General features: G+C 31.6%; 1 protein-coding gene across 3 annotated transcripts; it reads right to left on the reverse strand.

Annotated features, from left to right (window-relative positions):
* Positions 1 to 789: 789 nt before the first annotated feature.
* Positions 790 to 47,270, reverse strand: LOC133334371 (uncharacterized). Of its 3 annotated transcripts, none has more exons than XM_061542667.1 (8): positions 47,159 to 47,270; positions 39,758 to 39,925; positions 35,259 to 35,471; positions 27,966 to 28,035; positions 24,059 to 24,168; positions 9,288 to 9,518; positions 4,445 to 4,711; positions 790 to 850 (listed from the first exon to the last, which is right to left on the reverse strand). In XM_061542667.1, exons 2-8 carry the CDS (start codon positions 39,846 to 39,848, stop codon positions 822 to 824), a joined length of 1,011 nt encoding a protein of 336 aa, XP_061398651.1. In that variant the 5' UTR covers positions 39,849 to 39,925; positions 47,159 to 47,270; the 3' UTR covers positions 790 to 821. The 3 variants fall into 3 exon arrangements, with proteins under 3 accessions (XP_061398651.1, XP_061398650.1, XP_061398652.1); XM_061542666.1 differs by having other exon boundaries at positions 9,168 to 9,518; XM_061542668.1 differs by lacking the exons at positions 790 to 850; positions 4,445 to 4,711 and adding an exon at positions 5,374 to 5,432.
* Between the last annotated feature and the right edge of the window lie 24,819 nt (positions 47,271 to 72,089).

Genomic DNA, 72,089 nt, shown 5'->3' on the forward strand with positions numbered 1-72,089 from the left:
AATTTAAAAATTTTCTTTACACATCAATGGTCCTTAAAATCTAGGTTAATGTTTTATATAAATATATATGTATATTGTGGTTAGTTTACATTTAGTTGGTATTAGTTAAAGTTTGTATATGTAATGGTAGTGGTATCGGAAACCACTCTTGACATAATGTCCCACGTCATGTCATACCAATCTGTTGGTTATTAACAAACTAACTACAAACAGCCCAACTACTTTTAGGTAGATTTAGTGATTCAAGGAGCTGTGAGGATAACGAACAAAGTACTACCAAAAAATTTAATTATTTATTTTTAAGTGTGTGTATGTGTGTATAAGTGTGAAGAGGATTAACACAAAGTTTAAATTTTCTAAAACCAAATTTTCAATATCAACATTTTGAACACTATTTTCAAAGGATGCAAATTTTGAAACAAGAATTCCTCATGTGTGTGTATAAATGCATGTGTGTTGTGTTGTATATATATCGAGTGATTGTGTGTGTGAAATTTCTTTTCTTTTTTTGGGGTAGGGGATGCTCTAGCAAACATTTCCAGTGCTTCTACACAGGCTTATGTTGGGAACCATGCTTTCTACAAACTACTAAACATGGGGTGTCTTTTTAAAAGAAAATCTTACCAATTGTTCGTTTGTTTGATTTTTTTATTTGACTTTAATGCATTGCCTATAATTAGGGGTTAGTTTCGTATTTTGTTTGATTTGGCTCGATATTCTGATGATGATAATAATTGATTTATATAAAAAATATATGGACAGCATAGTGCTTCGATTTTTTTTTTTGTGATATTTTTTATTATTATTATGTATTTTTTTATTTATTCAAACAATTCTTCCTCTTCGGCAGCTAGTTGTGCAAAATGATAAAATAGTGAAATAAAAAAATATATTTTTTGTTAGATTTTTTTTTAAATATTATTTGCTGATATATATCTACATATGTACATAAGGAAAATATACACAGAAAAAATTTAATTTTTCAAATTTTCTGTATTAATAAAGAAAAAGAAAATTTGGAAATTAGGGTCCAATAAAATTTTTGGCGACCAATATTTTGTTGGGCCGAATATCTTTTGGGTTTTAATGTGTTCTACATATAATTGAAATATGTATGAAAGCTGTGTTGGTACTCCACTACCAGTGATATGGTGATAAATTTAAGTTCTCGAAGAAAAAATTAGATTAAAACCAGTAAGGAAAGTAGTAAAGTCGGACTGGGCCGACTATATGATACCCTTCACCATTTTGGGTATATTCAACATATATATCCTAACAGACGTCGCGTGTTTGTTATGTATCTATATCTGAAACGATTTCAGGGAAACTTGTCAGATACTAATTTATATTACTTCAGTACGTTGTGTCAATCGGCCTAGATATATATCTTTTCACGAAGTTTAGCAACGTCATAAATCTGAACCGATTTTCACGATTTCGTGCAAATCGAAAAATATATAGAGACTTTAGTGCACCATTTACATAAAATCGGACGAAAATATATATGGGAGCTATATCTAAATCTAAACCGATTTTGACGAAACTTATTACATATCATTCTGGACCTAATTCAGTTCGATATGCGAAATTTCGTGCAAATAGGGACTTTGATGCCTACAACGGATGAAAATATATATGGGAGCTATATCTAAATCTGGACCGATTTCCAGGAAATCTAACACACATCATTCTACTATTAATTCATTACGCTCTTCCAAATTTCATGCAAATCGAAAGATATTTAGAGACTTAGGTGACCCATTTACCTTAAATCGGACGAAAATATATATAGGGACTATATCTAAATCAGAATCGATTTTCACGAAACTTTGCACACATCATTCTAGACTCAATTCAATATGCTGTGCCAAATTTCGTGCAAATCGAAAGATATTTAGGGACTTTGGTGCCCCATTTACCTTAAATCGGACGAAAATATATATAGGGACTATATCTAAATCAGAATCGATTTTCACGAAACTTTGCACACATCATTCTAGACTCAATTCAGTATGCTGTGCCAAATTTCGTGCAAATCGAGAGATATATGGGGACTTTGGTGTATCATTAACCTTAAATCGGACGAAAATATATATGAGAGCTATATCTAAATCTGAACCGATTTTCACGAAACTTAGCACACATCATTCTAGCCTGAATTCAGTATGCTGTGCGAAATTTCTGGCAAATCGAAAGATATTTAGGGACTTTGGTGCCCCATTTACCTTAAATCGGACGAAAATATATATAGGGACTATATCTAAATCAGAATCGATTTTCACGAAACTTTGCACACATCATTCTAGACTCAATTCAGTATGCTGTGCCAAATTTCGTGCAAATCGAGAGATATATGGGGACTTTGGTGTATCATTAACCTTAAATCGGACGAAAATATATATGAGAGCTATATCTAAATCTGAACCGATTTTCACGAAACTTAGCACACATTATTCTGGGCCTAATTCAATACCCTATGCCAAATTTCGTGCAAATCGAAAGATATTTAGTGACTTTGGTGCACCATTTACCTTAAATCGGACGAAAATATATATCAGAGCTATATCTAAATCGAAACCGATTTTCCTGAAACTCACCACTCATCATTATAGACTCAATTCAGTATGCTGTGCCAAATTTCGTACAAATCGAAAGATAAATAGAGACTTTGGTGCACCTTTTGTCTTAAATCGGACGAAAATATATATGGGAGCTATATCTAAATCAGAACCGATTTTCACGAAACTTAGCACACATCATTCTAGCCTGAATTCAGTATGCTGTGCAAAATTTCTGGCAAATCGAAAGATATTTAGGGACTTTGGTGCCCCATTTACCTTAAATCGGACGAAAATATATATAGGGACTATATCTAAATCAGAATCGATTTTCACGAAACTTTGCACACATCATTCTAGCCTGAATTCAGTACGCTCTTCCAAATTTCATGCAAATCGAAAGATATTTAGAGACTTAGGTAACCCATTTACCTTAAATCGGACGAAAATATATATAGGGACTATATCTAAATCAGAATCGATTTTCACGAAACTTTGCACACATCATTCTAGACTCAATTCAGTATGATGTGCCAAATTTCGTGCAAATCGAGAGATATATGGGGACTTTGGTGTATCATTTACCTTAAATCGGACGAAAATATATATGAGAGCTATATCTAAATCTGAACCGATTTTCACGAAACTTAGCACACATTATTCTGGGCCTAATTCAATACCCTATGCCAAATTTCGTGCAAATCGAAAGATATTTAGTGACTTTGGTGCACCATTTACCTTAAATGGGACGAAAATATATATCAGAACTATATCTAAATCGAAACCGATTTTCCTGAAACTTGGCACACATCATTTTACGCTTAATTTAGTATGCTGTGCCAAATTTCGTGTAAATCGAAAGATATTTAGTGACTTTGGTGCATCATTTACCTTAAATCGGACGAAAATATATATGGGGGTTATATCTAAATCTGAACCGATTTTCACGAAACTTAGCACACATCATTCTAGACTTAACTCAGTACCCTGTGCCAAATTTCGTACAAATCGAAAGATATTTAGTGAATTTGGTGCACGATTTTCCTTAAATCGCACGAAAAAATATATGGGAGCTATATCTAAATCTGAACCGATTTTTCCCAATTTCAATAGGGTTCGTCCTTGGGCCAAATAAGTGACCCATGCCAAATTTCATCCCATTCGAATAATAAATGCGACCTGTACTTTGCTTACAATTTAACATGGACAGACAGACAGACGGACGGACGGAAGCACGGACATGCATAAATCGACTTAGAAAACGACTCCCTGTACCACAGTGTGGTGAAGGGTATGAAAACGACTTTAATCGATTTTTAAAAGATTTTGGGTACATATAATGTTTTCGATTTTTTATATTCGAAAATATTAAAAAAAAATTTAGTACATAAAAAAATTTAAAAACTTTAAATTTTTTATTAAAAATATTTTTTGAATTTACGTAAAATTATTTTTTGGATGTTTCCAAAAATTTTGAATTAAAAAAAAAAAGATTTTTTTTTTAATTTAATTTTTTTAGATTTTAAAACAATTTTGAAAAATTTTAAAACTTGTTTTTAGGATTTTTAGATTTTGAACATGTAGATCAATTACTTTACTATTCACAATATCACCAATAGAGGTTAGTGGAGTATCATCGGTTTGGAATAGCCCAGCTGAATTTGATTTATTTTCCTGAGAATTTTGAAACAATGTTTATTTTATGTTTTGATTTCAATGTAACGATACAAATTTATTTACATGGGGACTAAATATTTACAAAAGGGACTCTGTGCCAGGGAATCTAAAAAAAATCTACGTAGGGATTTTCAAAACGTTTTTTTTTCCAAGCTACAAACTATTTTTTTTTTAATTTAATAATAAAAAATATAATTTTCAATACTTACGAGTCAATGGTCTGGCTGGGTGCTTAGACCACAAATAACGATTCTTAACGGGCGACAAGAACGAATCTCTGGTTATGGGGCTGGAGGCACGTGGCACCGACAAGGCGCGCAATGGTGAGCCAGCACGGAAGGGGGAGCCGGCACGGAGGGGAGCTAAGTCATCCATATCCCACCAGAAGGGATCACGAGTGAAGGCCGAGATGGGGGCATTTGGGTTGGGGTCCAACAAATCCCTGAAGCGGTTTCTGGGGTGGAAGACAGGGAGTCCTGCAGAGGTGGGCAACAGCGACGACGGCGACGATTTTGAAGGAAAACGGTTGAGACATTAGCGCATTTATCCAGTTGAGATGGTGTGTGTGTGTAGGTGTGTGCGAATTATTTTTTTCAATGACAAGTGCGGGTGTGCGCATTTGTTGTTGCCATGAGAGAGCGAGAGCGTGACGCAGCGTTATTATTTTGGTTTTATTATTGTTGTAACATCAGACAGAGAGCGGGGATTAAGAAATAAATAAAAAGATGTATGTGTGTAGTTTCTAATTCGAATTTTGAGTTTGGTTTTTACACTGTAGACATTAAAATGCAAGTTAGAAAAAAAAAGAATAGAGAAAGAAAAAAAGTAAAGAACGAAAAACAGAATCACAATCAAATTTCTTTTGGTCAACAATAATTTTGATTATTTTTCACCATGCGTGCCACCTGTTTCCAAGATTATGATGAAGGGGTTGGAAGGGGTTGTTTGGAAGGTAGGGTGGGTAGAAATAAATCATAAGGACTAAAAGCCAAATATAAATATGGAAATAAAAATGATGCTGAATGATGGACAACCCAGATTTTTAAGGGTGTTAAGAATTTTTTTTTTCTGTAAAGCGAATTAAAAATCAAATTCTCCCTTTGTCTTGAAATAGGAAATTTGATCTGAATTTTTGTTGTTTTTAATCATAAAGCCCTACAAATGTAAATGAAAATCTGTTTTTGTGAAAGAGATTAACTAAAAATACAAAACGAGAAAGGAATTAAAATGTAAGGCATTTGGTAAGCAGTTTTGCTTTTTGGGCAAATGATGGTAATTGCTTAACTACATAAATAGAGAGAAATAATAATAAAACTAATTCTAAAAATAGGATAGGGTATATACATAATTTGAAGAATTTTAAGTAGAAAAAAATTTAAAAAAAAATCGTAACATTTATAAGAAAACAAAAATTAAGCCATGAATTGCTTTTAAGAATAGCGAAGGGCTAAAATAAACCAGTAAGGAAAGTAGTAAAGTCAGACTGGGCCGACTATATGATACCCTTCACCACTTTGGATATATTCTACACAAGTATCCTAACAGACGTCGCGTTTTTGTTATATATGTATATCTGAACCGATTCCAGGGAAACTTGCCAGAATCTAATTTATAATACTTTAGTACGTTAGGTCAATCGGTCTAGCTATGGATCTTTTCACGAAGCTTAGCAACATCATTCTAGACTTAATTCAGTGCCCTATACCGAAATTCGTGCAAATCAAAAGATAAATAAGGAATTTGGTGCACCAATTACATAAAATCGGACGAAAATATACATGGGAGCTATATATAAATTTGAACTGATTTTCACGAAACTTAGCACACGTCATTCTAGACTTAATTCAGAACGCTATGACAAATTTCGGGCAAAATCGGATGAAAATATATATGGGAGCTATATCTAAATCTGAACCGATTTTCATGAAACTTAGCACGCATCACTCTAGACCTAATTCATTACCCTGTGCCAAAATTCGCGCAAATCGAAAGATATATAGGGACTTTGGTACACCATTTACCTTAAATCGGATGAAAATATATATGGGAGCTATATCTAAATCTGAACTGATTTTAACGAAAATTAGGACACGTCATTCTAGACCTTATTCATTACGTTGTGCCAAATTTCGTGCAAATCGAAAGATATTTAGTGACTTTGGTGCACCATTTACCTTAAATCGGACGAAAATATATATGGGAGCTATATCTAAATCTGAACTGATTTTAACGAAAATTAGGACACACCTTCTAGACCTAAATCATTAGGCTGTAACAAATTTCGTGCAAATCGAAAGATATATAGGGACCGTTTACATTAAATCGGGCAAATGTATATATGCGAGCTATTTTTAAATCTGAACCGATTTTTCCCAATTTCAAGAGGGTTCGTCCTTGGGCCAAATAAGTGACCTGTGCCAAATTTCATCCAAATCGGATTATAAATGCGACCTGTACATTTTTCACAAAAATACATGGACGGACGGACAGACAGACGGAGACAGAATCGACTCAAAAAGTGATTCTATGCATATTCTCAAAAGGAACCATGTGTCTATCTCGATTATTTTCGAAAGGCGTGGATTTTTTAAATCCTGTTTTTAGGACCTTCCAAAGGCGTGGATTTTTTAAAGCATGTTTAAGGGCCTTCCAAAGCGTGGATTTTTTTAAATCATGTTTTTAAGGACCTTCCAAAGGCGTGGATTTTTAAATTATGTTTTTAAGGACCTTCCAAAGGCGTGGATTTTTTAAAAAAAAAGAAGGCGCGGATTTTTTAAAAAATATTTTTAAGGACCTTCCAAAGGCGTGGATTTTTTAAAAAATATAAGGCGCGGATTTTTTAAAAAATATTTTTAAGGACCTTCCAAAGGCGTGGATTTTTTAAAAAATATAAGGCGCGGATTTTTTAAAAAATATTTTTAAGGACCTTCCAAAGGCGTGGATTTTTTAAAAAATATTTTTAGTGACCACTAAGAAGGCGTGGATTTATTAAAGAATATATTTCCAAGGACCCACAAGGATTTAATAAAAACTATTTTCTAATGACCTACAAGGCGCGGGATTATTGCAAAATATTTTCCAAGGACCTACCAGGCGCGGGTTTATTGCAAAATATTTTCCAAGGTCTTTCAAGGACATTGAAGAAGGAATTTTTTACAGAATATTTTTTTATGGACCTGCAAGGCGTGGATTTCTTAAAGAATATTTTCCCAAGGACCTCCAGAGGCGTTGATTTATTAGAGAATAGTTTTCCAAGGACCCACAGAGCGTGGATTTATTAAATAATATTTTTCCAAGGACCCACAAGGAGTGGATTTATTAAAAAATATTTTCCGAGGACCTCCAGAGACTTGAATTTATTAGAGAATATTTTTTCAAGCACCTCCAGAGGCGCGAATTTATTGAAGAATATTTTTCCATGGTGCCACAAGGCGTGGATTTATTAAAGAATATTTTTCCATGGTCCCACAAGGCGTGGATTTATTAAAGAATATTTTTTCAAGGACCAACAAGGCGTGGATTTATTAAAGAATATTTTTCCAAGGACCAACAAGGCGTGGATTTATTAAAGAATGTTTTTCCAAGGACCAACAAGGCGTGGATTTGTTAAAGAATATTTTTTCAAGGACCAACAAGGCGTGGATTTGTTAAAGAATATTTTTCCAAGGACCAACAAGGCGTGGATTTATTAAAGAATATTTTTCCATGGTCCCACAAGGCGTGGATTTATTAAAGAATATTTTTCCATGGTCCCACAAGGCGTGGATTTATTAAAGAATATTTTTCCATGGTCCCACAAGGCGTGGATTTATTAAAGAATATTTTTCCATGGTCCCACAAGGCGTGGATTTATTAAAGAATATTTTTCCATGGTCCCACAAGGCGTGGATTTATTAAAGAATATTTTTCCATGGTCCCACAAGGCGTGGATTTACTAAAGAATATTTTTCCATGGTCCCACAAGGCGTGGATTTATTAAAGAATATTTTTCCATGGTCCCACAAGGCGTGGATTTACTAAAGAATATTTTTCCATGGTCCCACAAGGCGTGAATTTATTAAAGAATATTTTTCCAAGGACCCACAAGGCGTGGATTTATTAAAGAATATGTTTCTAAGGACCTTCAAGGCGTGGATTTATCAGAAAATATTTTTCCAAGGACCTACAAGGCGTGGATTTATCAGAAAATATTTTTCCAACGACCTACAAGGCGTGGATACATCAGAAATATTTTTCCAACGACCTACAAGGCGTGGATACATCAGAAATATTTTTCTAAGGACCACCAGAGGTGTGGATTTTCAAAGGACATACAAGGCGTTTAAAATTTTATAAAAAAACTATTGTTGTTCAAGTTTATCAAGATAAATCCTAAGAGCTTTCAGAGCTTTTGCATTAAGGCATGGCTTTAGGCAGGCAATTCATGGCATACTTTTAGGCGGCATTTTTTTCTTTTCAAAATTCTTCAAATTATTTAAAGGCACTACTTAAAAAAAAACTTAAAAGAAAATAAAAAAATAAAATCGATAATAACGTAGAAGAGTTTGCATTGATGCTGCTGGCAGCTGGTACGGCTAAATAAAAACGTAAACCAAATTCACAACAAAGATTCAAAGAACACGCTGCAAGCCCATTCAACATTAAACAGATATCCAATTGAATTTTCTTGGTATTTTTGAAATTATTCCTTCAGAATGCTGGCGTTTTTTTTTTTGTATGGGGAATAATTTCTACACACCAAAAATTTGGAAAACAAAAACGACATTTAGGCATTTAGGCCATTCAATTCAAAAGACGCCAAACGAACGTAACAATTAAATTAATCTTTTTTTAGCATTCCAAACATGTTCACGAAGGCCTGCCAATTTGACAGAAATTTCGCTCAAACAACATGAAACGTATAATTTGGAAAAATTTGCGATTCGTCTTTACCATCAGCATCGAAGGAAACTTCATTGGGGCGGGGACCCCAACGACCGGGCTTAACAGGAGTGGGACTTGGAGAGCCAGCACGCTCAACTACTACTCTAGGCTTTTCTTCATCGGACTTACTGGCAAAGAGTTCATCCAAGGGTTCCAACGAGCTGGCACGGAACAATGGCCGGGTGAAGGGGGCCAAGCTGGCGGCACGATCGAACACGGAGGGGGCACGATCGAATAGAGATGGGGCGCGAGAGGCACGAGATGCACTTGGGGGAGGGCCAGCCAAGTAGGATGGTGGTGGCACATAGGGTTCACTGCCAGCGCGCCTTACACGACCAGCGGGAGAGGGAGAACGGCGAGCTGGAAAACAACACAAACAAAAACATAAATTAATAAATTTGTTTTGTTAAAAATTCTTTTTAATTTAATGAAGTGTTAAACAATTTTTAAACAACATAAAGTTTATACAACACGCACACACACTCATACACAGAGAGACAGAGAGAGAGAGACACCTGTGACACATGAGCACAACACATATGTGTGTGAAAATATGCAAAATGGAAACATTAATACAAATTGCAAAACAGTTTTGTTGTTGTTTTTTTTTCATTTTTTCAACATGCCACCATGATAAATTGAGTGGGACCAAACTCGAACCTGGGTCCCGAACTTATGTAAATAGTTTTCATATCAACATTTTGCAAATTCCTGGGAATTTTCGTGTCAGTTTGTGTGTCTGTAATTTTATGCATAACCATTCCGTTTCGAAATAATTGTGTCGCAACATACACACATATATACACACATAAATGTCACACAGATGTGTCTATGGTCAATGAATAACACTGTGATACAAAACAAAACTAAAATTTTTTTCAGGAGTTCTAATGTACCAATACTGTTTAGTTGGAGTCCCTGGACCACGAATATACCTTTGGTTTTTCTGGGTCACTTCGAAAATTTGTTTTATAACGGTAAATGTAGGAAAAAACGTGGTTCCATAGATTTTCACTTTGAAACGCGTATAACTTCTTTTCTTTCTAACGGATTTATATTATTCTTTTTTTCATTCGAAGAGTAGAATTTTATCTTTCAAACAAGATATATATTTGGTAAATCGGTTGAGGATTGGCTGAGTTACAGCGGTTGAAATGTGAAAAAATACGCATAAAATTACAAAATTTATTTTTCTTCGGACTGTACGATGAAATTATGATATCAAACCATATAAGTTTTATTATATTACGGGGAAGAAAATTAAATTAGCTTTCGAAAATGATAAAAATCAAAAAAATCGGTTAAAAAATGGATGACTTATGCACATTTTTGTATTGATTCTATGCATATTCTCTAAAGGAAATATGGGTCTGTATCGTTTCCTGTTACAAACCGTTATGTTTGTAGCAGGCAAAAGGAAACGAGATAGACCCATATTTCCTTTAGAGAATATGCATAGAATCAATACAAAAATGTGCATAAGTCATCCATTTTTTAACCGATTTTTTTGATTTTTATCATTTTCGAAAGCTAATTTAATTTTCTTCCCCGTAATATAATAAAACTTATATGGTATGATATCATAATTTCATTGTACAGTCCGAAGAAAAATAAATTTTGTAATTTTATGCGTATTTTTTCACATTTCAACCGCTGTAACTCAGTCTATCCTCAACCGATTTACCAAATATATATCTTGTTTGAAAGGAAAAATTGTACTCTTCGAAAGAAAAAAAGAATAATATAAATATGTTAAAAAGTAAATGTGTTATTCAAGTTTCAAATGGAAAGTCCATGAAACCACGATTTTCTCTATATTTACCGTTATAAAATTAATTTTCGAAGTGACCCAGAAAAACCAAAGGTATTTTCGTGATCCAGGGACTCCAACTAAACAGAATTGGTACATTAGAACCCCTGAAAAATTTTCGTGTCGCACAGTGTAATTATTCAGAAAAAAGGCAATTATGTATGAACCATATATGGGGAATATGAACATAAAATGATTAGGAAAAAAAACTACACACAAATAAGTTATGCAAAAATAAGTTATACAAAATTACAAAAATATATTTATAAAAAAAATTAAATAAAAAATATATAAAAAAAATATACAAAAAATTGATTCTAAATTTTTGTGAATTTACACAGTTTCTTGTGGCACATTTGAAAAGGATTAAATAGACGAACAGTGGAGTTTTAATAGAATATTTTCCAGGGATCCACAAAACGTGGCTTTTTTTAAGATTTTTCTTTTCAAAAACCTACAAATCTTTGAATTATTTAAAAATATTTTTCTTGGACCTAAAGAGCGTTGGGGGTATTTTGGAATATTTTTCTTGGACCTCCGAATATTTATTACAAATAATTTGCTAGGATATCCAAGATGTGGATTTTTTCAAAGAATATTTTTCCGGGGATCCAAAATGTATGGATTTTTTTAAGAGTATTTTTCTAGGGATCCTCAAGGCTTGGATTTTTAAAGAATATTTTTCTAATGACCAAAAGGCGTGTATTTTTAAAAGAACTTATTTTCCAAGAATCTCAGAGGGCGTGTTTTTTTTAAAGAATATTATTTTAAGGACCCTCAAAGGGTGGCATTTTTAAAGAATACTTTTCTAAAGATCTACACCGTGTGTATTTTATAAAGAAAAATTTTCTGGGACCTACAGTAGTGGATTTTTCAGAGTAAACTTTTCCAAGCTTCGAAAAATGCTTGGATTTTTAAAGGATATTTTTCTTGTGACCTCTAAGACTTGGATTTTTAAAAGAATATTTTTCTAGGGATCTACAAGACGTGGATTTTTTAAAGATTAAATTCTCTGGGATCTACAATCCGTGGATTATTTTAGGAATATTTTTCCTGGGACCTGCTAGGTTATATGAAGAATATATTTCCAACGAATTACAAGGCGTGGTTTTTAGAATATTTTTTTAGGGATCTACAAGGCGTGGTTTTTTAAGAATATTTTTTTAGGTATCTACAAGGCGTAGTTTTTAAATAATATTTTTCCGAGACGTGGATTTCTTAATGAATATTTTTCCACGGATCTAAAAGTCATGGATTTTTTATAGAAATCATTAATTTTGTAGAGAATTTTTTCTACAGATCTACAAGGTATGGTTTTTTTTAAAAAAATATTTTTCCATGGATCTACAAGGTTTGTATTTTTAAAGAATATGTTACAAAACGTGATTTCTTTAAAGAACATTTTTGCAGGGAATAGTTTTTACAAAAAATTATTTTTAAAAAATAGTATTTTTTATCAAAAGTTAACAAAGACTAGATTTTTTAAAAACTATTTTCCCAGGAACCCAAAATGCGTGGATTTCATAAAGAATATTTTTTTACAAAAAGGGAATTTTTTAGAGAAAAAAATTATTGGCACTTACAAGACGTGGATTTCTTAAGGAATAATTTAAGGACTGAATTGGTTAAAGAATTGTTTTTCAGGGATCTACAAGACATCGAAATTTTAAAGGGCTCTAGAGACGTGAATGCGTATATTTTAAGGAATATTTTCTATTATCTAAAGATCTAAGAACTTAAAGATTGAAAAAATGATTCACTTTCTGGCCTTAAAGTTCAAGGATCGAAAAGGCAAAGAATTTATACCAAAGGCGAAATCGGGGAAAAAATCATTGGTTTTTTTTTTAATTCGAATTTGTTGCTGGTAACACTAATTTTCGTCGCTATCGCATGAAGAATATTTTTTATATATTTATTTGTAAAATATAAATATATAAAAAATCATATTCATGTATTAGGTTTATTAATTAATATATATCTTTGTAAAAAATTTACGTTTCGTGTCTATTTTAAAAGTTGTAACGTATGTCGAACAAATATGGCATGTATCAGATATTATTTATACGCTATGGTGTACGACAAATATTTCACATACATTATGGTTATACATAAAATATTTATTACTTTTTTAATATAATTTGTAATGATTTAGATCCTGATCTAATTTTTATACAATTATTTCTATTTTCAGATACATTTTCTTTCCAGGCATAAATAATAAAATTAATATTGGTCCACACAAAAAGGTATGTAAACAAATATTATATTAATGAAATCCATTTCATCTATATGGTGTCATCATAGGTGTGTGTGCGCCGTATAAAATGTATGTAAATTAAGATTAGTACTTACCACACAACTTAACTTCAAAATACAAAAAAAATCTAAGTCGTTGGTATAGCAAAAAACAAACATTGATATACACAAAATAATAAAATTTAAAAAAAATAATAATGAGACACAGACATAAACATTAAACAACATTTACAATCATATACTAGCATTCAACATAAATCAAAGGATATATGTATACCACAAGAAAAAATTAAATATTTTTTCTTAATACAAATAAAAAAACTTCGTTAAGTTCGTAAGGGAGGAATTTCTTTATACCCTGCACATTTAAAATACCTAAGATCGATTGAGATTTGCAAATGGAACAGACTCTCAGGTTGGAAGATTCAGCTACAACCTTGAACATACACAAAATCCCTTAAAATACCCAACACAATGGCATATAATTATCATTTGTGGTAGCAGAATTTGAAAATCAATGAGAATCCAGAATATGAAATTATAGCCAATTCGGTTGATAAACGTTCCTAAAATTCACAAAATAACGAATAAGGCAGTATTAGTCAATATTTATCATTTTTGTTTGGGAGACTTTATACCCATAACGAAACCTAAACCCAGTAAGCGGATAAGACCGACCATACAAAAACTACTACGAAAAACTAACTTTCTGCTGTTCTATATTCTGAGTGTGGGTAATATTTTGCTATACTTGCCCCATTTTAAGTGATTATAGGTCAACAGCTCCACTTTCCAAACCTGGTATATTTTGGAAATCATGTTTTCCCGAGGCGAATATTTACGCCATAAAATAAAAATTTGATCACTTTAGGTTTTGGTTGATTTGACTCTTGGAATATTGTGCGATCATCATCTAAACGGCCGTTCTAAGTATTTTATTAAATCCCCTTCACCGTGTAAAATATGTGACGTTCTGAATATAGCAATGCGACTAGAAAATATGACACTAATAAATTTTCGATTCATTGCGCTCTTAAATGTCATTTTAGCATCACTGGAAAATATATGCGTTATCCTTGACCATAACCGGAACATCCAGTAAAATTTCAAAGTGATCAACACGACATTTCCGGCCGGGTAATAGTAATACTAAACAATATTATAACACATAAAAACCATTAAATATTGACGTATAACTCCCATATCTGAGAACATGCAAGACTATAATTGGTTTAAAGATCAACCATTTCTCTTGGATATACTATCAACTTTTCGGGTCAATGTCATTCAGGAGTAAACATGTACCCCCCAGAATACAAATTTTGTCGCTTTTCACACAAACGTCGGAATCTATTTTATCCCCTATTAACAGATAATTACCAAAAACAATAAGGGGCTTCTTTGACCAGAACCCATTCTACATACAAAATTCGCAATTCGTCAATTCTTGAACAAATATTTTTTTTTTAAATCTACGCATTCGAGAATTATTAAAAAAAAAAATATTTATTTTTAAAACTATTTTTTTAAAAAATCTACTCCTTCTTGAAAAATATATTTACGAAGTTGCATGATGTCTTTCGAAAACTATATTTCTAAAAGCAGTAAGGAAAGTAGGAAAATCGGACTGGGCCGACTATATGATACCCTCCACCACTTTGGGTATATTCTACAAAGTCACCTAAAATACTTTTCGGAAGAACATTGACATGAAGTTGAACGAAAGATATATAATAACTTTGGTGCACCATTTACCTTAAATCGGACGAAAATATATATGGAAGCTATATCTAAATCTGAACTGATTTTCACGAAACTTTGCACACATCATTCCAGGTTTAATACAGTACGACATGCCAAATTTCGTGTAAATCGAAAGATATATAGGGACTTTGGTGCACCATTTACATAAAATCGGACGAAAATATATATGGGAGCTATATCTATGCCCGAACCGATTTTCACGAAACTTAACACACATTATTCTACACTTAATTCAGTACGATATGCCAAATTTCGTGCAAATCGAATGATATATAGGGACTTTGGTGCCTATGTCGGATGAAAATATATATGTGAGCTATATCTAACTCTGATCCGATTTTCAAAAAACTTAGCACACATCATTCTGAACCTAATTCAGTACGCTATGCCAAATTTCGTGCAAATCGAAAGATAGACAAAGTCCCTGTCTATCTTTCGACCATTTACCTTAAATTGGACGAAAATATTTATGGGAGCTATATCTAAATCTAACCGATTTTATCGAAACTTAACACACATCATTCTAGGCTTAATTCAGTACGATATGCCAAATTTCGTGCAAATCGGAAGTTATATAGAGACTTTGGTACCTATCTCGGAAGGAAAAATATGTAGGAGCTATATCTAAATCTAAACCGATTTTCACCAAACCTAGCACACATCATTCTGCACCTAATTCAGTACGCTATGCCAAATTTCATGCAAATCGAGTGACATATAGGGACATTGGTGCCTATATCGGACGAAAATATATATGGAAGCTATATCTAAATCTGAACCGATTTTCAAGAAACTTAGCACACATCATTCTGCACCTAATTTAGTACGTTATGCCAAATTTCGTGAAAATCGAATGGTATATAGGGTATTTGGTGCCTATATCGGATGAAAATATATATGGGAGCTATATCTAAATTTTAATCGATTTTCACCAATTTCAATACGGTTCGTCTTTGGGCCAAATAAGTGACTTGTGTAAAATTTTATCCAAATCGGGTCATAATTGCGACTTGTACTTTGTTATACCCTACACAATGGCCCTATGAAGACCCCTATTGATAAAGATCGGTTAATTTTTAGGGGATGAAATTGACCAAATACTTCATTTTTGTCGGTTTTTCTGGTCGCTCCAGAGGCCGCAGTTGTGGTCCGAACATCATGAAATGTTACATGGAGAAGAGGATCGTGACAAAGAATAAGCATGCCTGTTTCGATAAAGATCGGTCAATATTTAGCGGGTCAAATGGACTCTGACTTTTGTGTGAAAAATTACAAAATTTTTATTCTGCGGCGAATATACTTGCTCCTGACGGACATATACGTAATTAAGTAAAGGTGACTATGTGCATAGCATTACAATTACTCCATTAGAGGACGGAAATGTCGCGCTGATAGCTTTAAAATTGTACATGAACTTCCGTTTATGGTCAAGGGCGACGCCTATAGTTTTGAGATTTCATTCTGGGGGTGCAATGAATCGAAAACTTTAATTTTGTCAGATTTTCTAGTCGCTTCAGAGGCAATTATTATATGCAGAACATCACATATTTTACAAGGTGATGGCGATCTGACCAAATACTTAGAGCGGCTGTTTAGATGATGATCGGTCAATATTCCTAAGCAATCAAAACCGATTTTTTTTATTTTACGGCGTAAAAATTCTCTTCAAGACAAAAATGGTAAAATATGCCAGGGTTAGAAATTGAAGTTGTTGATCTATAATCGGTAAAAAGGGTGCAAATATCTCGAAATATTGCCCAGGCTCAGAATATGGAACCACAGAAAGTTTGCTTTTCATGGTAGTTGTCTAGGGTATCATATGGTCGGCTCCGTTCGACTATACTGCTCCGCTCACTGGTTTTTAAAATGCCTTCTCCATTAGGGATTAAGGAAAATATTCACCCAACGTCAAATAAACCAAAGAGGAGTTCAGTCAGGGGCATATTGGGCGTATGAGTGTTGAGAAAATATGTCTGCTTAATTTAATATTAATCATACGCATGACTAGTCTCTGTTTATAAAGGTAAAGTGATGTAAAACCTCTTGTTCAGCTAATCTAGAGAGGGTATTTAAATGTGGTTTTCTAATATAAACTTTTTTTATAAAGAAAATTCATATATTGTGTGTGCCTAAATATAAAAATATTTAAAAATAAAAAATATGTATATTTCTATAACACATAACAATTAAAAACAATTACAAGAATACTGCCATTTTCTCTAGACAAAAAAGTTAAAAAAAAAATAGAAATAAAGGAAAAATATTTGCATATTTAAAAAAATGTTTCTAAATATTTTTTTTTAACATATAACAATTACATTTCAAAAAAAAAAAAAATATCAACACACAAGAAAACATTAACATTTACTACACAATACATATCAATTTTGTTTTTGTTCGTTAAATATTTCATATTGTAGGTATTAATGAGAGTTTGTCTGAATTGAATCTAAGCGAGAGATAGACTGAGAATATATATATGTAAAACGAATAAATGTGAATGAAAGATTTTAAAATTTTGTATTATTGATTAGGGGATTAAAATGGCAGTAGTTTGTTTTAGGTATTTACAAATAATTACAAACAGATTTACAAACGAAAAAAAATATACACAAATTAAGGGTTAGTAATAAAAATTAAAAAAAAAATAAATATTAAATAAAAATACTAAAAAATAAAAATTAAAAAAAAAATATATTAGTGCAAGAAAAGATAGGACCCCCTTCTACAAAAAAAAAAATTCAAAAAATCAGCATAAGAGAGCCTTGGTTTCTTTTCCTTCCAAAAATTAAAATTAGATTGTTGAAATGAAACAAAACATGTTTTGGTTTGTTTTTTTAGTTTTATTATTTTGTTTGTTTTTTTATTAATTTTTTTTCAGTTACTTAAAAAAAGAGGAATAGGAAAAGGGATGAGGTTTTTTTTATATATGAAATGAAAATGGTTTATGGAAATTGAATTATTTTCGATTTTTGTTTAGTACTGAAACTGCCACGCACACACTCTTTGCAAAAGGTCCTCTTTCATCGTTTCATTGCATTGGATGATAGATTGTTGTTGTTGTTGAAGGTAATTCGGTTGATGTTGTTGTAGCTGTTGTTGCTGAATGTAATGCATATCAATTTCGATTTTGTACAGTGTTGACATGTTGCATATTTTTGTTTTGAGTTGAGTAAATTAATATTATTATGTAAAATTAAATGAAATTATTATTGTTGCAGTTGTTCTATTAACAAATTTGATTTTTTTTTAATAAAGGCATAAAATAGAGAGGAACAACATATTCTCCAATATTTCTTTTTCAATTATTTTATGCCTTTATAAATAAATTTGTTAATTTGTCTTGTTGTTTTTTTGCATATTTTTGTACAGCTATTTGTTTTTGCAAATTGCTTTGCATTATTACACATGAGCGGTTGGTTAGACCAAATGGATTAACACACACAACATAATTTACAACATCAGAGAGAGAAAAAAAATTAGCCAATGATATCAAGAACTATTTCCCATAATGAGATAACATTAAAGAGAGTTGAAAGAAAAGCTTTTTTAGTAATTTAGCATTAGTCGAAGTTGTTAGAAAGTTTTTGTTTTTTAATATTTTTGATTTAATCTATTTAGCTTGTTAACCGCTCATGTACAATAAACAAAAAAAAGTTGGTTAAAAATTATTGAAAACTTAAATATTAAAAAAATAAGTAGAAGAAGAAAAAAATGATATTTTGTATAAAATTGTTGGAAAAAAATGTGCAGAGAAAAAGGGTAGACAATTCCGAAAATTCATCTAAGGTATGAGGGGGCGTATGATTATTATTTATTTAAATTGAAAAAATTAATATTAAGTATACGTCTTCATGAGACTTGAATTTCGTATTGTGGCCCATGATGCGTATGAGTCATTTTTATTATTTGAAAAAAATTGATATTAAGTATACGGCTTAGATAATAAAAACCAATAAGAAAAGTAGCAAAGTCATACGGGTCCGACTATATGATACCCTTCACCACTTTGGCTATATTCAACATATCGAATGAAATTAAACCTGTAATTCTGCAATCTATACTAAATTTTGGTCAGATATAGAGTTTAAGGGAACCCCCCCCCCCATTCTCGATTTTAATTTTTCAAGATTTTCAATGGGCTGGTAAATCAATACCAATGCTTGTTAAGGTTTGTAACTTTGCACATATATAATTGAAGATTTAAAATAGAAGAAAAATAATTTACAAAAAAAATTGTTGTTGTTTTGTTGTTGTTTTTTGTAATTAAAGAAAAGTCCTTATTTTTGATGGCGGGCACGATAACTCCTCACTGGAACTTCGGAATCCGAATATTCCAACGGGGTTAGAAAGAGTACATGTCTGGCTCTCGTATGAACTAGGATTATTGACTTCGCTCTAAAATTAACAGAATGGCGGACACTTGAAAAAATATTTTTGAAAAATCCCCGAATTTTGACCAAAAACCAAGTTAAAAAATAAGGAAGATCTTCACCGATTGGCTTTATCCTAGTTCATACGATAGCTATACACTCACAGAGAAACGTGTAAAAATTTGAAATCGATTGGGTTATTAGTTTTTGAGTTATCGTGCCCGCCATTCGCAAAAAAATGTTTAGAGAAAAACGCGTTTAAAGTTTGAGAAGCACTTCAGCCGTCACTTGATGCTGACACAATAAATCGGCTATATCTTCAAGAGTTGTTGAGATTTTCATTTCAAATGTTGTAGGGACATTCTTAAATTAGTGTAGATTCGAATTATATCAACAAAATTTTTGACCCCGAGAATGGGGGGTCCCCTTAAATAAATTTATTTATATGTAAATAAATTTAAACTAGAATATCGAAATCTAAACCGATTTCATCGAAAGTTGTCACATGCTAGGTTACAATTATTTCAGAAATGTTTTGTGCATTCGTCCATATTTTGTGTTCTCCATTTAATTATAAATCCAAATTTTTGTGCAAATCGAAGGATATATAGGGACTTTGGTGCACTATTTACCAAAAATCGGACGAAAATATATATGGGAGCTATATCTAAATCTGAACCGATTTTCATGAAACTTAGCACACGTCATTCTAGACTTAATTCAGTACGCTATAACAAATTTCGTGCAAATCGAAGGATATATAGGGACTTTGGTGCACCATTTACCTAAAATCGAATGAAAATATATATGGGAGCTATATCTAAATCTGAACCGATTTTTACGAAATTTAACACACATCGTTCTAGACTTATTTCAGTACGCTGTGCCAAATTTCGTGCACGTCGAAGGATATAAAGGGGCTTTGGTGCACCATTTACATAAAATCGGACGAAAATATATATGGGAGATATATCTAAATCTGAACCGATTTTCACGAAATTTAACACACATCGTTATAGACTTATTTAAGTACGCTGTGCGAAATTTCGTGCAAATCGAAGGATGTATAGTGACTTTGATGCACTTTTTACCTAAAATCGGACGAAAATATATATGGGAGCTATATCTAAGTCTGAACCGATTTTCACAAAATGTAACCCACATCATTCTAGACTGCAAATCGAAAGATATATAGGGACTTTGGTGCACCTTTTACCTAAAATCGGATGAAAATATATATAGGAGTTATATCTAAATCTGAACCGATTTTTTTCATTTTCAATAGGATTCGTCCTTGGCCCAAATCGGTGGCCTATGCCAAATTTCATCCAAATTGGATCATAAATGCGACCTGTACTTTGCTCACAATTTCACATGGACAGACAGACGGACAGACGGACCACTTAAAAAGTGATTCTATGTATATTCTCAAAAGGAACCTTGGGTCTATCTCGTTTCCTTTTGCCTGTTACAAACATATGCACAAAGACATAATATCCTGTACCACAGTGTGGTGAAGGGTATAAAAAGGAAACTCGTTTAGGGTATATGGGGCGTATGATTTAAAAAAATTGTATTCGATTGTAAAAAAATATGAAGTATACGACCTCATGAGACCTGTAATGACTATTTTGACCCATAATGCGTATGGGTATTATTGTTATTATTTCAAATAAATAATATTAAGTATACGCCTTTGCTAATAAACATTGGAAGAAGATTCTTTTTTGGGGAATACGTCCCCTATTGACGATTATTAATATTTTGTTTTCTTTAAGAGACCTGCAATGATTATTGTTACCCATAACGCGTATGAGTATTATTAATATTTCAAATAAATAATATTAAGTATACGCCTATGCTAGTTATCAATAAATTGAAGATCCTTTAATTGGGAATATGGACGTATGCTATTGATATTTTCTAATTTAAATATATAATATTAAGTATACGTCTTTATGAGGCTAGAAATTAATGTAGTGGCCCATGATGCGTATGAGACAATATTATTATTTCAAATAATTCATATAAAGTATACGTCTATGGTTTTAAAAAAATTAAAAATTCTTTTTAGGGAATATGGGACGTTTGATGGGGCGTATGATTAAAAAAATTGTATTCAATTGTAAAAATAAATATGAAGTATACGTCCTCATGAGACCTGAAATGACTATTGTGACCCATAATGCGTATGAATACTATTATTATTTCAAATAAATAATATTAAGCATACGCCTTTGCCAATAAACATGGAATGAAGATGCTTTTTTTGGGAATACGTCCCCTATTGATGATTATTAACATTTTTTTTCTTTATGAGACCTGCAATGATTATTGTGACCCATAATGCGTATGAGTATTATTATTATTTCAAATAAATAATATTAAGTATACGACTTTGCTAATTAAGCAATAAATTGAAGATCCTTTAATTGGGAATATGGATTGATATGCTATAGATATTTTCTAATTTAAATATATAATATTAAGTATACGGCTTCATGAGGCTAGAAATGCATATAGTTGCCCATGTTGCGTATGATACAATACTATTTTTTCAAATAATTAATATTAGGTATGCGTCTATGGTTTAAAAAAAAAATTAAAAATTCTTTTTGGGGAATATGTGGCGTATGATAATTATTTTTTTAATTAAGAATATATACTATTATGTATACGTCTTCAAGAGGTCAGTAAATGATATGTGGGTTATGGTGCGTATGATTATTATTATTTCAAATAATTAATATTAAATATACACCTTTGCCAATTAATATTTATATCTTATAATTCAAAAAAATAAATACAAAGTACACGCCTTTATGAGACTTGAAATTTATTTTGTGGCCCATGATGCGTATGAGACAATATTATTATTTCAAAAAATTAATATTAAGTATACGCCTTTACCAATAAAAAAATCAAAATAATACAAGTCTCATAAAGGCGTATACTTAATATTTAGATTTTATAATTAAAAAATAAATATTAAGTATACGCCTTTATGAGACTTGAAATTTTGTTGATGACCCATTATGCGTATGAGTATTATTATCATTTGAAATAATTAATATTAAGTATACGCCTTGCTAACAACATTAATCATACGTCGATTATTATTATTATTTTTTTAATTTTGAACGACTTTCTCTGCACATTTTTCTGAATAAATTTTAAATGACTGATAATTTTTTATTCTATGAAACATTTAACGAAACTTCTTGAACTTTCTGTTAAATATATTTATATATTATAGAGAGAAAAATTATATGTTTTGTGTTTTGTTTTTTGTGATTTTTTTTTTTTTTTTTGTGTAATAATTTTTATTTTTTAATAAAATTTGGCATTATGTTTTGTTTTTGTATTTTTTTTTATTTTACAGAATACATATGTTTTTTGTTTGTTTTTACATTTAAACTATATTATTTTTTTGGACTTAATTGTATTTGTTTTTGTTCTTGTTGTTGTTAAAATTTTGTTTAAACATATATTAATATTTTTGTTTTTTGTAATTAATTTAATTAAATAGACACAAAAATTATTTAAAGAAAGTAAAACAGAAAAAAATATTCAACAAAAAATTCTGAGCTGAGATTTTTTGTTTGGTGTATTTTTTCTTTTCTTGGCATTTCCTAAGTTTTGAGCTTCACTAACTAATGTATTATGTTCCTCTTAAAAGAATATTTTGTATATTTGTTTTTCTATTTAAGCTCTTGCTGTAAGAGAGAAATGGGAGAGAGAGAGGAAGCCAAGTTTAAAAAAATTAGAGAACATCTTTTTTTTTAATTGAAAAAATGCAGAAGTGTTTGTTTCGGTTTGTTTTTCTCTGTGGTCAGCATGGGGAGTTCAGGGAGTTTGCTGGATAAGGGGGAGGAGTGAAGAAAAGTAGACACAAACCATGGAAAAACAAAAAAGAAAAAAAATATTGGAAAAATATTTTAAAGGGAGTTTGAAAACTAAAATTTTTTAAAGCCTCATTGAAAAATCTGAAAAATAAGAAATTTCAATTTTTTCAATTATTTTTGGCCAAGATTTCTCTTTGAGAGAGACAGAGAGAGAGCTGAGTGGTAGCAAAAATCCCCAAATTTATTTAAAGCCCCTTTTTTTGTTGCAGATCTTGTTAACAAAAAAATAAATAAATGGAATTTTTGCAAACACTCAAAACTTCCATCTCTTTAAAATTTTCTACAAATTTCCAATTTATTTTTAATTTTCAAAAAATTTCCCCTTCAATTTCTGCTTTTCTTCCCCTTTTTGTTTTTCCATGTCGAAAAAAAAGGATATTGTTGTTGTTTGTTTTTTTGTTGGTGTTTGTTAAATATACACATTTCGTATATATTTCGGTTTTTATTTTTTGTTTGAATTTGAAAAAATTCTTTTTATTTTTTTTTTGTGAAATTTTCTTTCATTTTTTTTATAAATTAGAGGATAACGCTACAAAAAAATTAGATATATTTATGTGATGATGTCGTTATTCTATCCGATACTTCTACTACTCGTTTCAAATTACATCGATTTAGATTAATGATAATTTTCGTTGTTGTTGTTGTTGTTATTGTTTATATCTGTGTATATATTTATATATTACATTGTATTTTGTAGTTGTTGTTGTTGTTGTTGATGGTATATTTATATTTTGATTTGGTATGGGTAGTTTAGTTTGGTTTGTGGTTTTGTTCCTATTTACAATTCCTTACCCTTGTTGAGTTCTTGGAGCAATTTATCCTCTGGCTCATATTCCAAGGGCACCAAAGCATTGGGTGTGTAGGGCTTGTCCTTCAGATACAAACCATAACGGGATGGGTATCTAGAGAGAGAGGGGGAAAGGGGAAAAATTATTTTTAAAAAATTTGTGCATAGAAAAAAATCAAAAACATGTTAAAAAATCGCCCAGTTCCGATGGTCCATAATTCCACCATGGAATAAAGATGCTTTCTGGGAATATGGGACGTATGATTATTAATATTTTTTGTTTAAAAATTTAATATTATGCATACGTCTTCATGAGGACTGCAATGAATATTATGACCCATAATACGTATGAGTACTATTATTATTTTAAGTAAATAATATTAAGTATACTCTTTTGTTAATAAAAAAAGTAAATGAGGATCCTTTAATTGGGAATATGGACGTATGCTATTTTCTAATTTAAATATATAATATTAAGTATACGACTTCAAGAGGTTAGAAATTAATATTGTGGCCCATGATATGTATGATACAATATTATTATATCAAATAATTAATATTTTTATAACCCCCACCATCAGGAGAACATTTAAAAATAGGGATATAGGATCAGTGATAATGGTTGAAAATCCCGAAAAGTCAGGCGTATGATTATTATTTTTTTAAATTAAAAATATATATATATATTAAGTATTCGTCCTCATGAGACCTGAAATGATTATTGTGACCCATAATGCGTATGAGTATTATTTTTATTTCAAATAAATAATATTAAGCATACGCCTAAGCTAATAAACATGTAATTGAATATCCTTTTTGTGGAAGATGGGACGTATGATTATAATTTTTTATTTAAAAATATAATATTAAGTATACGTCTTAATGAGACCTAAGTACATATTATGACCCATAATGCGTAAGAGTACTATTATTATTTCAAATAAATAATATTAAGCATACGCCTTTACTTATAAACATGGAATAGAAGATCTGATTTTTGGGAATAGGGGACGTATGATTATTAATATTTTTTAAATATATAATATTAAGTATACGTCTCCATGAGACCTGACATGAATATGGTGACCCATACTGCGTATGATTATTATTATTTCCAAAAAATAGTGTTAAGTATACGCTTTTGTTAATTAAACAAAAAACTGAAGATCATTTGATTTGGAATATGCAACATATGATATTAATATTTTCAAATTTAAATATAAAATAATAAGTATACGTCTTCATGAGACCAGAAATTAATATTGTGGCCCATAATGCGTATGAGACAATATTATTATTATTTCAGATAATTAATATTCGGTATACGTCTTTGGTAATAAAAAAATATACTAAAAATTATTTTTTGGGAATATGGGACGTATGATAATTATTATTTTTATTAAATACATAATATTAAGTATACGTATTCATAAGGTCGGTAGGTGATATGTGGACCACAATGCGTATGAGTATTATGATTTGTTTGAATTTTTTTATAGTAAGTATACGCTTTCGCAATTAATAATATCAATTCATGGGATTTCCCAAATTTCCCATATGGTGTATATGGGGGCGGGTGATTTTTTTTATTTATTTAAACATTTTAATATCAAGCATACGCCTTTATGAGATTTGAAATTAACAAACAATCAAAATGCCTAAAATAGATCTGATTGATTTGTTTTAGAAGGCGAAATAACACAAAAGGGTAAAAAAGCCCAATCTTGACAATAATTCTGAAATTTGGTAGGTACCGTAATATGGGATCTAAATTTTGAAATTTTGAATTGAAATTTGGACCAATATTTTTAATATTTGGTGTGAAGATTACAGCCAAATTACAGCCATTTCGGTTGAAAAACGTGCTGAAGAACCCCTAACCTTAAAATTGCACCAATATTGATTATTTTTGGTAGGGCGATTTTCTATCCAATGAGAACTCATAATATCAAATTGCAGTCAATTTAGATGAAAACCTGGCTCAAGCACACTGAAATTAGGGAGGGATAATTTTTGGTGTGGAGATTTTATACCTAAATGAAAACTCATAATATCAAATTAGAGGCTATTCGGTTAAAAACTGTGCTCAAGCCCCCCCAAAATACTTAAAATTGAGAGGTATCGTTATATGGGGGCTGCCCTAAAAAGCGGAGCAATACTGATCATTTTTGGTAGGAACATTTTCTACCCAATGATAACCCAAAATAGGATATTACAGCCCATTTGGTTGGAAATCGGTCTCAAGCAACCCAAACCGCTGAAATTAAGGAGGTAACATTACATGGGGTCTAGTCTTAAAAATTGGGACAATTTAATAGTTTTTGGTAGGAAGATTTGCTATCCAATGGGAACCCAAAATATCAAATTCTAGCCAATTTGGCTGGTACCTTTATATAGAACCTACCCTAAAATTTGAACCAAAGTTAATAATTTTTGGCACGGAGATTTTCTACCAAATGCAAAACCCAAAATACCAAATTCCAGCCAATTTGGTTGAAAAACGTGCTCAAGCACCCCCAAAATACTGAATATTGGGAGGTAGCGGTATATGGGTCCTAAGCCGAAACTTGAGTCAATATTGAAAAATTTTCAAGAGAAAGATTGCAGTCTAATGAGAACCTAAAATATGAAATTACAGCCAAGTTGGTTGAAATTTGTGCACAAAATCATCAAAATACCGATAATTGGGAGGTATTGTAATAAGGGGTATATACCAAAACGTCATTATTCTCAATACCAAACATCCTTGGACTGTAGGCATTGTGTGTGCAAAATTTCAAAGCTCTATCATAAATATTGGGAGCTCTATGGCGATTTCAATCTTATAAAATATTGCGTATGAGTGTTGACATACATCATACGCCCTTAGGGTACAATCATATTTCTGATTTATTTTCGATAGTAGACAGATTATAGAATTATTAAATATTGATTTGAGGGCCGCAAACATTCTAAAAGTAGTAGCTATCTTTGTTTCAAATTTCAATGTTCTATCTTAAGTTTTAAGAGCTCTATGGCGATTTCTACTTAACAACATTTTGCGTATGAGTGTTGACATAACTTATACGCCCTTAGGGTACAATAATATTTTTTTTTATTTCTTAGATTATTGTCGAACTTCGATGTGTATTACTTTATTCTAAAATAAATGGAGTAAATTTAGAAGTATGCTTCTATTAGAATAATTTTGAAAAAATAGGTTATTCCAGACAAAATTTACAAAAGTTAGAAGTGTTCTGGAATAATTAAAATATTTTGTCTGATGATCACAAACAATCTAGGAGTGGTAGCAATCTATGTTCGAAATTTCAAAGATCTATCTTAAATATTGTGTGCTCTATGGTGACTTCAATCTAACAAAATTGTGCGTATGCGTGTTGACATAAATCATACGCCCCTAGCGGTTCGATAATATATCTGATTCTTTAAATTTTTGTCGATTTTCGATATGAATTCCATTATTTTAAAATAAATGAAATAAATTCATATGTATGTTCATAAAAGTCTTTAAAAAAATGGGGAATTAAAGAACGAATTCAAACGAGTGTTAAATCTTGGTTTAAGGGCCAAAAATTATTCTAGGAGTCCCATAAAAAATTGTGGGTTATATAGGAAAAATTTCTAAAAATTACAAAACTAGAATTATTTTATCAATTAAGAACTATTTTTATCTGATGCTAAATATTTTTTCCCTTCTAAAATTCTATGAAATAAAAGAAGTACCCTATGGGGCATGAGTGTTGACATAACTCATACGCGATGTTAATGAATTGTACTCATACTGCGTATGATTTATTTTGGAATAAAAATCAATTTATATTGTGCAATAATTCGGACCCCAATATTAATAATAATTCCTACCACACCCTTCGACTTATGTTATTTTATAAAATTATAAAATTGATTGCTAACCTGCGTTCAATTTCTTGCATACGTTTCAAATGATCATTCCAGGCGCGTTCAGCATCATAGTTAGCTGGAACTGTAAAGTAAAAAAATAGACATCAATTATTAATAATTTGTTTCAAAAAAATCTTATTTTTTAATTTTAAAAATTTAAAACCAAAAGCAACTTACATTTAAAAGCATTAGAAATAATATTAAGCGTCTTCATATAGCTCTCAGGCGGTTTTAGGTTAAAGCATTTTTTTAATATTTACCCCAAAAAATTTTATTTATATTTAATTTAAGCAGCAGCAGCAGCAGAGTTGAAAAAATTTATTTTAGCAGGTTAACAAAAAATTGCGGGGAAAAGAAAATTGTAAAATAATTATTAAAAGTCACAAAGCAAGTAGGAAGTTAAAAAAGCAGCTGAATAAACATGAATGTGAAAAAGTCATGAAACGAACGAAACGAAAATGAAAAAAAATGCAAATGAGAAAAAAAAATAAATAACGAAAAAATCAAATGGACGATAAACGAATAATGGTAATGGAACAAATGAACGAAAGTAAAGGATAATCGGAATTTTTGTGAACTTCTTCATAAGTAAATATTTTATTTTATTTATCGGTGTGAGGTTCTTTGGTTAAATACTTTAAATAGGGAAGTCACATTAAAAAAAATATTTGGAAATAAAAAAAAGATAATAATGAAATGTATTTTAAAATTACCTATATATTAACTTAGTAGATCTTCAGAGTTTCCGTTATAATCAAAGGATCTAAATACCTATTGGAATAATGTCCTATTTGAAAGTGAAATATTTTATGTCCAAAATTTTCTACTCTAGCAAATTTGCATTCAAATTAAAATGTCGAGGCCAAAGGTATCTCAAAACGCCAAGAATCTACTACTTTGACTTCTTTATGTTCGATCAATAATCGATATTTTCACAAGTGAAAAATAAGGCTAAACTCTTATCTAAATAAACCTTCAGTGGTATACAGATTTAATATGGCCTGTCACCTTTTTTTAGTGTTATTTTTATCCGGTCGTATATTTTTGGTAAAAATCGACACACTGCCGAAACCATATATATATATATATATATATTAATATTTCCTATAATAATCGTAAAAATATAAAATTTTGAAAATTTGCAAGTTTTGAGTTGCAAAAAATTCAACTTTTTAAACAAAAATCTAACTGCAATGCAAAGAGCATACAATAGGGCGTATGAGTGTCAACACCACTTATTCGCCTTTACGTTTCCTAATCATACCCTTTCCTTCTATCCACTTATTTATATATATATATATATATATATCTAAATAAACCTACAGTGGTATACATATCTAATATGGCCTATCACATTTTTAGTGTTCTTTTATCGGGTCGTATATTTGATAAAAATCGACACACTGTCGAAACTATATATATATATTAATTTTTTCCGAGGATAATCATGAAAAATTAAAGTTTTGAACATGTGTAAGTTTTAGTTACCAAAAAATTTAATTTTTTAAATAAAACTCTAACTGCAATGCAAAAGATACCAAAGCGTATGAGTGTCGACACCACGTATACGCCACGCATACCATAGAGCGTATGAGTGTCGACACCACTTATACGCCTTAACGTTTCCTAACCATACCCTTTCCTTCTATCCACTTCTTTATGTTCGATCAGTAATCGATATTTTCAACAGTGAAAACTAACGCTAAGCTCCTATCTAAATAAACCTACAGTGGTATACATATCTAATATGGCCTATCACATTTTTAGTGTTCTTTTATCGGGTCGTATATTTGATAAAAATCGACACACTGTCGAAACTATATATATTAATTTTTTCCGAGGATAATCATGAAAAATTATAGTTTTGAAAACTTGCAAGTTTTTGTTTGTAGTTTAAAAAAAAAAACAATATTTTTAAACTAAAATCTAACTGAAATACAAAAGAGCATACCATAGGGCGCATGAGTGTCAACACCACTTATACGCCTTAACGTTTCCTAATCATACCCTTTCGTTCTATCTACTTCTTTATTTTCGATCAATAATCGATATTTTCAAAAGTGAAAAATAACGCTAAACTCCTATTTAAATAAACCTACAGTGTTATACAGATCTAATATGGCCTGTCACTTTTTTTGTGTTCTTTTATCGGGTCGTATATTTGGTAAAAATCGACACACACTGTCGAAACTATATTTATATATTAATTTTTTCTTTCTTGAGTTGCAAAAAATTCAACTTTTTAAACAAAAATCTAATTGCAATGCAAAGAGCATACAATAGGGCGTATGAGTGTCGACACCACTTATACGCCTTTACGTTTCCTAATCATACCCTTTCCTTCTATCCACTTCTTTATGTTCGATCAGTAATCGATATTTTCAACAGTGAAAACTAACGCTAAACTCCTATCTAAAAAAAACCTATAGTGGTATACAGATCTAATATGGCCTGTCACTTTTTTAGTGTTCTTTTTATCCGCTCGTATATTTGGTAAAAATCGACACACTGTCGAAACTATATATATATATTAATTTTTTCCGAGGATAATCATGAAAAATTAAAGTTTTGAAAATGTGTAAGTTTTAGTTACCAAAAAATTTAATTTTTTAAACAAAACTCTAACTGCAATGCAAAAGAGCGTACCATAGAGCGTATGAGTGTCGACACCACGTATACGCCACGCATACCATAGAGCGTATGAGTGTCGACACCACTTATACGCCTTTACGTTTCCTAATCATACGCTTTCCTTCTATCCACTTCTTTATGTTCGATCAATAATCGATATTTTCAAAAGTGAAAAATAACCCTAAACTCCTATCTAAATAATCCTAAATTGGTATACAGATCTAATATGGCCTGTCAGTTTTTTAGTGTTTGTTTTATCCGCTCGTATATTTGGTAAAAATCGACACACTGTCGAAACTATATATATATATATATATATTAATTTTTTCCGAAGATAATCGTAAAAATATAAAATTTTGAAAATTTGCAAGTTTTAGTTGCCAAAAAATTTAATTTTTTAAAAAAAACTCTAACTGCAATACCCAAGAACGTGCCATAGGGCGTATGAGTGTCGACACCACGTATACGCCTTAATGTTTCCTAATCATAGCCTTTCCTTCTAATTGAAACACATTATTTTTATTACTTCACATATCAATTTAAAAATTATTTTTTATTTAATTTTTTTATATATATAAAAATATATTTTTTTATTGGTTGATTTTATTGTCAGTTGATCTTCTGATTTACAAGGATTGGAGTCTTTTTTTGACTATTACTTTTTCTGGAAGTATTTTGTTTCATTGCTGAATGAGTCTACTCTTCCTCTATTTATGGTATTTATTTAATATTTTTCTATCAATTTTTTGTTTTTTAAATATTTTGTGTGATTTTGAAAAGAGAACAAAAAAAATGAAAAAAATAAAATACATTAGATTTTTCCATGTTTCTAATGAGAAATATGAAAAGGGAATAGGGTTCCACCAGTTCATGGCTTTTTATTTTCTCAAGGGGCCATTGAAAGCATTGGATTTTTACGGAAGGTATATTTAAATGTCCTTTTTTGAAAAGGATTTTTGTTAACTTATTAAATATTAATAATTGTATTTAATATGCTGTGTATTTTTCGGTGTCGATGTGAAACCTAATGCCTCATTTTTATTACTCTTTTAATGATATAATTTCTTTATTAATATAATTTGTGTTTATTTGTATTTGTCTGGTCTGGGCCCTGCTATATAACATTGAAACGACTATCAAAACCTTGGATGCTATTTTTATTATACTTATGTTCATACTGTTTATTTTGCAATAAAAAAAATCTGCAAAAATAAATATTTAAATGCGTATTTACACAGACAAAAACACACACACACACACATATGTGTGTGTATGTGTGAAAAATTAAATGTTAAATTTACTAGAAGAACCAGAGAACCTTGAAAAGCTCTATTTTTTCTCATCAATAAAAACACCCACACACAAAAATGTCTTTTGGGGAAAGGCAAGAGATAATCTCAAAAAGAACATTTGGATACATATGACAGCTAACGAAAAAATATATGTATGTACATATATATAAACAAAATTGCAAGAAATAAATATGTATGTATATATTTAAAATATTTTTAAATTTGAAAAAAAATATCTATACAGCTTTTTCAATTCAGATCTCTGATATTTTTTCGCACTCATGAACATTAAACGAAATTGTTTTTTTTTTTATTAAAATATGAGGAGAGAGAGACAGAGAACGTTATATGATCCTCAAAGCACATATTTGTATACATGTTGATATATATGTATATATGTGTGTATGGACAATGAGAAATAATGATAAAGACACACAACCACACATGTATATGTATATGGAAACAGAAAAAAAATCGCCAAATAAATAAACAAATATTCACAAGAATGAAATACAAATGAAATTTTAAACCAAATGGCCAGAGCTTTTTTTCTCTCTCATTTTTTTTTTTTTTTTTTTGATGTTTCATAATAAACAAATAAAATGAGAAATATTAAATAAAAATAAATTTATGAAAATATATATGAAAAATGTGTGAGTCTTTTGTTGTTGTTTTCGTTTTATGCGACATTGTGTAATTTATGTGCAGGTGGCACGATGATATTGAATAATAGGTATATGAATTATGCAAATAAAAAAAAAACATTGTCATTGATTTGAAAATATAGGCCTTCAATTAAAAAATATATAATTTCTATTTCCAAAAAGGCGTGAATTTAAAAAAAAAATATTTTTAAGAAAACCCAGAAATTTTTTATGAAAAACACCAATCCGTGATTTAAAAAAAAAAATATTTTTTATAGAAACACCAAGGCGTGAATATTTAATAAATATTTTTTCCACACACCAAACATGTCATGGAAAACATTTTTCCAGCATGGATTTAAAAAAATTTAAAAAAATATTTTTTTAGGAAAAAACACCAATTTTTTAAAAAATATTTTTTATAGAAACACCAAGGCGTGAATATTTAATAAATATTTTTTTTCAGACACCAAACATTTCATGGAAAAACATTGTTCCAGCATGGATTTAAAAAAATGCGAGGATTTAAAAAAACCAATGCCAGCACCCAGCAGAAGAAGTTTTGGGTTTTTAATAAATAAATTTTTTTAGCCCTAAAATTTTTAAGGTGTGGATATTTATACCTTACACAAATATGTTGTCAGGGTATTATAGCTTTGAGCAGCCCCAAGAGTTTTGTGACGCCGCGAAATATTGATCCTAGACCCACCTTTAAGTATACCGATCGTCATATCTCGATTAGCTGAGTCGATCTAGACATGTGTGTCCGTCCGTCTGTCCATTATAATTTGTAAACACGATACAGGCCTCAGTTATGGACCAACCTTCACGAAATTTTGCATGTAGGATGGGTTGTGACCAATGAAGACCCCTATTGTTTTTTGGTAAAGATCGGTTGGTATTTAAATGGATCAAATCCGCTCTAGAGGCCGCCAATTATGGCTCAAACATCGCGAATTTTTACAAGAAGAAGGGGATCGGGCCAAAGAATAAACATGCCAGATTTGATAAAGATCAGTCCATATTTAGCGGGTCAATTGGACCCTGACTTTTGTGTGAAAAATGGCAAAAATTTTATTCTTTTTTGTCAAATGGACCCTGACTTTTGTGTAAAAAATGGCAAAATTTGTATTCTTATTTTTGTCCGTTTTTTTGGTCACTCGCAGAGGCCACAGTTATGGCTCAAACATCGAGAATTTTTACAAGAAGAGGAGGATCGGGCCAAAGAATAAACATGAGAGTTTTAATGAAGATCAGCCCATATTTAGAGAGTCAAATGGACCCTGACTTTTGTGTGAAAAATGGCAAAATTTGTAGTATTTTTTGTCGGTTTTTTCTGGTCACTCGCAGAGGCCACAATTGTGGCTCGAACATCTCGAATTTTTATATGAAGAAGGGGATTGGGCCAAAGAATAAGCATGCCAGATTTGATAAAGATCAGTCAATATTTAGCGGGTCAAATGGACCCTAACATTTGTGTGAAATATTACAAAATTTGTATTCTATAGCGAATATATATACCCCAGAAGGACATGGACCCTAAAAGTTGATAGTTTATCCAAGAGAAGTTGTTGACCTTTAAATTGCTACCAATTATATTGTCGTATGTACTCGGATGTGGGAGTTACACTTAAATATTTACAGGTGCTTATGTATTCAGATATTATTTAGTAACCCTTCACCACACTAGAGGGCGGAAATATAGCACTGATAGCTCTGAAATTTTCCATGAGGATCCAGGTATGGTCAAGGATAATGCCTATAATTTTCGGTGATGATGAGATACTAATTTTGGGATGAAGTGGACCGAGAACTTATTTTTTGTTTTTTTTTTTTTTTTTTTTTGAGTCGATCTATGGGCCATAATTATTAGTCGAACATCACAACACATCCCACGGTGAAGGGAATATGGACAAGTAATTAGAAGGGCTGTACTCAACTCGGAAAATATGTCAGTGTAAGGAAGAGGTGCTCTGTACCTCTAATCGGGCAAGTCGATCTATAGGCCACAATTGAAAGCCGAACATCACAACACATCCCACGGTGAAGGGAATCTGGACAAGTAATTAGAAGGGCTGTACTGAATTTATTGGTTAACCTCTAGCCGGTCAAGCGGGTACAAATATTGCGAAATATTGCCCAAGCTTAGAATATAGAATCACAGAAGCTTAGAGTTCCGTGTTAGTTGTGTAGGGTATAATATGGTCGGCCCCGTCCGACTATACTGCTCCGCACACTGGTTTAAAAATTATGTTTTCAATCATTTTGAAGCCGTCGATTTTTTAAAAATTATTTTTTTGAGTAATTTTGAAATGTTTTTTTTTAGTCAAGCCTTGTTTGAATTTTTTAAAAAATATTTTTTCAATAGTCCCCATGAAGTCGATTTTTTTAAAATAGGTTTTTAATTTATTTTTTAGCCACCAAATAAGGCGTGGATTTTTTTTTTTAAAAAAGTATTTTTGAATTCATATTTCTCAGCCTTTGTTTTCAACTCAATGACATCTTGGATGTAAGTCGATGGTGTATGAGATCGTATTTAATTGAATGTGTTGGTTTAGTAGCTTTAAAGCAATTTGGATTGTTTTTTTTTTTTTTTTGTTTTTTGAAGGACCTTTTGTCCTTTTTTCTTAGCTTTGGAAAAATGTAGCAATTTTTTTTTTTGGAATGTTAGGGCCAGGAATATACAAAACAATTTTTTTTTTAACGAAAATATTCCAAAAAGAAATCCTCCAACTTACTTGTTCTGCTGTAGTGATGATCATAGATGGCACGGGGAGAGTAGCCGTAGGTATCTCTGCTGACGGGCAAATATCTGTAGCCATGAGACTGGACACGTTCGTTAGCAGTGCTAGGCTCATCAAAGATGCTCCTGTATGTGGAGGGAGAATCAATGTATGAGCTGTATGGACGACCGGCCCTGGGGGTCTCATGGGCACGGATATCCTCAGATCCTGGAAAAAAAAAACAACAAATAGAAATATATAATTAAAATAAATACAAAAATAATGAACTAAAATAAAAAATAAATAAATAAAAATAAAAAATCATAAAATAAAAAATAAATAATAATAGTCTTAAAAATTGAATTGAAAATTTATTTTATTTATAAAAAAAATATATTCTTCATTAAATATGTAAAAATAATAAATAGATGTTTTTTTTATAAAGACAACAAAGTGGGATTCAGCCTATTTTGCAAAAACAAAATAAAAAAATTATAAAATTTTACTTTTAAAAATTGAAATAATAATTTAATAAAAAAATATAAATTTATTTTTATTAATGAAGAAACAATATTTTTAAATAAATATTTAATATTTTTTTTAAAAAAAAATAAAATTTTTTTAATAAATATTTAAAAATTTTTTTAATAAAAATAAACTATTTATTGTTATGAAAAAACAACATAATTTAATCTTACAAAAACAATTTATAAAAAAATTCTATATTTTTATTTTATAAAAAAATTTTAAAAAATATATATTTTTTTTAAAAAAAATAATATATATTTTTTTATAAAAAAATTAAAAAAAATATAAATTAAAAAAAAAAATTGATAAAAAAATGCATTTCTTTTTAAATATTTTTTTCTATTTAGGTTACCCATGGCCCTGGATTTGTTTTTAGCAACCAAAATTTCAGGTTCCCCCTATTTTAGTTGACTTGTTCTTGTTTCATTTTTTTTTTTTTTTTTTTGTTCTGAAATTTCTTTATGCTCTATAAAAAAAACTCAGCATTTTTTTGTGTTGTGCTCTGTGCTACATAGCCGCTTGACTCTGTCATTTAAATTTAGTTGGGGTTTTTATCTCTAAAACATTGCACACACCCAGACAAGAGAAAAGACCCATTAAAAAAACAAACAATCACACAAGCACTAAACGTCACATTAGTTTATTTTTAAATATTAAATAAAAAATAAAAAGAAGCAGAATAAGTGTTCTCTAAGTGGCCTAAATAAGAAAAAAATAATAACAAAAATAAGGTAAGAAATTTTCTCATAATAAAAGTTTCTCTATGAAGATAAATAGTTCCCAAAAAAGAGGAAACACTTCAAATATCGGGTTCTCCCTTTGCGAAAGAAAATATTCCAAAATTTATTATTGACAAAAAATAAATGTACTAAAAACAGTATCATTTACGTCACACACATATCGTTTATGTGTTTGCAAGTTTTTTATTTTTTTATTTTGGAATACAAACAAAACAATGTTCCCAATTTTTTGGGTTGGTGATGCTTCTTCTTCTTTCTGCAAAATTTTGGCTTCTTGCCAAAAAAATTAAATATATTCATGCTAAGTTTTCCTCAGTGTGTGTTTTGGTGGTTTTGAAAATATATGGGATTTTGTGGAAGCAATTTTGAAAATATTTTCAACAAGCAACAACGAACAAATTTCAAATATATATGTTTTTCATAATGTGTATATATAGTACATGTATGAGAAAAAAATCGACATTTTGTTCATATCAAATACCTAACCTAAAAATTAAAATAGTATTAAAATATAGAATATTTTTTTTTTTAATTTTTAGGACACTAAAGTGAGGTATATGGAAGGCATAGATAAAAATCTGCAGGTTTCCACAACATGTGTATTTAAACCAAAAAATATATTTTTCAGGGACGTGGATTGAGCCAGGAATAGTTTTAAGAACCTATTAAAGAATTTTTTTAAGGTTGCCGGATTGAATTTTTAGATATTTTTTGTGTCGAGTGTTACATATAAAAAAATTTTTTTTCGGGTAGCCCTCTTATAAGGGTACCCCCAATTTTCGGTATTTTGGAGTTCTGCAAACGAATTCGCTGAAATTTGGTACTTTGAGTTCTTATTGCGTAGCAAATCTCTCCACTAAAAATTATAAATATAGGTCCATTTTTTCGGCTAGACCCCATATAAGGGTACCCTCCAATTTTCGGTATTTTGGGGTTCTTGAGCGTGGTTTTCAACCGAATTCGCTGTAATTTAGTATTTTGTAGGCGTATATGGTAACAAATCTCCCTACCAAAAATTATTAATAGTCGCCCTATTTTATGGGTAGTCACCATATTACTCCCTTTTTATATCCTCCACCATAGTATGGAGGGTATATTAGTATTGTTTTTCCGTTTGTAACGCATCGAAATAATCATTTCTGACCCTATAAGGTATATATATTCTTGATCAGCGTAAAATTCTATGACGATATAGCCATGTCCGTCTGTCTGTCTCTCCGTCCGTCTGTCTGTTGTAATCACTCTAGCGTCTGAACGAATTGAGATAGATCGACAAAATTTTGCATAGAGTCGTCTTTTGTCTGCAGACAGGTCAAGTTCGAAGAAGAGCTTCATCGGTCCACGTTTAGGCATAGCTCCCATATAAGGGTACCCGCCAATTTACGGTATTTTGGGAGGGTTTAAGCGCGTTTTCCAACCGAATTCGCTGAAATTTGGTACAATGGGTTCTTTTTGGATACCAAATGTCTCCACAAAAAATTATAAATATAGGTCCACTTTTTTCTGGTATCCCCATATCACGGTACCTCCTACCTCTCAGAATTTTGGTGGTTTTGATGGCATTTTTCCACCGAATTGGCTGAAATTTAGTATTTTGAATTCTTAATAGGTACCGAATCTCTCCACAAAAAATTATGAATATCGGTCCACTTTTTCTGATACCCCCCATATAAAGGTACCCCCCAATTTTCGGTATTTTGGGGTTCTTGATCGCGTTTTTCAATCGAATTCGCTGCAATTTGGTATTTTCATGTCGTATACGATAACAAATCTCCCTACCAAAAATAATTAATATTCACCCTCTTTTTGGGGTAGTCCCCATATAACCCCCCTTTTTATTTTAAAATATTTGTCTGATTTGTTCCGCGCTTTGGGTTTGGTTCTAAGACTCTGTTGTAGTCATTTCACCTGCGGAGGATATCGAGATAAATAACTAGAACGTAAGTTTCGATAATGAATTATGTATATGAACTATAGCCCGCATTTAGGCCTAGCCCCTGTGTGGGAGGTTTCAGAGGGAGTGGACCGATATTCCCCATCTTCGAACTTAAACTATGTTTGGAAGAAATGATAAGATGGGCAAAGTTTGAATGAAATCAATATTTTCTGAAACGGATATGGTCCAAAGAAACATGGGATCTAGAACCAATATTTCTATGGTGGAGGGTATCCAATAATTTCGTCCGATTTAAGGTAAACGGTGCACCAAAGTCCTTATATATCCTTCGATTTACACGAAATTTGGCATAACGCTCTCATATATATTCGTCCGATTTAAGGTAAAAGGTGCAGCAAAGTCTCTAAATATCCTTCGATTTGCACGAAATTAGGCATAACGTACTGAATTAAGTCTAGAACGATGTTTGGTAAATTTCGTGAAAATTGGTTCAGATTTAGATATAGCTCCCATATATATTTTCGTCCGATTTAAGGTAAATGATGCACGAAAGTCCCTAGCCACAGTTATGGACCAATATTTACGAAATTTTGCATTTAGGATGGGTTCTGGCCAACGAAGACCCCTATTATTTTTGATAAAGATCGGTTAATATGTAGGGGATGATATGGACCAAATACGACTTTTCTGGTCGGTCCAGAGGCCTCAATTATGGCCCAAAGATCGTGAATTCTTACATGAAGGGGGGATCGGGCCAAAGAATAAACATGCCAGATTTTATAAAGATCAGTCAATATTTAGCGGGTCAAATGGACCTTGAATTTTGTGTGAAAAATAGCAAAATTTGTATTCTATAGCAAATATATATATATATATATATATATATACCCCTGAAGGTCATAGACCCTAGAAGTTGATAGTATATCCAAGAGGAGAGCTTGACCTATAACGCCTATAATTATCGGTGATGATCAAATAATAGATTTTATAATTAGAAGGACTGTACTGAATATTAGTAATATTCGGAAAATATTTTAGTGTAAGGAAGAGAGATGTTGGCCTCTTATCGGGAAAGAGGGTACAACTATCACAAAATATTGTGTAGGGTATCGTATGGTCGGCTCCGCCCGACTATACTGCTTCGCTAACTGGTTTTAAATATCTAAAAGGTTATTTTAAAAATGTTTATCGAATATTTGCAACTCTAACATTTTTTTTAAAGTGTAGAAAATCGGAAATACTTTTCTATTTCTAGTCGGAAGTTTTCAAATTATATTTCTTTGTTTATTTTGATATTCTTCCCTCAACTTCTAAATGCAAAATAATAAAAATATTCTTGTTCAACTTACCCTTCAAGGATCTGATATAGGATTGCCAGAACTTAGCCTTCTTGCTGGGGCTCTCGTTGCGGCCAATCATTTCCAAATGGTTCTTGAACATTTTGGATCGGTTTTTGTGGTGGTGGTGGTGGTTAACAAGAAAATTGAAAGATGTTCGTTAATAAAAGGACTCGTTCGCTGCAAAAAAAAAGAACGGGGAAATTATTATTAATAAAAATAGAAATTTAAAATATAATAAAAAAAATTACAAAATATACAAAAGAAAAATATGAAACAAGAAGGCGGAATAATATTTTGTAAGGAGATAAAATTTTTTTATTAAAAAAAAATTATTTATTTTTATAATTTATTTGTTTTTTTTAATTTATAATTTTTTTTTCTTTTTATAATTTATTTCTTTTATATTTTATTTGTTTTTTTAATATTTTAAATTCATTATAATTGTTGCCGAGTAAAATATTCTATGACAGAAGAGACTCAAAAACATGCATATGATTTCAATATCTTCTACTACATATCAGCTGTTCGAATAATTACCAAAAAATTGGTGCATACTTTTAGGGTCGCTTATTTAATATGTGACTTCTATAATTGTAAATTCCATCAATGATGTGAGTGATGTGTTGGGAATTACAATTCCAAAAGTATATTTAATTTTTTTTCATAAATAAAAACTAATATTATAAGATCAATAAACCCTAAAATGGTTGTAATAATTTATAGTGCCTACTTTTAGGAACATAAAAGGGAAAAAAATCAATTTCGTTAATATTAGAAACCCTGATTGAGGAAAAAAACGAATACGAGGATTAAAATTTTTCGATTTCTTTCCAATGTTTTCGCTTTGATTTTCAAATAAAGAGTGGTGCATATTTTTAGTTACTTCATAAAGGAAGTATGACGTTTAATATTTCTTTGGAATATTTTTGGAAAATATAATTTGCAGAAGTAGAAGCTTAATATGTTTTTTTAAGTTCTAATATTGGTAGTAATTAAAAAAATCTTCGTAAAATATTTTATGGTGCATACTTTTAGGAACTTTAGTCCAAAAGTACTTAATTATGTATTTACAAATGTAAAAAAAATTAAAAAAATTATTGTGAAATGTTGTCACTGCGGATTTTTAGATTCTCGACAATTACTTTATTAACCCGAGCTGTGCTAGCGTGACCATATGGCCACACTCATAATAGATCAATAAATCATCTAAAAAACTGTACCGGAGCAGTGTTAGTGTGAACATACGGCCACAGCCCAAAAATTGATGCTATTGATTATCCTGATTTTTTGATGCTCGGCAATTACTTTATTAACCCGAGCTGTGCTAGTATGACCATATGACCACACTCATAATACGATCAATAAATCACCCAAAAAAAAAAAAAAACTGTACCCGAGCAGTGTTAGTGTGAACATACGGCCACAGCCCAAAAATTGATCCTGTCGATTATCCTGATAAGAAAAAAGTATCCAAATCAAATTTTTGAATTCAGCGAATTCATAATCTAGAGACGCTGAAAGTTTTGTCCCACAGCACTATTCGGGTTAAAGTTGTGGACTTGTAAGAACTAAAAAATAGCGTCTTCGGCAAATCTATTGATATATTGTACACAGTTTATTACGGCCCGGAATATTTTTATATTTTATATTGTGTACTTTTAGGAGCCTCAATTGGAAAAACTGAGTTTGAAATTCCCTCCTAAGCCCTCGACTCATTAAAAAAAAAATTATTTTTTTAATTTGTGTTTAAAAAATATTTTTAATTACGAATGCTTCCATTCTTTCGTTTTATGGTCCAGTCAGCTGATCATATCCAAATGTTTAAATCTATTGCATACTTTAAGGCAGATAATTAACGCTGAGATGATTTATACAATAAATCTAAATAATTTTGAATCGACTGTAAATAATTTGTTGAAATTTCAATAATCTAAAAAAAATATTTTTTTAATAGTTCTCAATTTTTTACTATTTTTTTTAAAAATTTTTTTAATTTTTTTTTAATATTTTTCGAAAAAATATTTTTATTTTCATTTTTTTTTAATTTTCACGTTTGGTATTTTGGTGAAAACACAAGTTAAATAATAAAAAATATATTTTTTTTTAATTCGAATCGTTTTCAAAATAGTCTAATATATATTTTTTGCAACCCAATTTACATTTTTAAATAATAATTATTTTTTATTTATTTAAGACCCCATAAAAATGGTAGTTTCTAATATTGTTTTATTTTATGATTTCAAAAATTAAATTCATTTTAAATTTCGATTTAAAATTTTTTCAATATTTTGTTTTTTTTTGCCAATCTAATCTTGGTTTTTTAATATTGTATAATTTAAGAAAAAACTTATTTTTTTTAGTTTTAATTTTCTTAAAATTCGGTCAAAGCACTTTCAATATTTTTTTGGCAGCCTAATCGATTTTAAAATTCGATTTTCAAATTTTTTTTCTTTCAAATTTTAAACATTACAAAGTCCATTAGAATTTTTGGTGGGCTGTTTTGCTGTTTAATTTGTTGCATTTGTCATTTCATTTCACTTCAAATGAAATGAAATTTTGAAAAAGAAGAAGAAAAACAAAAACGTAACGAAAAATCTAATTAGAAAATGTCAACACCATTCAATGAGTTTTCCAAGTTGCCTTGTAAAAATTTGCCTGAATGCAGCCGAGTGTTCCAATTTTCGAGGCGACGTTGCTGTTTTCGCAGTTTTTTTTTAAACACAAATTGAATATTGCACCACAAGATCATGTCAGCCAAAAAAATATACACAGAAAAAAACGCATTTGCAAAAAATGCAATGAGGAAGGGAAACGGAATTTCTGAGGGGGGAAGGGGTAGGTTTTCTTTTTTGGCTAAGAAGGCATTTTCTTAATCATAGGCCAGCGACGAAAAAAAAACATTCACACGAGCCGTAATTTTTTTACACATTTCTTTCGGACACTGCACAGTATAAGAAAAATTATGCTCTTCTACTTCTACTTCTTCTTTTTCTATTTTTTTTTTTTCAAAAATTCTTATAAGAATTTTTTTATTTTACTAACCCAATCGAACTCAAGCGATCAATCTATAACGATGACACAACGACAACTGACGCAATTCGACCAAGTTATGCGGGGCTAATGGTATCGTAAGATGATTTTTTTTCTTGTGTTTCTGCAAGCGGAATGTATATAGCTAAGAGATCAAATATATATATATATATATATATATACAAAAAAAAGAAAAAAAAATATATATATATACACTAATACCTTCCCACAGAATGGGGGAAAAAAATTCTCACTCTATAGTTGCGAAGCTATATAATGGTTTGTGGGATGTATATGTATGTATGTGTGTTTGATATATATAATTTAGCACAAATATGAAAAGTGAGAGAGAGCAATTTTTTCGTTTTTTTTTTTTTTTTTTGTTGTTGTTGCTTAGCAAAAACAAAAAAAAATAAAGAAAAGAAAAGCAGCCAACACTTGATGCTTTGCTGCGGAAAAAATGTGAAAGAATTTCTTTTTTTTTTTTTGCTAAAGCAAATAGATATTTTTAAATGTCCTTGAGCAAGTTGTATGCTGGTTGTCTTTAACCATAACAACAACAACAAAAGCAACACTATTGTTGTTGTTGTGTTCGGGTATTTTGATTGCTTAGATCATTTTTGTGTTGTGTGGTGTTGCTTTTTTCTTATTTTTTTTTCGGTTGCTGTCTGTTGGGGAAAACAATTTTTTTTGTGGTAGTGGTGGTGTGCAAAAACCTGAGGTGAGTTGAGGTGAATTATGATCTTCATGGCTATTTGAGGGCCAAAAATATTCAAATGTGTGTTTATGTTGTTGTTGCTGTGTGTTTTTTTTTTTATTTTTGGGACAAATTGTATAGTGGCGAAATATTTGAATATTCTTAGAATGTCGTCGGGTGGTTTTGTCGTTGTTGTTTTTATTTTGTGTTTTTGCAGAGGGAGCGTGAGACCTTAAATAGATTTTTTTCTTATATATGTATGTGTTTTGTGTCTGTCTATAAAAAAGTCGAATCAAATAACAAATAAACAAAATTTTTATTTATTATTACTTTTTCTATTTGATTTCTAATGTTAAAAATAAATATTGCATGATTTTGAAAGTTAAAAACATGTGATTCCCTAAAAGTAGGCAGTAAATAGTGAAAATAATCAAAATAAACGATTTTTACCAATAAAACAATAAGAAATCCAATATGAAAAGATTTTCAAAAACAAAAAAAATTAAACATTACAAATATATATTATTTTTATTAATATTATAATATTTAATTTAAATTGCAAAAAATTTAGAAGGAATCGATGAAAAAATTTCAAAAAAAAAATTGTAAAGACTTATAATTTAATTTTTTTAAAGGAAAAATTAATTAAAAATCCAAATATTGTTAAATCAACATCAAAATTTTTAAAAAGGAACATTTGTATTTATTATTATTATTTTTTTTAGTATAGGTTTCACAAAAAAAAAGTATATTGTTTATTTATTTTTTAATTTTTTTTTTAATTTGTGGAAAATTTGCCATTAATTTTTTTTTGCAAATTTTTAAATTTTTAAAAAAAAATATAAAAACTAAAATTCACTTAAAAAAAAAAAACTGGTCTTTGCATTATTAGATTTACTATATTTTTTTTACCCTTATATATGCAATTTACATTAAGAAAAAAAATGTGAAAAAAATCAAAAAAAGAAATTTAAAAAAAATCTTTTATTGTTAACTGACCGCTTTAATTTATATTATTTTTTAAAAAATTTTACAAATTGTTTGTCCAGCTCAATCAAAACTCAATAAAAATACAATTTGTTAATGGGATATTAAAATAAAAACAGCTGTTAAATCATATGATCATCCTAAAAGTATGCAACACACCGATATAAATATTTAAATGGTACTTTTTTGATAGCCTCGTTTAAAAAGAGCACCTAATTTTTTCAGTAAATTGGCCTAAATTTAAAATTAACTGCCAAAGATAGAAAAAATGTTTTTTTTAAGAAAAAACTGTTAAGTCTTATGGTCATCCTAAAAGTATGCAACTCAGCAACATCAGAATTGTCAGAATTATTTTTTAGTAATCATCTGTTATACGATTTACCATAATTTGTCGGTCTTAGAGTCGCTTTTTTATTTTAACAACAGCTATTAAATCATATGACCAACCTAAAAGTATGCCATACACACAAGTGAGAGAACTTTTATTCATAACTTAAATTTTTATACGAACCCCTAGATGAAGCTGTGTTAAGTAATATGATCAGGCCCTTAAAACTAGCAACACACATAGTTAAGGGCCGATTTTTGTAAAGGCGATCTGCCCAACTAATTAGAATAGCTGTTTTGATAATGATCGGTCAAAAGTAGGTTTAGAGCATCCGGCATTTTTTAACAATATGTGGATCTCTTTAGGGTTTTGAAGAATATTGAAAGGACATCAGAGATTTGTTGCGGATTTTTATACCCGTAGCCTGGTGGCTAATGCAAAAATGTGCCTCAACGAAATATCGGTTTAGACCCAATGCTGCTTGGGACCAAATCCGTTTCAAACAATTTGGAATCAATTAACAAATGTCTGTCTAACTGGGGGGGGGTGCGCATGATAGCTCACAATTTCATCCAAAATTTGCACATCGCAATATTTCTTCCAAAATTAAATCAAGTTCGAAGATCGGAAAAATCGGTCTACTCCTTCTGGTACCTAATCCACAAAATGGTCAAAATATTCTTGAAAATTAATTTTACAATATCATGCGTAAGGACAATACGATTGCAACCAATCTTTGTATTATCTTTAACAGGCCTAGACCAAGTTCGAAGATGGGACCCATTGGTCCACTCCTTCTCGAGCCTCCCCCACAAAGTGCTCAAAACTGTGCCAAAAATTAATTTTATAATATCAGGCGAACGGAATAACCGATTTCAAAAAGACTTTGCACTAATAGGTTGTGCAAGCCTAGATCAAGTCCAAAGGTGAGACCTTTCTGAACTCCCCCACAAAGGGTAAATATTTTATAAACTTGTAAATTTAATTTAAAGCTGATTTGAATAGCCGATTTGATCAACATTAAATCCGAAACATCTTCGATAAAAAATATAGCGTGTATTCCTCTGCAAACCATAGGTTGAGGGCAGCAACGTACAAAGGATTTCATTTCGGGGGTGGCCCGGCAGTACAAAATGAAAAAATTCGCTGTTGCAAACATAAATTTACTGTGAAAAAATTCATTACGGGGGGCCCGGCCCCCTGGGCTCCCCCCCCCCCTGCGTACGTTGAGGGTATATCTCTCGGCAATACCGACTGACACTTTTTTACTAGTTTAGACCATTTTCTCTCTATAAAAGCACTTGAAATTAAGGGACAACTTTAATCCTCCCCAACCATGCTTTTATCTGAAACCTAAACCTGAAATTGTAAGCCTCTCAAAAATGATATTCCTTATGAATTTTCTTTGATTTTTTATTATTAAAATTTCTCAGAAGAAATGATGGAAGGTCATCGTGTACATCTAGGTTTCCTTGTCACAAGATCTGATTTTTTTAATATATTTGTTTTAAAGAAAAATCACATATTTTATTTGTTATTCATCATTGGCTAATAAATAGGGGATGATTTTTTTAAAGAACTTATAAAAATTCCACTGTCGCTGTTGTATGTATTATAGCAGAAGATTTCTAAAATTCGTATGCATTTTTATTAAATTGTTGTTCATATGGACCGTCTTCAGTCCTGAAGGTGTAAGCATATAAATAATTGTTAACTAAACAGAAATTTGCATAGCATTTATAAATCTTGTTGAAAAAATATTAAATATTTTTCCCGATTTTCAGTCTATTCAGTATTTGATTGCCTTATTGTTTCTTTTATGTATTTTTTTTAATTTTGTTTTAAATTCATTCCGAATGACGGCAATTTTTCAATATTCACATTCACCATATTAATCACAAATTCAATTAAGTAGTCATGTAATCCATTTTTATAATCCATGATGTGTGTAAATAATTATTTTTGTTATATATACATATATATTATTAAATATATTTTAGAAAATATTTTTCTTCACCAGATTAATGATTATATAACTCAAGAAAATATTTTTTTAATTTTTTATAAGTTCTTTTAATTTTTTTATGTAAAGTTATTTTCTTGTATTTTCTTTGTCTTTTGTTCTTCATTGTAACAGTTTTTTGTTTACAAACACTTTCTTTCTTGTTTCTTTCTTCTTTTTTTTGTCACTAATTACTTTACAATAAAAATCGATTAAATATATTCCTTCTCGCGTTTCGTATACTTTGCAGTTCAGTTTTTTTAATTTATTTTTTGGTTATGAATTTTTTTCAGTTTCTTGTTCTTCTTCTTGTCATATATTTCTTTGTTCTTGTATTTTTTATATTATATATTTTTTGGTTCTTACTTTATTTACTCCCTAAATTATAGCGATCTATCCTCAACGAAGAATTTTTTCAAACTGATTTCTGTTAAATTTTTACGTTACCAAATTCACTCGCATTGGCAAGAAAACACACAAAATGTTTACCAGTGTTTGTGCGAAAAACAAAAAACCCACGCATACACACACACTCACACACACCCAACATACCTAGAGTTCCTTTGTAATGGGGAAAATAAGCTTTTCAATTTAGCAAACAATGAGGATCACCAAAACACACGCACACACACACAGAAAAACATACGCCAACTTGCTTGCCCAAAGAGCCACAATGATCTCAGTGGGAGAAATAAAGAGTTATTACACAAATGCCGACACACTCACATACACTAACATAGTTCGCCACACTCGTACTAAGGTAGTACGAATGACGTCATCGCATTGTTGGTTCTCTGCAGAGATCGTGAAAAAAGCTTTTTTTCTTTGCTAACCACACAGATGATCATATTTCTTGTATTGGTATTGGTGGTGGCCATTTTTCATTAACACCACAATCACCACAAACGAAAAAGAAAAAAAACAATGCAAAATAATTTACAATTTGTTTTCGTATAAACAAAAGTGAAACAAAAAGTTTTTTTTTAATTTTTTTCTGAAAAACAAGAAATGAAAATATTGTTTTGTTTATTCAGATCATTTGGACTATTTAAACCTGCCAGTAGTTAATCAAAATTTCATCGTTTTTTTCGAAAAATTAATATTAAAATGGTCCATTACTTGTCTCATTATTTTTTCGTTGTTTTGTCGCCTCGTGTTGATTGCTGTAATTTTGTTTTTTTTTAATATATTGTTGAAGTGGAAGAAGGAAGGGACCTACAATATTTTTATCTGAGACAAAATAGATCATATAACCCGATATTTTGGTTAAAGAATAAAGAAGTTTCATCAATAAATTTATATCGCAACATATATCGAAACTAAAGGACAACAAGGGAAAGACGAATGCCTGCCCAGGGTATATGAAAGTTTGTCGAAATTGGTCAAACGTAGGGCCTTTGGTGTACAATCGGACCAAAGTTACATATTGGCGTATTAACTAAATCTTAACTTATTTCCATATACGTCATTCTAGATTAATACTTTGCTATGCAAAATCTCATCTAAGTCGGACAGACAAAGTGTGTTTTGTGCAAAATTTACGTGTAATCGGATGAATGTATATATAAGACCTATATCTAAATCTGAAAGAAAGTCGATACATGCCATTCAAGTCTCAGATCGATAGCCCTTGTACAATTTTGTGACAATAACAATAACAAATTACACACCTTATTCCAGACTCCATTCGATATGCTATACACAATTTCGCATAAATCTAACAAACAATTAAATTTTTTCCAAACATTTTTTTAAATCTATTAAATAATCACATTTATATCTTTGAAGAAATATATATATATACAATGTATAAATTTTTTCTTTGAAAAAATATTTTCTTAGGGGAAAAGATCCATGTACCCTACACAACTATGCTGTCTGCCTATAGCTTTGTGCAGCCACAAGAGTTTGTAACGCCACGAAATATTGGTCCTAAATCCACCTTAAAGTATACCGTCCGTCCATCCGTCTGTCCATTATACTTTGTGAACACGATACAGAGCACAGTTATGGACCAATCTTCACGAAATGTTGCATGTAGGATGGGTTCTGCCCAATGAAGACCCCTATTATTATAGGTAAAGATCGATTAATATATAGAGGATGAAATGGACCAAGTATTTAATTTTTGTCGGTTTTTCTGGTCGCTCCAGAGGCCGCAATTATGGCCCAAACATTGTGAAATTTTGCATGGTGAAGGGGATCGGGCCAAAGAATAAGCATAAAGATCGGCCAATATTTAGCTAGTCAAATGTGTGTAAAATGATAAAATTTGTATTTTATAGTGTATATATTTACCCCTGAAGGACATAGACCCGACAAGTTGATAATATATCCAAGAGGAGTGGTTGACATTTAAATTAATAATTTATATATTGTTTTATGTACTCGGATGTGGGAGTTACACTTAAATATTTATAGGTGCTTACGAATTCATATATTATTTAGTAACCCATTACCACACTAGAGGGAGGAAATATAGCACGGGTTGCTTTGAAATTGTCCATGAGGATTCGGGTATGGTCAAGGACAACGACTATAATTTTCAGTGATGATCAGATAATAATATTGAAATGAAGTGGACCGAAAACTTAATTTTGTATGTTTTTTCGAGTCGATCTATAGGCCACAATTGAAAGCCGAACATCACAACACAACCCACGGTGAAAGGAATCTGGACAAGTAATTAGAAGAGCTGTACTGAATATAAGTAATATTTGTTATCCTCTAGTGGGTCAAGAGGGTACAAATATCGCGAAATATTGCCCATGCTCAGAATGTTGTACAACAGAAAGGTAGATATTCGTTGAAGCGGATCATATGGTCGGCCCGTCCGACTATACTGCTCCGCTTACTGGTTATAAAATCATTACTTCGTCATTCAATTTTTTTTTATTTTTTACAAAATAAAAAAAATACGTACGTAATTAAACGTAAGCCAATATTTGAAATATTTGAAAAAAAAATGTTCACAAAAGCCCCAATATACCGAAGTTACCTGAAGGAGTGGGCCAATGTGTCCCATCTTCAATCTTGATCTAGGTTTGGCAAATATAATGGGTTGTACAAAGTGGTACAGGGTATTATGTCTTTGTGCATATGTTTGTAACAGGCAAAAATAATCGAGATAGACCCATGGTTCCTTTTGAGAATATGCATAGAATCACTTTCTGAATCGATTTATGCATGTCCGTCCGTCCGTCCGTCTTTCCGTCTGTCCATGTTAAATTGTAAACAAAGTACAGGTCGCATTTATGATCCGATTTGGATGAAATTTGGCACAGCTCATTTGTTTGGCCCAAGGACGAACCCTATTGAAATTGGGAAAAATCGGTTCAGACTTAGATATAGCTTCCATATATATTTTTGCCCGATTTACGGACTTTAGACCCTGGAAATTATTCGATTTGCACGAAATTTGGCATAGCGTACTGAATTGAGCCACGAAAGATGTGTGCCTAGTTTCGTGAAAATCGGTTCAGATTTATATATAGCTCCCATATATAGTTTCGCCCGATTTACGGACTTTAGACCCTGAAAATCTTTCGATTTGCACGAAATTTGGCATAGCGTACTGAATTGAGCCACGAAAGATGTGTGCCAAGTTTCGTGAAAATCGGTTCAGATTTAGATATAGCTCCCATATATAGTTTCGGCCGATTTTTGGTAAATGGCGTACCAAAGTCCCTATATATCTTTCGATTTGCACGAAATTTGGCATAGCGCACTGAATTAAGTCTAGAATGATGTGTGCAAAGTTTCGTGAAAATCGGTTCAGATTTAGATATAGCTCCCGTATATATCTTCCTCCGATTTAAGGTAAATGGTGTACCAAAGTCCTTATATATCTTTCGATTTGCATGAAATTTGGCATAACGTACTGAATTGAGGCTAGAATGATGTCTGCCCAGTTTCGCGAAAATCGGTCCAGATATAGATATAGCTCCCATATATAGTTTCGACCGATTTCATGTTAATGGTGCCCCAAAATCCCTATATATCTTTCGATTTGCAGGAAATTTGGCATAACGTACTGAATTGAGCCTAGAATGATGTCTGCCCAGTTTCGAGAAAATCGGCCCAGATTCAGATATAGTTTCGTCCGATTTCATGTAAATGGTGCACCAAAGTCCCTATATATCCTTCGATATATTTGGATAGAGCTTCCATATATATTTTCGCCCGATTTTAAGTAAATTGGACATCAAACTCTTCATGCTAGTCAGGTTGACATCAAATTTTGCACAACGTACAAAATTGAGCATAGAATTACGTAGTTGCGTTTTCTAGAAGTACAGACATAGCCCAACAGATAACCTATTTATATTTGATTGAAGTCGATTTATATAACTTATGGATATATAGGTAGATTCACATTTAGATAAATATCACATATTTTATTTCATCCAATTTCATGTTAATAGTCCTGTTTAATATATCCATAGTGGTGAAGGCTATTATATAGTCGGCCCTGTCCGACTTTACTACTTTCCTTACTGTTTTTTTCTCTATAAAAAAAATATATTAATATGAATTAATTTAAATCTAAAAAAATATTTCACTATTATGATTTTAATAGATATATACTTGATGGGACCTTCAAACAAATATTTCAAAATTTTATCAACTAAATAAAATGGTAGTTAATTTTATAATTTACATAATATATTTTTATTTTCTGGATACTAAAAAAATATTTTTTAATTATTTTCAATTACGTTGTTGCAAAAATTATGACCTCTAAATGCGAATATTCCATTTGCCCTCCTCCAACAAAAAAGTAATAATTAAAATAAATTAATCTACAAAAATTATCTACCATAATTTAAACAATAAAGCAATTTGTTTGTTTATAACCAAAATAAAAAAATAATTATAATGCAAAATAATGTTTATAGTTTCCTCAAAAAAAAAAATACAATTATACGTTAAATTTCATGGCAGTCATGTGTGGCGGTGGTATCGTAAATTAAACAAAAAATACCAAAAAAATATATTAAAGGAAGAGCAAATTTCAAAATGTTTAATGACCATTTCTTTTGAGTTCAAGGACTATGGTGACGGCCAATAAAAAAAAAATAAAAATAGAAATTAAGACAAATAAATGTAAACGTGTATATATGAAAAAAATAATAATAATTAAAAAATTTAAATAATGTATAATAATGATATATATTAATACTTTAAATCATCACAGAGGGTAAACAATTATTTACAATCTGGGAATTAGTAATCTACTTTAAATTTTTCTTCATATATATGATAAATTAAAAATTGAATGTAAAATATGTATTCCTTACTTGAATTTTATTCAATTTTTTTTTTTTGGTCACCACACAAATCTTGATGATGTTCAATTGTAATATACATACATAAATATATTCATTTTCAAAATTTTCTGTTTTCAATCATCTGAATATTTTTATTTTGTTTGATCATTTTCATATGTGGGCCGTGTAGCTGTTGTTGTTATTGTGTTTTTTTATTTTTGTTGCTCATAATTTGTTTTCATTTCTTTTATTTTTTTATTTTTAAATGATTGGCCAATTTTGTTTATTTATGGCCTTTAATATCGGCAACATCAGCCAACAAAATGAATAATGCAGATGATGAGAGAGGTAAAGAGAATAGTTTCTCATTGTTGAGTGATTTTTTTTTCATTATACAACATTTTTAATATATATAATTTTTATTTAATTCATAATCTTTTTTTATACCCTTCACCACACTGTGGTACAGGGTATTATGTATTTGTGCATATGTTTGTAACAGGCAAAAGAAAATGAGATAGACACATGGTTACTTTTGAGAATATGCATAGAATCACTTTCTAAGTCGATTTATGCATGTCCGTCCGTCCGTCCGTCTGTCTGTGCATGTAAAATTGTAAACAAAGTACAGGTCGCATTTATGATCCGAATTGGATGAAATTTGGCATAGGTCACTTATTCGGCCCACGGACGAACCCTATTGAAATTGGGAAAAATCGGTTCAGATTTAGATATAGCTCCCATATATATATTTAACCGATTTAATGTAAACGGTCCCTATATATCTTTCGATTTGCACGAAATTTGGTACAGCCTAATCATTTAGGTGTAGAATTATGTCTGCCAAGTTTCGTGAAAATCGGTCCAGATTTAGGTATAGCTCCCATATACAGTTTCGTCCGATTTCATGTAAATGGTGCACCAAAGTCCCTATATATTCTTCGATTTGCTCGAAATTTGGCATAACGTACTGAATTAAGCCTAGAGTGATGTCTGCAAGGTTTCGAGAAAATCGGTCCTGATTTAGATATAGCTCCCATATATAGTTTCGTCCGATTTCATGTAAATGGTGCACCAAAGTCGCTATATATCTTTGGATTTGCACGAAATTTGGCATAACGTACTGAATTGAGCCTAAAATGATGTGTGCCAAGTTTCGAGAAAATCGGTCCAGATTTAAATATAGTTCCCATATATAGTTTCGTCCGATTTCATGTAAATTGTGCACCAACGTCGCTATATATCTTTCGATTTGCACGAAATTTGGCATAACCTACTGAACTAAGCCTAGAATGATGTGTGCCAAGTTTCGTGAAAATCGGTCCAGATTTAGATATATCTCTCATATATAGTTTCGTCCGATTTCATGTAAATGGTGCACCAAAGTCCCTACATATCCTTCGATTTGCACGAAATTTGGAATAACGTACTGAATTGAGCCTAGAGTGATGTCTGTCAAGTTTAGTGAAAATCGGTCAAGATTTAGATATAGTTCCCATATATATTTTCGTCCGATTTAATGTAAATGGTGCACCAAAGTCCAGATATATCCTTCGATTTTCCCGAAATTTGGCATAGAGTACTGAATTAGATATAGCTCCCATATATAGTTTCGTCCGATTTTATGTAAGTGGTGCACCAAAGTCCCTATGTATCCTTCGATTTGCACGAAATTTGGCATAACGTACTGAATTGAGCCTAGAGTGATGTCAGCCAAGTTTCGAGAAAATCGGTCCAGATTTAGACATAGCTCCCTTTTATTATAGATTGATTTTAAATAACTGACGCACGCACGTTCTGAAATTAGTATAACCTAACCTGTGACAAGTTTGTGTGAAATCGCTTAATATTTGGATAGAGCTTCCATATATATTTTCGAACGATTTCAAGTAAATTGGGCATCAAACTCCTCATGTTAGTCAGATTGACATTACATTTTGCACAACGTACAAAATTGTGCATAGAATTATGTAGTTGCGTTTTCTAGAAGTACAGACATAGCCCAACGGATGACCTATTTATATTAGTTTGAAGTCGATTTACACACTTTTGTCCCATTGTAACAAACGAATGACATGTTTATGGATAGATGTAGATTCACATTTAGAAAAATATCACATATTTTATTTCATCCCATTTCATGCTAATAGTCCTGTTTAATATTCCCATAGTGGTGAAGGGTATCATATAGTCGGCTCCGTCCGACTTTACTACTTTCCTTGCTGGTTTTTATTATGAATAGACCTCAAAGCGTGGATTTTTTAAAAAATATTTTTATGAATACCCATCAAGGCTGGGATTTAATTTTTTTTTTTTTTTTGTATTTTTTTTTTTTTTTTTTTTGATTGGTAACTAAGAAGACGTAGATTTTTTAAAAATATTTTTTCTAGATTTTTTTTTTTGAATAGTAATCAAAGGTGAATTTTTAAAAATAATTTTTTTTTAATATTTATCAAGGCGTGGATTTTTAAAAAATATTATTTTCTATAATAGATCAAAACTCGTATTTTAACATTTTTTGTAATTAAAATAAATCGATGCACACGATTTGCAAACACAATAAAATTTGACATTGACATTGAAATGATTTGAAAACAATTTTTTTCACATTTTAGAAATTTCTTTTTGGCAACTAAACAAAGGTAAATTTGTTTCAAAGAAAAAAAATAATTTCTTTGTCAATTCAACTCTCACTTTTGATAACTTTCGCGGGTGTTGCTTTTATGTAATTATTTTCAAGGTAACGATTTTATTTTTTTATGATTTCTATATATCTCGGAACCTTTGCAGAATATTGAAAACAAGCGAAATTGTGGGTGTTTGGTAAATAAAGGAAATAATTGTATTTTTTTATTTCTTTGGTGTTGCATCGTAATTTGTCGACCAATCAAATCTAATTTTGGCGAATCCCAAGCAATTACCTGCCAAACAAAAAAAATATTTTTTATTTTTGTGTCTTTTGTTGGCAAGCAAATCTCATCTAACGGAACGACAGCTGTAATGACTATTAAATAAACAAATTGACACTAACAATTTGTTTATTTGTTGTTAACTTTTACTTTCTTGATTTTCGTTTTTTTTTTTCATTTCTTTTGCTAAGGCGGATGAGTCTGCTGATGATGGTGATGGTGACGGTGACAAACGTAGAAATTTGTTCTTGAAAGGTTAAAAAACTACGTTGAGGCTACAAAAAGGTTTCCTTTGTTTCGAACAACGAACTCTGTTCGAAATCAAAATCAAATCAATTTGGGGCGGAACACCGAAGTCAATATACCCCAAAACAAGTGTTCTTGAAAAAATAGAAAATTAGTGAAATTGCGTTACATCGAATTCGCAAAAAACGGGGAAAACAAATTAAGTCATCGTCTGCTTCATCATCAGCAGCTGATGACAAAAATGTTGACGAAATTAAAAATTACTTCAAGGATAATGAGAGGGGTCAAAAACAGGCGTGGATTTTTAAAAATATTACTTCAAGGATCTAAACTAGGCGTGGATTTTTTAAAGAATTTTTTTCTAAGCACTTAAAATGGGCGTGGATTTTTAGAAGAATATTTCTTCAAGGTCATCCAAAATAGGCGTGGATTTTTTAAAGAATATTTTTTCAAGGACCATCCAAAATAGGCGTGGATTTTTTAAGGAATATTTTTCTAAGGACCTAAAATAGGCGTGGTTTTTTAAAGAATATTTTTCTAAGAACCTAAAATAGGCGTGGTTTTTTTAAAGAATTTTTTTCTAAGCACTTAAAATGGGCGTCGATTTTTAGAAGAATATTTTTTCAAGGACCATCCAAAATAGGCGTGGATTTTTTAAAAGAATATTTTTTCAAGGACCATCCAAAATAGGCGTGGATTTTTCAAAAGAATATTTTTTCAAGGACCATCCAAAATAGGCGTGGATTTTTTAAAGAATATTTCTTCAAGGACCATCCAAAATAGGCGTGGATTTTTTAAAGAATATTTTTTCAAGGACCATCCAAAATAGGCGTGGATTTTTTAAAGAATATTTTTTCAAGGACCATCCAAAATAGGCGTGGATTTTTTAAAGAATATTTTTTCAAGGACCATCCAAAATAGGCGTGGATTTTTTAAAGAATATTTTTTCAAGGACCATCCAAAATAGGCGTGGATTTTTTAAAGAATATTTTTTCAAGGACCATCCAAAATAGGCGTGGATTTTTTAAAGAATATTTTTTCAAGGACCATCCAAAATAGGCGTGGATTTTTTAAAGAATATTTTTTCAAGGACCATCCAAAATAGGCGTGGATTTTTTAAAGAATATTTTTTCAAGGACCATCCAAAATAGGCGTGGATTTTTTAAAGAATATTTTTTCAAGGACCATCCAAAATAGGCGTGGATTTTTTAAAGAATATTTTTTCAAGGCGTAGATTTTTTGAAGAATATTTTTTCAAGGCGTAGATTTTTTAAAAAATATTTTTTCAAGGCGTAGATTTTTTAAAGAATATTTTTTCAAGGCGTAGATTTTTTAAAGAATATTTTTTCAAGGCGTAGATTTTTTAAAGAATATTTTTTCAAGGTCCTAAAATATATTTGTGCATATGTTTGTAACAGGCAAAAGAAATCGAGATAGACACATGGTTCCTTTTGAGAATATGCATAGAATCACTTTCTGTGTCGATTTATGCATGTCCGTCCATCTGGTGATAAATTGTAAACAAAGTACAGGTCGCATTTTTGATTCGAATTGGATGAAATCTGGCCCAGCTCATTTATTTGGCCCAAGAACGAACTCTATTGTATTTGGGAAAAATCGGTTCAGATTTAGATATAGCTCCCATATATATTTTTGTCCGATTTTAGGTAAATGGTGCATCAAACTCCCTATATATCCTTCGATTTGCACCACGTTTGGCATAGCGTTCTGAATTAAGTCGTTAAAGATGTGTGTTAAATTTCGTGAAAATCGGTTCAGATTTAGATATAGCTTCCACATATATTTTCGTCCGATTTTATGTAAATGGGGCACCAAAGTCCCTATATATCCTTCGATTTGCACGAATTTTGCCACAGCGTACTGAATTAAGTCTAGAACGATGTGTGGTAAATTTCGTGAAAATCGGTTCAGATTTAGATATAGCTCTCAAGTATATTTTCGTCCGATTTTAGGTAAATAGTGCACCAAAGCCCCTATATATTCTTCGATTTGCACGAAATTTGGCATAGCGTAATGAATTAAGTCTAGAACGATGTGTGTTAAATTTCGTGAAAATCGGTTCAGATTTAGATATAGCTTCCATATATATTTTCGTCCGATTTTAGGTAAATGTTGTACCAAAGTCCCTATATATCCTTCGATTTGCACGAAATTTGGCACAGCGTACAGAATTAAGTCTAGAACGATGTGTGTTAAATTTCGTAAAAATCGGTTCAGATTTAGATATAGCTCTCATGTATATTTTCGTCCGATTTTTAGTAAATGGTGCACCAAAGTCCCTACATATCCTTTGAATTGCACGAAATTTGGCACAGCGTACTGAATTAAGTCTAGAACGATGTGTGTTAAATTTCGTAAAAATCGGTTCAGATTTAGATATGGCTCCCATATATATTTTCGTCCGATTTTATGTAAATAGTGCACCAAATTCCCTAAATATGTTTCGATTTGCACGAAATTTGGCATAGCATTCTGAATTAAGTCTAGAACGATGTGTGGTAAATTTCGTGAAAATCGGTTAAGATTTAGATAAAGCTCCGATATATATTTTCGTCCGATTTTAGGTAAATAGTGCTCCAAATTCCCTAAATATCCTTCGATTTTCACGAAATTTGAAATTTGACAAGTTCGGATGAAATCGGTTTAGATTTTGATATTGTGCTTTATATTTAGTTACATAATTTTGTCCCATTGTATCTATCTGACCAAAAATGTAGTATAGGTTGCAGAATGACATGTTTAATTTCATGTTAATGGTCCTTCAAAAATGCGACGTATGTTAGGATTCCATCTGTTGAATATACCCAAAGTGGTGAAGGGTATCATATAGTCGGCTCCGTCCGACTTTACTACTTTCCTTACTGGTTTTTAATATACAGATTTTATCTTCAACGTATATATTTCAAAAAAAAAAAATCATAAATTCCAAAAAAAAAAACAATTCAATTACTCATTTTCAATTTCCTTGTTCAAATAAATTTTGCATCGGCACGTTAGGGCTGTTATATGCCAAGGAAAGGAAGTTCAAGTTCGTCGAAGAAGATGAAGAAGAAGAACAAGAAAAATGTGTTCCAGTCTAATTTATTTACAAAATTGTATAAACAGCAACAAAAGCAACAACAACACCATTTGCATACACACCAAGTAAAGCATGTTGGCCATCATCATCATCTGCATCTATTCGATCATTGGTGCATCGGATGCACCCAGCCAATGTTATTTCCTCTGCCCGTGGAGTGATAGATGGATGGAAGGATGAGTCACAGCTTCGCTTCGATGGCAATGGGGATGGTGATGATGAAGATTTCAAATGCATCTTCTTCTTCCTCCTCCTCCCCAGCAGGTTATGATTTTGATGTTCAGTGATGATGACGATGTTTTCGGTGATTCGAATGCCATTTTCAATGCCAAATAGCAACAAAAATTTTTTGTTTTTTAATTTTAAATCAATTTATGAATAATTTGTAGGTTTTTTTCTTGTAAAATATTTTTTAAAGATTTTCTGATTTTTTTTTCAAAAAGGGAAGGGGAATCATAAAGTGACTAAATTTAAAATTCTTTTTCCTATGAAAAATATTTGCTGCTACTTCGGCATTGCAACATGGCCAACATGAAAAAATTCTTGCCAAACATTTCATTAGCAGAAAAAGACAAATTGGTAAATGTTTGTGGGTGTGTGTGTGTGTGTGTGTGTGGTTGTGTTCAACACAAACACGTTTATTTCTCAATCAGCCACGAAATATGACTATAAATATTTAAAAATGTCTAATAGGCATAAAAACGTGTGTATGTCTGTCTGTCGGTGTGTTTATGCATACACCTATGCATCATTTACAGGTGTTGATTAAAATGTTGTTGTTGTTGTTGTTTTTTTTTTTTGTTTTTTGTGGGGTGAAGGAAATGTGGCAAGATTTGTAATGGCCACAATTACACTACCGCATTAACAGAATTTTTGGCCCCGCATTTTTAATTACCAGTGTCGAGTGAAATTTCTATTGAAAATTGAATAAAAGTATTTTGGGGAAAAATTTTTTTTTTTTTTTTTTTTTTTGTAAATTTTTCATTTATTGACCAACAAACCCGATGGGATGGTTTTTTTACACTTTGTGTAATAAACAAATTAATTATTTTTCTCTACATATGAGGAGGGAGGTCTTTGGGGGGTCTAGATTGTATTTTAACAAGATAATTATTTTTTTTTAAATACGAGAAAAACAAAAACAATTTCCAATTAATTTTCTTGGATGCTGGATATTTTCAAGGCCATGGTAGAACAATAACGTTTATTGGATTTTTAAAAATAAATAAATATTTTTATTTGGAATTAAAAAAAATTAAACCCTTGTTGAAAACTCAAAAAATATTTTTTTAATACCAAAATAAAAAATATTTTTTTTTTTTTAACCAGTGAGAGGAACAGTCAGACGGGGCCGACCATACGGTACCCTACACAACTTCAGCTTCCTGCGAATGTTTATTTCGAGCCTGGGCTATATTTCGTGATATTTATACTCTTTTGACCGATTAGAGATCAACAGCACCTCCGAATATTTCGAATATTCTCAATGTTCAGTACAGCCCTGCTAATTGCTTATCCAGATTCCCTTCTCCTTGGGTTGTGTTGTGATGTTCGGCTTGCGGCCTATAAAATACACAAAAAATTATGTTTTCGGTTCACTTCATCCCGATTTTGTTATCTGAACATCACCGAAAATTATAGGCGTTGTCCTTGACCATAACTGGAACCTCTTGGAAGATATTAAAGAGATCAGCGCTATATTTTCGCCTTCCAGTGTGGTAATGAGTTACTAAATAATATATGAATACGTAAGCACCTTTACATATTTAAATGTAAATTCCATATCCGAGTACATACGGCAATATAATTGGTATCAATTTGAAGATCAATCATTCCTCTTGGATATACTACCTACTTATCGGGTCCATGTCCTTCAGGAGTAAATATATACGCTATACAATACAAATTTTGTCATTTTTCACACAAAAAACAGGGTCCATTTGACCTGCTAAATATTGACCAATCTTTATCAAAACAGGTATGCTTATTCCTTGGCCCGGGCCCCTTCTTCATGGAAAATTTCGCGATGTTCGGTCCATAATATCGGTCTCTGGAGTGACCAGAAAAACCCACAAAAATTAAGTATTTGGTCCATTTCATCCCCTAAATATTAACCGATCTTTACCAAAAACAATAGGGGTCTTCATTGGCCAGAACCCATCCTACATGCAAAATTTCGGGAATATTGGTCCATATCTGTGGCCTGTATCGTGTTTACAAATTATAATGGACAGACGGACGGACGGACGGACACACATGTCTAGATCGACTCAGCTAGTCGAGATATGAAGATCGGTATACTTAAAGGTGGGTCTAGGTCCAATATTTCTCGGTGTTACAAACTTTTGGGGCTGCACAATGCTAAATACCCTGACAACATAGTTGTGTGGGGTATAAAAAATTAAATCCTTGTTGAAATCTCAAAACAAATATTTTTAAGTACCAAGAATTTTTTTTCTTTAAAAAAAAAAAACAGTAAGGAAAGTAGTAAAGTCGGACCGGGCCGACTATATGATACCCTTCACCACTTTGGGTATATTGTACATATGTATCCTTACACTTGCAATGTTAATGTTCCATCGAAGGAACGTACTCCTGTCTTTCTGCAACGTGTGGTAAATTTAATTTCATTCGGGCAGATTTAGAGACGTCTGAAACGATTTTCACGAAACTTACCACTCATCATTCTAGACTCAATTCAGTACACTATGCCAAATTTCGTGCAAATCGAGGGATATAACGGGATTTTGGTGCTCTATTTACCTAAAATCGGACGAAAATATATGTGAGAGCTATATCCAAATCTGAACCGATTTTCACGAAACATAACACACACCATTCTAGGCTTGATTGAGTACACTATGCCAAATTTCGTGCAAATCGAAAGATATGTAGATTAAATCAGACGAAAATATATATGGGAGCTATATCTAAATCTGAACCGATTTTCAGGAAACTTAACACACAACATTCTAGACCTAATTCATTACGCTGTGACAAATTTCGTGCAAATCAAAAGATATATAGGGACTTTGGAACACCATTTACATTAAATCGGACGAAAATATAAATGGGAGCTACATCTAAATCTGAACCGATTTTCACGAAACTTAGAACACATAATTCTAGACTTTATTCATTACGCTCTGCCAAATTTCATGCAAATCGAAATATATATAGGGACTTTGGTACACCATTTACCATAAATCGGACGAAATTATATATCTAAATCTGATCCGATTTTCAGGAAACTTAACACACACCATTCTAGACCTAATTCAGTACACTATGCCAAATTTCGTGAAAATCGAAAGATATGTAGGGGCACTGGTGCACCATTTACCTTAAATCAGACGAAAATATATATGGGAGCTATAACTAAATCTGAACCGATTTTCACGAAATTTACCACACATCATTCTAGACTTAATTTAGTACGTTGAGCCGAATTTCGTGCAAATTGAAAGATATTCAGGGACTTTTGTACACCATTTACATTAAATCGGACGAAAATATATATGGGAGCAATATAAAAATCTGAACCGATTTTCACGAAATTTAACACACATCTTTCTAGACTTAATTGGGTACACTATGTCAAATTTCGTGCAAATCGAAGGATATTTAGAGACTTTGGTGCACCATTTACATAAAATCGGACGAAAATATATATGGAAGCTATATTGAAATCTGACCCGATTTTTCCGAAATTTAACACACATCTTTCTAGACTTAATTCAGTACGCTGTGCCAAATTTCGTGCAAATCGAAGTATATATAGGATCTTTGATGCACCATTTACCTAAAATCGGAAGAAAATATATATAGGAGCTATATCTAAATCTGAACCGATTTTCACCAAATTTAGCACACTTCTTTCTAGACTTAATTCAGTACTCTGTTCCAAATTTCGTGCAAATCGAAGGATATATAGGGACTTTGGTGCACCATTTACCAAAAATCGGACGAAAATATACATGGGAGCTATATCTAAATCTGAACCGATTTTCACGAAATTTAACACACATCTTTCCAGACTTAATTCAGTATACTAAGCCAAATTTCGTGCAAATCGAAGAATATTAAGGGACTTTGGTACACCATTTACATTAAATCGGACGAAAATATATATGGGAGCTATATCTAAATCTGAACCGATTTTCACGAAATTTACCACAAATCGTTCTAGACTTTATTCAATACACTATGTCAAATTTCGTGATAATCGAAAGATATATAGGGACTTTGGTGCACCATTTACATTAAATCGTGCGAAAATATAAATGGGAGCTATATATAAATCTGAACCGATTTTCGTGAAACTTAGCACACATCATTCTATGCCTAATTCATTACGCTATGCCAAATTTCATGCAAATCGAAATACATGTAGGGGCTTTGGTGCACCATATTCATAAAATCGGACGAAATTGTATATGGAGCTATATAGAAATCTGAACCGATTTTCACGAAACTTAACACGCATCATTCTAGACCTAATTCATTACGCTATGCCAAATTTCTTGCAAATCGTAAGATATATAGCCAATTTGGTGCACCATTTACATTAAATCGGACGAAAATATATATGGGAGCTATATCTAAATCTGAACCGATTTTCACAATTTCAATAAGGTTCGTCTTAGGGCCAAATAAATGATCTTGACCGATTAGAGGTCAACAAATATTACTAATATCCTGTACAGCCCTTCTAATTATTTGTCCAGATTCCCTTCACCGTCGGTTGTTCTGTGATGTTCGGCTTTCAATTGTGGCCTATAGATCGACTCGAAAAAATACAAAAATGAAAATTTTTAATCCACTTCTTTCCAATATTATTATCACCGAAAATTATACGCGTTATCCTTGACCATACCTGGATCCTCATGGAAAATTTCAAAGCGATTAAAGCTATATTTTGGCTCTCTAGTGGGGTAATGGGTTACTAAATAATATCCGAATACGTAAACACCTGTAAACATTTAAGTGTAACTCCCGCATCCGAGTACCTACGACAATATAATTGGTATCAATTTAAAGGTCAACCACTCCTCGTGAATATACTATCAACTTCTCGGGTATACATACTTCAGGGGTAAATATATACGCCATAGAATACAAATCGCATATAAAGTGCCATCCAGTGTACTGTGTGAACGATTGAAGCCAATGGTCAATGACATCATTGGACCATACCAATGCGACTTCAGACCTGGCAAATCCACCATTAACCAGATTTTCACTCTGCGCCAAATCCTGACAATGACACACGACGTCGACATATACCACTTATTTGTCGACTATAAAGCCGCATTCGACAGCCCTATCCGTTCAGAGGTGTTTAAAGCCATGTCTACGTTCGGCATTCCTGCAAAATAAATACGGCTATGCAGGATAACTTTAAGTGGCAAAAGATCAGCAGTTAATATCGAAAAGGACCTATCGGAGCCCTTCAATACCGAACGAGGATTCAGACAAGGTGACAGTTTGTCGTGTGATATTTTTAACATCCTACTGGAAAAGGTCATACGAGACGCAAAGATGAACAGAAATGACACTCTGTACACCAAACAACACATGTTACTCGCCTATGCCGCCGATGACATCGATATAATGGGTCGAACATTGCGAACGGTAACAGCCACCTTTGAACAAATTGAAAAGGAGGCAGCCAAAGTGGGTCTGGTAGTAAACGGCGAGAGGACCAAGCTGATGGTATCAACAGGGTCCATTTGACCCGCTAAATATTGACCGATCTTCATCAAAAGAGGCATGCTTATTTTTTGGTCCGATCCCCTTCTCAATATAAAAATTCGCGATGTTCTGACCATAATTACGGCCTCTAGAGCGACCTTTCTGGTCGACAAAAATAAAGTATTTGGTCCATTTCATCCCCGATCTTTACTATTCTTCTGGTCTTCATTGGTCAGAACTCCTGCCACATGCAAAATTTCGTGAAGATTGGTCCATAACTGTGGCCTGTATCGTGATTACAAACTATAATGGACAGACGGACGGACACACATGTCTAGATCGACTCATCTAGTCGAGATATGACGATCGGTATACTTAAAGGTGGGTCTAGGACCAATATTTCGCGGCGTTACAAAGTCTTGGGGCTGCACAAAGCTATAATACCCTGACAACATGGTTGTGTAGGGTATAAAAATCCACGAATTTTCAATTTTAATTTTTTTTCTTAATTTCAAAAAATAATTTAAAAAATCCACGCCTTGTTTGGAGACTACAAAACATTTAAATCAACTTCAAAAAATATTTTTTAAAAAATGCCCACATTGTTGGAATTTCAAAAAATAATTTTTAGAAACTCGTATTTTTGGAAATTCAAAATTGTTCCCCTAATTTGGGACCAAAGTTCGAAATCTCTCCTAGGTCTCCGACATCATATTGTGATGTAGGATGAAAAATTGATTTATGTACCCACATATGTGTGTATGTATTCCGATGTCATTGAACATGCCCATTATAAATAACCACCTACCGAGTGGGTGTTCTGCAGGCAGATACATTTGTTTTCAAAAAAGTCAACATTAATTTTGGATTAATTAATTACCACATATCCCAGATTTGAAAAATTAATAATAATATTTTTCTTCGCTACATTATATATTGAAAATAAATTCAATTTCAATAATTCCAAAAAAAACATAATTTTTTCTTGGCAGTAAATGTGGGGGCACAATGTTTATAAACAAAAAAAAAACATTTAGGGGCTCCCCTCAAAATGCCTTAACCCCTCGAGCCGCATGATGGAAAAAATAAAAATCGGTGGTATGCCCACAAGTTTTTTTCGTTTCGTTGATAATCAAAACAGCTAAAGGAAAGAAAATTGTTCAGGAAAATTTTTCAAACGGTGGGTTGAAAATTCGGTGTGAAGGGGGATAGGTGAAGAGGGTGGGGGAAAGTTCTCCAGATAATGTAATTTGAGAACTAAATGAACTTGTTTTGTTTTTTTTTCATATATTTTATTTTTAACAAAATGTTTGAGGCTGTGTAAAACAAACAACCCATTGAAAGTCCTCTATGGAGGGAGGAGAACCAATACAAAAAATAGACACACACACTACACAGAAAAAAATTTCAAGGGCATCATTTACTTTAAAGTGTGTATTCAGTGTTTTTTATGGAAATTCAAATTTAATTTCGAATAAAATAAATTGAAAAATTCCAAATGTTACCATAACTTATGCTTGTTTTATTTGGAACAACATCGCATGACCTTTAAACGGGGAAAACAAATAGAAAATACAAAAAATTGTTTCATAAATAAATTAATCGGCATTGCGGGAGGTTATTTCCCCCTAATTATTTGTTCATTTTAGTTCGTTCCTTCGTCTATTTGTTTGTATGGAAGGTCAGGCGTAGTAGTACATTGAACGTTTAATGCTTTGACGAAGGGCACAGCACCGCACAGCACTCGGAACAAGTGAATGACTGACAAGATTTATTTCCTCGAGCATAAATATCTTTTGTGTTCTGTTTTTTTTTCTGGTTTGACGACCTTGAAGTTTTCTCTACTTCGGGTGGAAATTGTGATGTTTGAATTTTTTTTATTTATTAGATAATTAAATATCACAATACTGTTTAATTATTTATGGGAAATGTTTTTAAACAAGGAACAAGGTGTGGATTTAAAAAAAAAAATATTTTTATAACCTCTGAACAAAGTCTGAGTTAAAAAAATAAATGTTTTTATAGTCTCTGAACAAAATATGAATTAAAAAAAAATATTTTTATAGCCTCCGAACAGGGAGTGAAATTTTTATAAAATATTTTTATAGCCTCCAAACAAGGCGTGTTTTTTATGACCCACACAACAATTTTGTCAGGGTATTATAGCTTTGTGCAGCCCCAAGAGTATGTAACGCCGCGAAATATTAGTCGTAGTATACCGATCGTCATATCTCGACTAGCTGAGTCGATCTAGACATCTAGACATGGGTGTCCGTCCGTCTGTCTGTCCATTATAATTTGTAAACACGATACAGGCCAAAGTTATGGATCAATTTTCACGAAATTTTGCATGCAAGATGGGTTCTGGCCAATGAAGACCCCTATTGTTTTTGGTAAAGATCGATTAATATTTAGGGGATGAAATGGACCAAATACTTAATTTTTATCGGTTTCTCTAGAGGCCGCAATAATGACCCAAACATCGCATAATAAGCATGCCTGTTTTGATGAAAATCGGTCAATATTTAGCGGGTCAAATGGACCCTGACTTTTGTGTGAAAAATTACAAAATTTGTATTCTATAGCGTATAGATTTACCCCTGACGGTCATAAACCCGAGAAGTTGATAGTATATCCGAGAGGAGTGATTGACCTTTAAATTGATACCAATTATATTGTCGTATGTACTCGGATGCGAGAGTTACACTTAAAAATTTACAGGTGCTTACGTGTTCATATATTATTTACCAACCCATTACCACACTAGAGGTCGGAAATATAGCGCTGATCGCTTGGAAATTTACCATGATGTTTTACTTACAACACCTATAATTTTCGGCAATGATCAGATACAAATTTTGGGATGAATTGAAACGAAAACTTAATTTTTAATGATTTTTATAATCGATCTATAGGCCACAATTATAAGACGAACATCACAACACAACCCACGGCGAAGAGAATCTGGACAAGTAATTAGAAGGGCTGTATATTAGTAATATTCAGAAAATATGTCAGTGTAATAAAGAGGTGCTGTTGACCACTAATCGGACAAGAGGGTGCAAATATCACGAAATATTGCCCAGGCTCAGAATAAACGTCCGCAGAAAGTTAGGGTTCCGTGGTAGTTGTGTGGGGTATCGTATGGTCGACTATACTGCTCCGCTCACTGGTTTCAAATTATTTAGTACAGTCTCCAAACAAGGCGTAGATTTTTAAAAAATATTTTTCGGTCTACAAAGGATGGACTTTAAAAACTATTTTTATAGCATTTAAGCACGGCATGGATTTCTATACCCTTCACCACACTGTGGTACAGGGTAATACGTCTTTGTGCATATGTTTGTAACAGGCAAAAGGAAACGAGATAGACCCATGGTTCCTTTTGAGAATATGCATAGAGTCGATTTATGAATGTCCGTCAGTCTATCCGTCCATCCATCTGTCCGTCTGTAGATGTTAAATTGTAAACAAAGTACAAGTCGCATTTATGATCCGATTTGCATGAAATTTGGCACAAGTCACTTTTTTTGGCCCAAGGACGAACTCTATTGAAATTCAAGAAAATCGGTCCAAAATGATGTGTGCTAAGTTTCGTGAAAATCGGTTCAGATTTAGATATAGCTTCCATATATAGTTTTGTCCGATTTTATGTAAATGGTGCTTTATATATAAGGACTTTATATATCTTTCGATTTGCACGAAGTATTGCATAGTGTGCTGCTTTGAGTCTAAAATAACGTGTTCCAAGTTTCGAGAAATTCGGGTCAGATATATATAATGCTCCTATATATATTTTCGTCCGATTTAAGGTAAATGGGGCACCAAATCCGTGTATATCTATCGATTTGCACGAAATTTTGCATAGGGTACTGCATTAGGTCCAGAATGAAGTGTGCTAAGTTTCGTGAAAATCGGTTCAGATTTAGATATAGCTCCCATATATATTTTCGTCCGATTTAAGGTAAATTATGCACCATAGTCCCTATATATCCTTCGATTTGCACGAAATTTGACACAGCGTACTGAATTAAGTCTAGAACTATGTGTGTTAAATTTTGTGAAAATCGGTTCAGATTTAGATATAGCTCCCATATATATTTTCATCGGATTTTAGGTAAATAGTGCACCAAAGTCCCTATATATCCTTCGATTTGCACGAAATTTCGCACAGCGTACTGAATTATGTCTATAAATATGTGTGTCAAATTTCGTGAAAATCGGTTCAGATTTAGATATAGCACCCATATATATTTTCGTCCGATTTTATGTAAATAGTGCACCAAAGTCCCTATATATCCTTCGATTTGCACGAAATTTGGCGTAGAGTACTGAATTAGGTCCAGAATGATGTGTGCCAAGTTTCGAGAAAATCGGTTCAGATTTAGATATAGCTCCCATATATAGTTTTGTCCGATTTTATGTTAATGGTGCACCAAAGTCACTATATATCCTTCGATTTGCATGAAATTTGACACATCGTACTGAATTCAACCTAGACTGATGTGTGTTAAGTTTCGCGAAAATTGGTTCAGATTTAGATGTAGCTGTCATATATATTTTCGTCCGATTTAAGGTAAATAGTCCCCATATATCTTTCGATTTGCACGAAATTTGGCACAGCGTATTGAGTTAAGTCTAGAACGATGTGTACTAAGTTTTGTGAAAATCGGTTCAGATTTAGATTTAGCTCCCATATATATTTTCGTCCGATTTTAGGTAAATATTGCACCAAAGTCCCGAAATTTGGCAAAGCGTACTGAAATAAGTCTAGAAAGACGTGTGTCAAATTTCGTGAAAATCGGTTCAGATTTAGATATAGCTCCTATATATATTTTCGTCAAATTTTTGGTAAATAGTGGACCAAAGTCTCTATATATCCTTCGAGTTGCACGAAATTTGACACAGCGTACTGAGTTAAGTCGAAATTTAACACACATATCGGATTTAACACATATATCATGTTTAGATATATTTTCGTCCGATTTTATGTAAATGGTGCACCAAAGTCCCTATATATCCTTCGATTTGCACGAAATTTGGATTTATAAGTAAATTACATGGTTTATTTCATGTAATTGATCCTTCAAAAATGCGACGTCTGTTAGGATTCCATATGAAGAATATACCTAAAGTGGTGAAGGGCATCATATAGTCAGTCGGCCCCGTCCGACTTTACTACTTTTCTTACTGGTTTTCAAATTACTTTTATAGCATCTAAACAAGGCAGGGATTTTTTTAAAAATATTTTTTTTTATATTCCAACATGGCTTGGATTTTTAAGAAATGTTTTCTCATATTCCAACAAGGCGTGGATTTTTTCAATTTTTTTCTCATATTCCAACAAGGTGGGAATTAAAAAAATATATGTTTTAAATCTATTTTTCTCTAAGTCTTATTTTCTTTCTCCATAAAATTCGGTTAATGTAATAATAACAAACCATAACATCAACTTTAAACACAATTAATTTCAACAAAAAGAGAACAGCCTTTGACAATCCAATTTCTATTTGGATAAACCCCAGTTCCCTTTCCCTACTCTCAGACCAAAAAAAAAAAAAAAAACACCTAATGATGTTCTGTAATGCAGTTACCTCCGGAGTACTCATTTTTTGGTGAATGTGAAACGATGTAATTTTATCACAAAATGTGAAAATATGTAAACATACATACACACACCCGTGTGTGTATGTGTACGTGTGTTTCACCATGTGAAAATGTATGCTGAAGTGATTACTGTTTGCCTCTTGTCACGCCGACTAGAAACAATTAATTTTCAAGTTCATTTTCGTAGCAGTAACAACAACAGCAAAAAAGTAACACACATTTACAAATGAACATCTGTAGTGACACACACACACATGCATATATGTATGTATGTTATACATACATGTGAACATTGTCACAGATGTAGACATCGAGATATACACCTTTATGTTTACCTTGCCTAGGAGTAGCAAAAAATATGTATGTTGGTACATGTATGTGTGTGTGTGAGTTTGTGTGTTAGTAAGTCTCTTATAAATCGGTTAGCATTATAACACCCGCACGAAAATATATACTGGGAAAATTTGTAGTACGTGTGTGAATGGTTGGTTGGTGTGTGAGCATGTTGGTGTGTGAGCATGTCTGCATATAGCAAATTGCCATAACATACCACTAATACCAGCAATAGAACCTCAACATAGATAAGTATAATGGCAGAATAGCAACCCGCCCTCTCCCACACCACACACAGTCCAAAAACAAGGGATGCCACCTTATTTCATTTCAAAATTTGAAAAATAATTTTTAGAAAATCCACGCCTTGTTGACGGGCCATAAAAAATAATTTTTAAACCAGTGAGAAAAGCAGTAAAGTCGGACGGGGCCGACTATATAATACCCTTCACCACTTTAGGCATATTCATCAGATGGAATTCTAACAAACGTCGCATTTTTGAAGGACCATTAACATGAAATTAAACATGTCATTCTGCAACATGTTAGGTTACACTTATTTCAGTTTCATGTTTTGTGCATTCGGCCACATTTTGAGTTCTTCTTCTATATATATATGGGAGCTATATCTATATATATATATGGGAGCTATATCTACATCTGAACCGATTTTCACGAAACTTAACACACATCGTTCTAGTGTTTATTCAGTACGCTATGCCAAATTTCGAGCAAATCGAAGGATATATAGGGATTTCGGTACACCATTTACATTAAATCGGTCGAACAGATATATGGGAGCTATATCTAAATCTGAACCGATCTTCAAGAAATTTTACACACATCATTCTAAACTCAATTCAGTACGCTATGCCAAATTTCGTGCAAATCAATAGATATATAGGGACTTTGGTGAACCATTTACATAAAATCGGACGAAGCAATATAAGGGAGTTATATCAAAATCTGAACCGATTTTCACGAAACTTTACACACATCATTCTAGACTCAAATCAGTACGCTATGCCAAATTTCGTGCAAATCGGACGAAACTATATATGGGAGCTATATCTAAATCTGCACCGATTTTGACGAAACTTAGCACACATCCTTCTAGACTTAACTGAGTACGCTATGCCAAATTTCGTGCAAATCGAAAGATATTTAGGGACTCTGTTGCACCATTTACATAAAATCGGACGAAAATATGATATAAAATCGGACGAAATTTAGCACACATCATTATAGACTCAATTTAGTGTGCTGTACCAAATTTCGTGCAAATCGGAGGATATATAGGGACTTTGGTGGACCATTTACATAAAATCGGACGAAAATATATATGGGAGCTATATCTAAATCTGAACCGATTTTCACGAAACTTAGCACAGGTCACTTTAGACTTAATTTCGTACCCTGAACCGATTTTCCTCATTGGGCCAAATAAGTGATTTGTGCCAAATTTCATCCAATTCGTATTATAAATGCGACCTGTATTTTGTTTACAATTTAACATGGACAAACAGACAGACGGGCAGACATGCATAAATCGACTTAGAAAGTGATTCTATGCATATTCTCAAAAGGAACCATGTGTCTATCTCGTTTCCTTTTGCCTGTTACCAACATACGCACAAATACATAATTTCCTGTACCACGGTGTGGTGAAGGGTATAAAAATCCACACCTTGGTTGGAGGCCATAAAAAATATTTTTTAAAAAAATCCACGTCTTGTAAGAGGCTTGTTGATAGGTCATAAAAAATATTTTTTTTTTAAATCCACGCCTTGTCGGAGGCTTGTTGATAGGCCATAAAAATATTTTTTAAAAAATCCACTCCTTGTTTTGAGTCATTTTCAAAAAAAAAATCCACGCCAATTTTTTTTTTAACACAATTCATGCCAAATTTTTTTTATAAAAATCCGACCACTTTCTCCTTAAAAAATATCCTAAAGTGGCACCTTTGCCTCAAGGTAGTTCCACCAAAAATTCATTTGTACCCTAATGCCACTGAATTTATCGATGATGATGATGACGACGATGATGTGCTATTTGGCAAAGTTAAAGCTCTGCGTGCTGTGTTCCATAATTTTGTGGAGGAGGGTTAGCCAACCAATTTGAATTTTTTCTTTTTGCAT

This window comes from Musca vetustissima, unplaced genomic scaffold (assembly GCF_032173495.1).
Source record: "Musca vetustissima isolate MV318-11 ecotype Yass unplaced genomic scaffold, APGP_CSIRO_Mvet_v1 utg37063, whole genome shotgun sequence".
In the NCBI taxonomy this organism is placed as follows: domain Eukaryota; kingdom Metazoa; phylum Arthropoda; class Insecta; order Diptera; family Muscidae; genus Musca; species Musca vetustissima.

What these genes read in the sequence shown, in the direction of transcription:
- LOC133334371 (XM_061542666.1), bottom strand. Translation starts at nt 39,848, where the DNA reads ATGTTCAAGAACCATTTGGAAATGATTGGCCGCAACGAGAGCCCCAGC. An exon ending in TCATCACTACAGCAGAACAA is followed by an intron (nt 28,036 to 35,258) that starts GTAAGTTGGAGG and finishes TTTACTTTACAG; the next exon opens with TTCCAGCTAACTATGATGCT. An exon ending in GCTCCAAGAACTCAACAAGG is followed by an intron (nt 9,519 to 24,058) that starts GTAAGGAATTGT and finishes GTTGTTTTCCAG; the next exon opens with CTCGCCGTTCTCCCTCTCCC.